The 67,086-nt window shown below is 45.4% G+C and overlaps 2 protein-coding genes across 2 annotated transcripts; both read left to right on the forward strand.

Annotated features, from left to right (window-relative positions):
* Positions 1 to 12,509: 12,509 nt before the first annotated feature.
* Positions 12,510 to 26,175, forward strand: CCNB1 (cyclin B1). The gene is made up of 8 exons (XM_068264337.1): positions 12,510 to 12,608; positions 12,722 to 12,805; positions 14,233 to 14,406; positions 17,101 to 17,259; positions 18,866 to 19,102; positions 23,303 to 23,443; positions 23,826 to 23,936; positions 26,074 to 26,175. Exons 1-8 carry the CDS (start codon positions 12,510 to 12,512, stop codon positions 26,173 to 26,175), a joined length of 1,107 nt encoding a protein of 368 aa, XP_068120438.1.
* An 8,069-nt stretch (positions 26,176 to 34,244) lies between these two features.
* LOC137542474 (uncharacterized) lies at positions 34,245 to 53,363 on the forward strand. Its single transcript, XM_068264455.1, has 5 exons — positions 34,245 to 34,318; positions 46,231 to 46,441; positions 49,201 to 49,372; positions 51,669 to 51,804; positions 53,006 to 53,363. The coding sequence occupies exons 1-5, from the start codon at positions 34,245 to 34,247 to the stop codon at positions 53,286 to 53,288; spliced, it is 876 nt and encodes a 291-aa protein (XP_068120556.1). The 3' UTR covers positions 53,289 to 53,363.
* Positions 53,364 to 67,086: the final 13,723 nt, after the last annotated feature.

Consider the following 67,086-nt stretch of genomic DNA (forward strand, 5'->3'; position numbering starts at 1 on the left):
CTATATCAGTTGCCTGGCAGCCCTGATGCTCTATTTGGCTGCAGTAGTGTCAAATTGACACCAGAAACAAGCATGCAGATGATTTTGCCAAATCTGACAATGTCAGAAACGCCTGATCTGCTGCATGCTTGTTCAGGGTTTTAGCTACAAGTGTTAGAGGAAGAGGATCAGCAGGACAGCCGGGCAACTGGTATTCATTAAAACAAGGAAATAAATATGGCAGCCGCCTTCTCTCTTTTGCTCCAGTTTTCCTTTAAAAAGGTGCTCTGATTAGATGGGATGAAAAAAACAAAACCTCACACCCTCAGCAAAGCATACAGGTGGTAGCATCCTGTTGTAAGGGTGTTCACCTGCAGTAGGAAGTGGGCCACTTGTCAGGTTAGAAGGAATACTGTGAAATTGAGGGACACCTGGTTCCCTCTGCCAGAAAGTCATCACTAAGGCCTAGTGCACACCAAAAACTGCTAGTAGATCTGCAAAATGCTAGCAGATTTTGAAACTTTTTCTTATTTTTCTGCAGCGTTTCAGCTAGCGGTTTGCGGTTTTGGTGTAGTAGATTTCATGTATTGTTACAGTAAAGCTGTTACTGAACAGCTACTGTAACAAAAACCGCCTGGCAAACCGCTCTGAAGTGCCGTTTTTCAGAGCGGTTTGCGGTTTTCCTATACTAAACATTGAGGCAGAAACGCATCCGCAATCCAAAATCTGCAGCAGCCCGGGAGTATGCGTTTCTGCAAAACGCCTCCCGCTCTGGTGTGCACCAGCCCATTGAAATACATTACCCTAGCGGATCCGCACCCGCAAGCAGATCGCAAACTGCAGCGGAAACGCTCCGGTGTGCACTAGGCCTAAGGGCTCGTTCACAAGCGCAGGCAATTTTTAAAATCGCCCACAAAACACTTGTGCAATAAATCTCTATGAGAAGGTTCATATCAGCACGGTTCGTACGCTGTGTGTTCAGCAAAGCATTGCCTGTACCATTTTGGGGGCGTTTTTGCTATAATAGAAGGTATAGGAAGAATGGTAAACGCTCACAAAACCGCTTTATGCAGCGATTGCGGTTTTTAGAATAAATACACTATTTATTTCCGGGTCAAAGATTTTGCTTCCTAACTTGCGTCAGGGAGTGAATTACAAAACTGCTCGGGAAAAGTGCTTTTACTAGAAACGCAGTGTGGAGTGTTGGGAGGGGGGGTGCAAAATGTTTGTGTTTTCTATCTTAGGTGTGAGTGAGGCCTCAGAAGAATATTCACTTTCCAACATAATGGCCTGAATCACACAGCATTTCAATATCTTTGCATGACATGATCTGAACTTAAACTTAACACTGTTGAAATTGGTGGAATGGCTTGAAGGTTGTCATCCACTAATGGTCATTCTCCAATCTAAGCTTACACACTTCTTTAAAGCGGACCTGAACGCGGAACTTCCTCTCTGCTCTAAAAGATAAGCAACAGCATAATAACCTTTACAGAAAAAATGTCTTTGTTACAGCTGATACCTTCTGTTTTAAGAAGACAAACTTGTTTTACAGCTGATACAAATCTTGCAATAAATCTGCGGTGTCTCTTACATACAAAGGGTTAAAAGACAACTGAAGTAAGAGCTATACGGAGGCTGCCATATTTATTTCTTTTTAAGCAATATCTGTTGCCTGGCTCTTCTTCTGATCCTCTGTCTCTAATACTTTTAGCCATAGACCCTGAACTAGTATGCAGAAGATCAGGTGTTTCCTGACATTATTGTCAGTTCTAACAAGATCAGCTGCATGCTTGTTTCTGGTTTTATTCAGACACTACTGCAGCCAAAGAGATCAGCAGGGCTGTCAGGCAACTGGCATTGTTTAAAGGAGTTCTGTGGGGGGTTGTGGAAGAGAAAAACGGACACTTACCTTGGGCTTCTATAAGCCCCGTGCAGCGGTAATGTCCCACGCCGTCGTCCTCCCATCTGCCGTTCTCCGCCGCCGGCCCCGGTCTAAGCGGCATGGGATCCAACTGCGGCTGCGCTAGAGTGGCCGCGCACCCGCTCGCTTCCGCCTGCGTCATCGGAAGCTTACTGTGCAAGCTCAGTACAAGGCTTTGTTGTACTGCGCCTGCGCAGTAAGCCTCAGATGACGCGAGCGGAGGCACGGCAACGCGCATTATTCGTCTGTATGTCAGACGAATAATAGCCCGGTGCCGGCTGCGGGGAACGGCGGATGGGAGCAGGACGTCGTGGGACATTACCACTGCAGGGGGCTCATAGAAGCCCAAGTGGCAGTTTTTCTCTTCAGAAACCCCCACAGAACCCCTTTAAAAGGAAATAAATATGGCAGCCTCCATATTCTTCGCACTTCAGTTGTCCTTTAACACCCTGTGTTTACATATTAGCTCAGTCTGTGGAGGATTATTGAATTTCTGTGCTTGACACAGCTGAGAGATCAAATTACAATTATGATTGCTTGAAGATGGCAGTATCAGACAGGATCTTCTCTTTAAAAACACACTAGGTGCATGTCTCTCTGTTTTCCATGAGAGGAAACCTGCAATCAAAAATTAAAAGCATTTATACTTCCCTCCAGTTACCTTCAGGATGTGGGATTTCTGGCCGCCTCACATTTGTCCAGTCACAATCTACTGCGCATGTGCGACCTGGCCACGGGGGAATGCAGTAGATCATGTAGAATCCGTCGCCATGTGCACCCCTCTGCCACAGAGCCCCCTCTGCTCTTCCTCTCTTCCCCTCCCCCTCGCTGCTGTGAGTAGTTGGCAGTTGTAATATGCGCGCGCAGCTCTGTATCCACCAGGGGTGCTGCTAGAATCCTAAGAGATCTGGGGCACCAAATGCTATCCGATGGGGACAACCTGCGCCATGCTAGAAATGGGTGTGATCATGCAGGGAATAGGCGTGGCTGTGGATGGGACAAAATGTACATGAACTTAGCAGCAGTGTAACCTTATGCCTCTTTTCCACGGACTGTTGATAGACTGTGAAATGCCTTTCAAACTCTCACTACTGCCTGATAACTGCTTGTTGCTGCCTGGTAACTGCTTGCTGAGCACACAGCTCAACAGTCTGTGGAAAAGAGGCCTAAAGATAATGGGCCTGCTTGAGCTCCCTATCCTTTAGGACTCTTTTCCACGGACTGTTGAACTGTGAGCTTAGCAAGCAGTTGCCAGGCAGCAACAAGCAGTTACCAGGCAGCAGCAAGCAGTTGTGAGAGTCTGAGAGGCATTTCACTGCCTTTCAACAGTCCATGGAAAAGAGGCCTTAGGACCCATTCACACTAGAAGTGCTTTTCTAAGCATTTTGCGATTGATTAGCGTTTTTTAAAAATACTCCCATTCACTTTCATTAAAATTGTGGTAAAAATCGCAGAAAAATTGCTGAGATTTTGCAATCACGTACGCGAAAATCGCAATTTTTCTGTGATTTTAATGAAAGTGAATGGGAGCAATTTTAAAAACTGTAAGTGTAAAAGACAGCGCTGCAAAGCTAGTGATGAGACAACTATTGCAAGTTGAAATTCAAATCAACATAAAATTCAAATCAACATTATAATACAAAGGGGCCCAATGCCCAGTCTGTTAGCAGTTCTCCTCTGTGTATGCGCTCTATTTGGGTTCAGCAAATCCCCATTGGCATAGTCTATTGTATATTGATAGATAGCGCTCCACTTCTGCTCAGGTACATCAAAAAGCAGTAGAAGGAAAGAAGGGAACCCCCCTTGGGGCCGCACTCACCCGAACTGTGTGACCACTATGAGACTGGTCAATGTGCGCTCTGTAGTCCTTCTATGGCCGACTGCCCGATCTGGCTCAGATGACTCTTCTTTTGGATGTATGCTTCCCCTGCAGTCCTTCCCTCTGCTGGTTTCTTGTTGTTGTGTGCTCACCTCAAATACAATGAGCCTCACATAGCATAATTTTAAAAACTGCCAATCAATCGCAAAAAGCTCAGAAAAGTGCTTCTAGTTTAAATGGGCCCTCAATTGGATAGTTTATCATACAGAGAAGGTCTGTGCCCAAAAAAGAGCAAGTGCTAGTCCAATGAGAATACGAGACTGAAACTAAGTAAGTTGTGCAAAAATCATTAAACAATATAACCACAAAGCGTGTAAACAGTGGTTACTAAATAAGAACAAAGTGAAAGCCAATCACCCGTGGAAAGAGGCTGCGGATGTAAGGTAAAGATAGAATAGATAAAGCAAGTACGGTACACGTACAGCCTGGTGGTTGCTTACCCAGCAGTAGAGGAGCAGAGGAGAACGGCAGGCCCAGGGAAAGGCCACCATACCCCCAGGGTAGTCAGAGGCTGCATAATTCAGGCTCCAGGAGAGGCTTAAAGCTCAGCTGTGCTTCTATTCTTAAGCTACGTCCCTGCGGAAGAATCCGGGTACTCCAATTCAGAACTGGGGCATATGCTATAAATGTTTTGCCCTAGCGACTAGCCTGGCGCCCACACCATGTATATTATAACTGCCTTTTAGCTCTACAGATATTAAGACAATATGCCCTCCAAATAATACTTAGGGCTTGTTCACACTATGAGCGTTTGCATATTTTTTTTAGCGCTGGCGATTTTAGAAATCGCCCTAAAAGTGCTTGTGCAATGATTCCCTAGGAGAGTGTTCACATATGATCGGTTCGATTGCGATCTGCTGCCAAAAGCACTGCCTGTACCCTTTTCTGAGCTGGAAGGTATAGGGAAATCACCAAGCGCTTGAAAAAGCGCTTTGTATAGTGGTTTCCTGATCGCTTTCATGAATAAATACATTGTATTTAATCATTTCTGGGTGAAAGAGTTCAAAAGTGGAAAAAAATAATCGCTCTGCAAAAGCACTTAGGCGCAGGGAAAAGCGATTAAAAAAAATTCAATAAATCGCTCAGCGCTGACGTTTTATAATGTGAACATATCCTTAGCGCTCTTACACATGGCTCCACTTGCAGGAGTAGTAAACTGTACATCCAACTCTGTGCCAGGACAATCACATCCACATGCAATAAAAGAGAAGACAATACATAGCGTAAACCTGCAACTACTAGTTGCTCTAGGACAGAACCCACCACCACCAGAGTAATCAAGGTGTGTGGATGCCAGAGACCACCTCAGACCAGCACCAGTGCCAGGACCGCCCTCTGTGTCCGCACTCACCGCGCTAGCCTCCCAAATCTCCGGAGGTAGGATTTAACAGCAGGAGAGGGAAACAGCCAGTCACACCTTTCCAATGCACTCTAGTCCAGCACACACTGCAACTAAGAGACACTGATATAGTGTAACTCCGTTATTTAATAAAAAAGTGTTAAAAACAAATGCACTCACAAGTGTACCCAGCAGCCTACTTCTTTAACCCATCCCACAGCGCGTCCCACGCTGCGTTCCAAGCCGCAGTGACTTGACTACAAACACTTCCTCCTTCCGGGTTGAAGGAGGAAGCGTAGTAGACACGTGATGTGGCTTGGAACGCAGCGTAGGTTGGGTTAAAGAAGAAGGGTGCTGGATAAGTTTAACCATTACAACCCCACCTCCCCGCACAGTTACACCCGCGTAGCTCCACTAATTAGTGGATGAAATCCGAATGAAACGCATTCGGATTTCATCCGAATTTGATCCGGAGCTCATCCCTGGTTGCGTTTCTCCATTTAAATTGCACCTGAATTGCACTAGCAGGCAGCAGACCGGAGGCTGAACTTCTCTGCAAACACGCAGTTCAGCCGCCCGTCTTAAAGGGGCCGAAGAATGTTTCCAAAATGACAGTATGCAGAATGCCCCCAGTAATAATAGACATAGTGCCCCCCAAAATTGGTGTTGGGGGGGGGGGGACTCTAGTAGTATGAGACACTAGTGTGTGTCCCTAGTTGTAGGCAGTGTGCCCCCCAATGATAGGCGACATGCCCCCCAGTAATAGGCAGCGTGCTCCCCAGAATACGTTATACCGCAACGCACCTGCCGCGCTGTGACCGTCGCATAGTTGGTGCTGCAAGCCGTGTTATGCTAGTGGAATACAGAAAGAGACACAGAGAGCCCAATATAGTGTAGTATGTACTGGTAATATGGGTGTGACAAAATATATGATATTAATACTCACAAACCAGGCAACCACTGTAAAGGCAGGTGGGGAGATTAGACCTGTCCCCACTCAGCATTAAGAAGTCGCTTTCTGTAGATCGGACAAAGGGGGGCAACACCCCTGCACCAAGGGTGGACTTAGAACATGTACAGCCATACAGAGGTGCCAAAGCGCTTTGCTTTGTACTAGACCTACATGAGTTTTATGCTCAGTTCATAGCCTGAGGAAGTGGGATATGCCTGCAAAACGCGTTGCACTTTCTGGAGTATGTGAATAAATATTTGGTTGAACTCTATCAACAGTTGTGTTGTGTCTACTTGGAGGAGGGAAAACCACCTCGGCCTCCCCCGACTTTTAAACTTTTTATCGACTTTTATCCTTCTGGCTCCTCTGTTTGCCTGTACGTGTTACACTAGGGTTGTTATGCCGCACTGCAACACACCACCCTATATATAGCCTAAGGTCCTCATATATGCCCAGCAAAACAATGCCGGTTGTGCACGTTTTTTTTTCTATCATGCACAAGCGCACAATTCTTTTGGCATGTGTAAAGCTAAAGCCTGGTACACGCCTCCAATTTTGATTGACAAATCCCTGACCAATGCCATGTAGTATGAGAGCTTACCTACCCAATCTGCCCTTAGTATTCAAAATCTGTTGACCCTCATACTACATGGAGGTGGTAAAATTGGCCAATCAAAACTGAAGGTGTGCACCAGGCTTAACTTGCATATAAAATTTGAATAATCCTGCATCAGCTTATTTGCATCTTTCTCATTGACCATCCCTAGCACTAAACAGCCTGCAAGTTGAATCCGAGCCAAACTTAGCAGATATCTATTTGGATTGGCTCAGTTTGAAATGAAATGCTTTTTGCATATAAACTTGTAATATTTGCCATCTCTTTAGAGAAGATATGAGTAATAAGATGCAACATTTTCCGACTTGCTGCATTTTTTTTGCAATTTGTATTGATTTTCTCTACTTACTTCACTTCTATATCAATCTTTTTGGCTACTTTCCCACCAAGACGTTGCGTTTTAGGGGACGTTGAGGTCGCATAAAGTGCCCCTAACGCAACTCATGGTGGTGTTGAAGTTGGATGTCAGATTGAGCTGCGTTATGCAGCTCTCAAAGCAGCCACTCCAGGTTAGTGATAGGAAGTCCGGATCTTTTTAAGGATTCGGATCATTTGAATCGGATCATTGAAAAGATCTGGATCTTTGTACAGAATCATTTGAATCATTTTACTAGGGAAGCAGACTGGGTGAAATGACTAGCAGGACAGGACTTTCCCTGCACTGTACATTCTATATGTTCCTGTTTCTTCCAGACAGACATCCACTGTGAACCGAATCTTTCATTGTAATTCGACTCACAAAAAAGATCTGGATCAAATGAACTATTCGTGCATGATGTGGACAACACTACAGTCCCATCAGGAGTCACCACAGTGCAGTGAATATTAATTAGCCATGTGGCTGGCCTTGGAGGAGGAGGGGAGACCTCCTCCAACATTACTGAGCATGTGCAAACAGTCTAACGTGGCTTAGCCAAGTATAACGTACAGCATGCAGCACTTTGTTTAAACGTGCTGCGTTACAATGTAACGCAACGTGTGCACTGTGAACAGCACATTGATTTTACAGTGCTGTGAGTTAGGCTGCGTTACTGGCTGCTGTAACGTGGAACTTTAACGTCCCACTGTGAAACCAGCCTAGAGAACCAGAGACGAAATAAAGAAAATATTTTATACATACCTGGGGCTTCTTACAGCCCCATATGCACGGATCGCTCCCACACCGCCATCCTCCGCTGCCCGCAGCTACGAGTACCGGCTCCCCGCTCTTCCCTCATTCTGAGCCAGTCTAGCATAGGAGAAGTGTGCTCTTTGCGTATCTCTGCAGCAGCTGCTGGAGAGAGACGTAGAGGGCGCACTTCTCCTGCGTAGCTGGCTCCGATGACGTCAGTGACGGGAGCCAGTACTCGTAGCTGCGGGCAGCGGAGGATGGCGGTGTGGGAGCAATCCGTGCGTATGGGACTAGAGGAAGCCCCAGGTATGTATAAAATCTTTTCTTTATTTCGTCTCTGGTTCCCTTTAAGGCCTAGTTTACATTATAAATCAATAGCGCAAGCGCTTAGTGCTTTTATGAGCGCTTTTGAAAGCGATTTTCCCTTCGCTGTTAGGGCTAGTTCACATTGGGCGATTTTTCAACGCTGCTACTAATGTGTCCCGGTACTTTTCCGTTAGCCGGGCGCATCCACTAGGTGGCGTTAATTACTATTCTCCCTCCAGGCTGCCATAGATAGTAGGGAAAGATGTAATTCTGGTGGAGTTTTATCGCCACCTAGTGGATGTGCCCGGCTAACGGAAAAGTACCTGTGTCTCTATGGATACATTCACACAGCATCGTTTGCGATTTCGATCAATTGCAAATGCACTGCTTGCGGCGTTTCAGGGGCGATTGCGCTGTGATTGTCGTTTAATTGAACAGGAATCTCAAGCGCAAATCATGCTGAATTGCAAGATTTTGCCCACAAATCGCGATCGCGTAGCCGAACGTGAACGCGGGCAATCGGCGCTCCAAGCACCGAGTGTGAACCGGCTCTTAAGCGCTTTTCTAAGCGGTTTTGTTCAGCTCATCACTCATGTGAGAACAGTCACATAGAGCAACACTGAAAAATAGAGCACCTTTAAAAATCGTCAGCGCTTAAAAAAAAAAACGAAAATGCTCTTTCCCACTAGATGCGACGTTAAGGTCACATAACGTGCCCCTAACGCAATGCATGTGAGATTTGAAGTTGGACGTTATAAAGAGCCGCGTTATGTGTCTCTTGATGCGACCGCGATGCGTACTTTTTGACGCATACTATCGGACGAAAACGGCGCATGTGGCTAAAAGACTGGAGACCACATGATCGGAACACTCCGCATCATGTGGTCCTGCCAGTGACGTCCACACAGTGCAGTGAATGTTAATTAGCCATGTGGCTACTCACAATAATAATAATAATAATTGCAGTATTTGTATAGCGCCTTTCTCCTGTCGGACTCAAAGCGCTTGTGGGGCAGCCACTAGAGCGCACTCAGTAGGCAGTAGCAGTGTTAAGGAGACTTGCCCAAGAAACTCCTTACTGAATAGGTGCTGGCTTACTGAACAGGCAGAGCCGAGATTTGAACCCTGGTCTCCTGTGTCAGAGGCAGAGCCCTTAACCATTACACTTTCCAGCCACTGATACAATACAATACACATTACTGAGCATGTGCAAACAGTCTAACATTGCTAAAACCGCATATAACGCACAGCATGCTGCACTTTCATTGAACGTGCAGCGTTACAATGTAACGCAACGTGAGCACTGTGAACAGCACATTGGTTTTTACATTACTGTGAGTTGGGCTGCGTTACAGGCTGCTCTAACGTGCGCCTGTAACGTCTCACTGTGAAAGCAGTGTGAACAAGCCCTTAGGCAAGGTTCACAGTGGGACGTTGCGGAGCTGCGTTATAACGTTTTATAATGCAGCTTACTGCACTGCAATAAAGCACACTTTTATCAGCATATTACCGCAATTTTATGGTAGTTTTGGGCGGAAAACCTTGCGATTGTTATCATGATGATACTGCAGACGATAAGTTTCCGCCATTTCGTTACGGAAGGCGGTCGAGAATGGAGACCATTGTGTTTGTAAGCTCTCCTACTACATAGAAGTGGTAAAATTTTATGTACCAGACTTTTAGCCTTTAGGTCTGGGACCCACTGGGGCGATTTTGGCAGCATTTTTGGATAGCCGACAATCGCAGTCGATTAAAAAAAAAAATGCTTTACTATTTAAATGGTGGGAAACCCACTAGTACGATTGTGATTAGGGTTAATCGCAATCACAGGACATGCAGCATTCGCTAGCAGAAAAAGTCACAGGTGCTTCTCTGTTTGGTCCTAAAGAAGCACCTATGACCTCTTCCATTAGGGGGTGGGGCTATGGAAGGAAGCCGGACATCGGGACTAGGGATGATCAATGATATGCAAATATTCCTGAGTTTATTCAAATGTACGTTAATTTCTATGCAAATATATGTAGCTTGAAAGTGGACCAATCATTTTAAGGGCTCTTTTCCACTATGAAATGCGATCGCGATTGCGATTCCGATCGCAATCGCGTTTCAATTTCCACCATGCGATTGCGATTGAGCTACTATACTCATTATAGTCCAGCTCAATCGCATACAAAACGCGGCAGGACAACGATTGCGATTTGACCAAAATCGCATCGCAATCGGATCGCACTAATGGAAATTGCTGCTGCAGTTTCCATTAGTTTAATGTACCTTGCGATTTGCGATCAGAAGCAAATCGCAAATCGCAGGCTAGTGGAAAAAGGCCCTAAACCTGAGTGGGACTTGATTGGTCCATTTTCAAGATGCATATATTTGCATAAAAATGAACGTACATTTGAAGAAACTCAGAAATATTTGCATATCATTGATCATCCCTTATCGGGACACCCAGTAAGTATAAGAAAGTTTATTTTTTTTAAAAAAAATTAAAAGCTAATTGGAAGCACTGTACAGCACTTCAAATTGTAGCAAAACACAATGCAAATATATGCAAATGTTTATGCAAATTTATGCAGCCTGAAATTGAACCAATCAAATCCTGCTGAGGTAAAAATGCCTCTCAAACTCTCACAACTGCTCACTGCTGCTTGGTAACTGCTTGTTGCTGCCTGGTAACTGCTGACTGCTGCCTGGTAACTGCTTGCTGAGCACACAGTTCAACAGTTAGTGGAAAAGAGGCCTAAATTTGCTCAAAATTTGCATAAATTTGCATCAACTAGAAGTTATTTGACCATCACTAGCCAAGAGAAATGATTTGCATCTCATTGCTCATCCCTAGTGAGGATTAGCCTCTAATTGACCCTCAGGTGTTTTGACATAAGCTATTAGATCCCAGCCAATTGGTACACAGTGTTTGAGGGGTATAAATAAGAGCGTAGCTGAAAGGTTAGAGGTATTGGTGAAGGTGCATGTTGCTGGTGTAGTAATGGCCCAAGTAATGACAAGGGTAATGCTGGAGTCTCTATATGATGGTGTTATATCACTGGATGGTTGTGCTCTATTTGTTGGACTAACATATCAGTACTGACTGGCTTATCCATTTCAGTTTGAAGGGGTTGCCTGATTAATACAAATATTATGCACTGCTTGGTCCGATCTTATTGATGTTCTTATAGGCGTGATTAAGGGCTAGTGTTCACCAAAATTGCAATGGCAATTGCTAACCCTTTAGTGGTTTGTGTGCAGAGGGTTTTTTTTTATTTGTTTGTTTGTTTTTTTTTTTTTTTTAATGCTTCCATCCAAGCTGCATGCAAGCTGGAATCAAACTCGTAGGGTGCTACTCGAAATCACACATACAGTAACAAAAAAAAAAAGTATCTTTTACTGCTATATTACAGCAGTGGTGATTTCCACATTTTTCCATTAACAAAAAGTGTTCCATGTTTTCCACATGCAGGAACAATGCATAAAAAAAATTGTGGCAATGTGCATAATGTAGTAAACTTGCTGACACTATGCATAAAACAATGGCATAAAAATTGTCAGTCCAGCAAACACAGAGCTCAAGGCTGAAGACTCCATTTAAGGCCCAGTGCACACCAAAACCGCTAGCAGATCCACAAAACGCTAGCGGATTTCAGAGTGGTTCTAGGCATGTATAGACGTTTTCTAAACATGCCTAGTGGTTTTGGGTAGCAGATTACACATTGTTACAGTAAAATGTTACTGAACAGCTTCTGTAACCAACGCCTGGCAAACCGCTCTGATGTAGTGTTTTTCAGAGCGGTTTGTGTTTTTCCTATACTTTACTTTGAGGCAGAAACTCTTCTGCAAACGTGCAGCAGGAGGCACGTTTGCGGTTTGCTACAAACCTTAACCCACTGGTGTGCACCATCTGATTGAAATACATTAGCCAAGCGTTTTACAGGTGGATGTGGCCGAAACCGCTCAGTGTGCACTGGGCCTAAGGCAATGGAATGCAAAATATATCGCCAAGTACTTGTAGGTGATACAAAATCGGTAGTTACTAGAAGTCAGAAATGATGTGCCCCCCCCTTTTTTTTTTTTTTTTTCTTTTTTCTCTGAATTTCTATTTTTGTGGTAATTGCCAACTTTTGCAGACTTTTACTGCAATTTTTATGCATGTGGGAAAACGATGCATACAATTTTATGCTTGCGGTAAACCATGTGAAAAAATGTTGTGAATGTCAAGATGGCCTTATTTCAGTCAGGAATTTACTGCAATTGGGTTTCCGCATGCAGAAAATGATTGTGAATAGAGCCTATAGACTAGCTTTCTAGTTGTGCTCCCTCCCGGTCTTTTTTTTTTTTTTTTTTTTTTTTTTTTGGAAATTGGCTAGTGATCTCTCTCCCCTCAGGGTATGCTCAATGCACAGAACAAAATGGTGACAGAGAAGGTTGGACTGTCGAAGCCGAGGCCACGAAATGCTCTGGGGGATATTGGAAACTTCCTGGAGAAAGGCAAACCAGCTTTGAAAAAGGTGAGCACAAAGTATAGCTCTCACTTGCTTCTGCAAGCTCCTCCTATCTCTATAAAGCCCTGGGAGGGGACTGTGATATAATTGTTGTAATTGTAATTTTTGTCTAACTGCAGGAAGCCAAAGCTATCAAACCCAGCAATGCTACAGAGAAGCTTTCCAAGCCACCTCTTGTGGAGGATGTTCCTGAGGAGGAAAAGGTGACGTGTGCCATAAAGGCTATTGCAAGTAGATCATGAAAAAAATGATAGATTGCGCTTTTCTCTTGGTGGACTCAAAGTGCTTGAGCTGTAGCCACTAGGGCGCACTCAGTAGGGAGACTAGCCCAAGGACTCCTTACTGAAGAGAGCAAAATTTATAGGGACCTGTAATCAAAACTATGATAACCAGGGCCAAAACAAGTAACAATTGGGCCCTAGGGCAAAATTATCCTGGGGGCCCCCAACAGACACCCCCAACCAAAAAGCATCATTAGAGGCCATTTGTTGCAGCCAAATCTCCCTTCTGGGCCCCTGAGCTGGCTGCTGACCCTCGCCCAATCAACTCTCAACTTAACAGACTCTGCAGAGTCCCTGGGGAGCAACTGTTAAGATGGGGGAGAGACACCTTGGGGGCCCCTACAGGCTCTGGGGCAACTGCCCATTTTTTTTCCCTATGATAGATCTGGCCCTGATGATAACCAGCAGCTAACAAAACCTCTCAAAATAAACGAGATTGTGGGTGGCACATGGGTAACATGCATGTGCCTGAGGCAGAGGGACTTAACTCACACGCCTGTTAAATATGTAGCACCAACAAACATTTTGGGACGCTTTTTAGCCACTGGTTACCTGAGTTTGGAGCCCAGGTCCCTTTTTTGCTCTGTATTTGCCCAGTTTTGTGTGCTCCTCATATGGTTATCAGTCTGAGCAACTAAATACTGATTGAGGTGCTGTAGGGCAGCCAACCAGAAGTCGGCACACATCTAGTTACTAGGGCTGTGAAGTCACTACTTAAAACATACCAGAACCCAATACACTAGGAAAACAGGGGAGCAGGCATGTAGGGGGAGCTGTCCTGATGCCCAGCGCTCCCCCTGTTCTCCTCATCTGTCCCCTCCTTTCACTCAGGCTTCTGCTGAGCTTTTGCTCGGCGCTGTGTTCAAACGCTGGCATATAGAGACTAGCTTTCAGGAAGCCTTCAAAGGCTAGCATTTCGGGTCTCTACACTGCTTTCTCTGCGTTTACCACCTCTGAAAGCAACATGTTGCTTGCAAAACATGTTGGGATTTACCACCAGGCTTTCATGAGAGCCTGCAAAAGCTTACCCCAAGTGCTCCCATTCACTTGAGTGGGATGGCAGTAGATCCCAAATGTCGCGTTAAACGCTGCAAAAGTGTCCGTCTGAACCAGCCCTTACACTGCTCAATGTACTAGGCTATGCTGTTCACATACTTCTGCGGCATTTGAGGGCTAAAAAGCAGCCTTTCCCAGTCCGAGTTAAAAAAAAAAAAATTGCCAAATATGGAGTGACATAATTTGTCTAGATCTTGACATAAGATGTAACAATCTGTCCTCCACCATGTAGTACACGTGTACCTCTTTAAAATTGCAAATGTGGTCTTCTGAAGTGCACTTTGTTTTGTTAGCCGGTGTCTGAGAGCCCCATGGAAGTGTCTTGTGTGGCTCCTATGGAGGAAGAGACTGAAGGGTTCTCCACAGGGCTTCTAACTATTGATGATGTGGATGAAGATGATGGCGACAATCCCATGCTATGCAGTGAATATGTGAAGGATGTCTATCGTTACCTTTGTGACTTGGAGGTGAGCTTCCTTGAGAGCTGATGTAAATTGAAGCTAGGATTGTGTTGCTTGTGTGCTTAAAATGGTGCTGAGGAATGTACTAGAACTCTTTGTGTATACTATCTCCATTTTCTCCTACATTTGGTAAGACTGTAGTTAGTGGGCATCTCTAGACTTGCAGTATCTGCATAGTGTTCTAAAGCCTCGTGCACACGCCAGATTAAACTCTGCCAAGGTGGCCATTCACTAATGCCTATGCCAAGAACCTCTGATGCACATTCCCTTCCCCATGCTTCAGCCTGGCAAATAACTACAAGCCAAGTGAATTTTCCCCACTTACCCCATCTGCCACATGTCACCAGAGGCGGGATAAGGTCCTCCAGCACCCAAGGCTGAGACAAAGTGCGCTCCCAGTCCCACCCCAGCTGTCACACTGATTTTGATTAGTCTACGGGGCCCCCAAAACCTTAATCTCTAGTTATCTGGCTTTCAGGGACTGCCATGTGTCTCCTTTACTTATTTCTCTCTGCTTCAAACACAATAGGGGAATGAAAGCTAAGTGAGTTGTGCGCCCCCTCCTACACTGTGCCCTGAGGCTGGAGCCTCTCTCCTCTGCCCAGCATGTCAATCAGCAGTCTGCATCAGTGGCAGAGGAAGCAAACAGTGGGCCTCTGTGTAGAATATAGGGGGTGGGGGGCCACACGAGTGGATTTGATCATAAGTGACTGCCGCTAAAGTAATGCGCACTAACTCTAATGCTCAATAGTAACACATGTCACCATAGCAATGGCTTGCTGAGTACTGCAGTATGCACTAAGTGTAACTCACAATACAGTGCTGTTGGGGTAATATTATTATTTTGTGATGTCCACATGGCAATATTACTGCAACTTCCTGCATCAGGCCCAATTAGACAGCTGGGGGGGGGGGTTGTGGAGGAGGTCTGCTCAATGCTTCAATCTTTAATAGTAGAGTATTGTACTGTTAGCCATCAGTAAAAGCAAGAAGTTTTGAATCAGGATGGCCAATAAATGATGCAGACTTGATGCAAAAATTATCTTTAATGGCAATCTTTATTTGGAAGACAAATGCCAATAGCCATGAGTCACCACCCACTAATGTTTGATCCTAATGTGTCTTCATATTTAAGACCAGAAGGTGTTGAGGGCTTTCTCTGTTGGATGGACTTAAGGGCAAGGTTGGAACTCTGAAGTACCCAAATGCTAAACTTGGTTAATCTTCCCTTTACAGCAGGTGGACCTGAGAATATTTCACAAGTAATGTCTCAACTTGACTAAGATGTTATCTGGTGATCTTCACAAGAACCTAATTCTGTTCTGATCCACTAGGTTAAGAGCTACTGGATTGTGTAGTTTGTGCAAACATCATGCCACAGCTGATTTTATTTTAACCACTTCAGGACCATAGGTTTAGTGCCCCTCCCCAATCAGCTGGATAATCTCTCATAGGCATCGTTGGTAACCAGTCTTATCTCCCGAACGATAGTCTGTACACACGCCGGATTTCATGCGGAAACGTGCGAACGACGGAACGTTCAAACGACCCGTCGTTCGTGCAAATCCAACGTGTGTATGGGCCTTATGAGAGCGAGCCTTTGTTTACCCTCCAGGGGACAGCCGAGTGACACGGCAGTCCCCAGTACAGTACTGCAATCTACAATGTAAATGGTGGTTTCACTATCTGATCGCCGCTGGCAGATGGTTGACACAATCCTGGGGCCTGCCACCTTCCCAACACCTATTGGTGGTGGGCAGTCAGGGTTAATGGACAGCACTCAAGTGCCACAATTAATGAATGCCAGTTCCATGTCCACCTGAACAGGCCCTTAGTCCAGCACTACAAGGCTGTGACCTTTTCTTGCCCTGTGATCTAGATTGGGGCTTCCCAACCCTGTCCAAGCATCACCAACTGCATGTCATGTAGAAATCCAGAGGCGGTTAATCAGGTCTGCTGAGACACTAATTACCCCACCTGTGAATGTTTGTGGTTTCTTGCAAAACATACTGTTGGTGGTACTTGAGGATAAGGTCAGGAAACCTCGATCTAGATGATGGAGATGCTTCTGATTGTCCAATTAGGAATCCATGCTTGGGTTCACCATCGTAACTACCGGAGATGCGACCCCCCCCCCCCCCATCAGCTGCAGGGGGCCTGGGGCCCCTCTACGGCCTGCCAGCCGTGTGCAGGGGAGCGCTGCCACTTCTCCAATTCTGGGACCCTCCCAGCCAGGTGTTGAACTGGCTGGTGTCTAATAGATGCTGCACCAGTTCATTCCCTGCTGCCCAGTCTCCCGGGAGGCGGGGCTACAGGAAGATGGCTGCTGAAGCCCTGCACTGGAGACTATTTGTGTCTCCAGTACAGGGCTTCGGGTGCCATCTTGCCATAGCCCTGCACTCTGCCTGTCAGCGCAGGAGATGTGCTCCCGGAGGATCATCAGGAGCTGTGCGCCAGAGGTCGGGAGAGTAGACTTCTGCCAGGTGAGTGGTTTTTCTCCAAGTGCATTTTGTTTTAATAACTGCTGCCCACTGTACAATTTTTTTTTTTTTTTTTTTTTTTTTTTTTTTTTTTTTTTTTTTAGTGAAACTCTGCTCCATTATGATTATTTGGCAGGGGGGCCCAGTGAGTTCTAGCTCCACCCCTGCTTTGGTTAAATGTTCTTTCAAATTCTAAAAGGTGAATTAAATTGCCTTACAGGAGAAACAGCCCATCCGGCCAGACTATCTCGCAGGTCAGGAGATCAATGGTAATATGCGGACGATCCTTCTTGACTGGATGGTGCAGGTTCACCTGCGGTTTAAACTTCTCCAAGAGACAATGTTCACAGCAGTCTCCATTCTGGACCGCTTTCTTCAAGTAAGTTAGTCATTCCAGTAGGGTGGGGTCCCCATTTGAGGCTTGTCAATTTGTGGCTTCATTTTAATTGTGCTGGATGTTGAAGCTGATCCTGTAAGCAGCAGAGAACCACTTCCTGCAGCAACCCTATAAATAGCATGGATATGGCTGTAGTAGACTGACTAACCTATAAAACATTGTACATGGACAGTCTCTTGCATTTGATGCTGTAGGAATGTCAGACAGTTGAGTAGGAGCTGCTATTCAATCGGCCCCACTGATGTAAATCTGTCAGAAAAATTGCATCATGTAGCTGGCATAATAGGTGCAGAGGTTGACTGCAGTAGAACCCTTTAACAGCTGTATTAGACCTTAATTGGACAATCTGTTTTGGATAGTAGCAATCAGGGATGAGCAAGAAAGATTGCCCTAGAGCATGCAGGCACTAGAACAATGGGAAGGGGCTTGTTTCCACCTTTGGTTCTACCCCACTTCTAAGTCTCCATGCTGCTTTTACCTTCTAAACTGGAACTGCTGCAATGAAGGTGGAAGTGCCTGAAGATGAAATGCAATGAAGGCTGCGTAGGCACATTAAGCCCACACCTGCATGTTCTGGGGATAACTTTTCAAAATCATTCTTGCTCATCCATGGTAGCAATCAACAGTTCTTTCCCTCCCTGTTTGTAGGTCTTTGTGCTCCATATTAGTGTTTAGCATATGGGGGAGGGGGTCTCCATCATTGTCTTTTTGACTATGCCACAGCTAAGAACAGTTGCCTTTAGCTGTAGATGCTTAGTTCTCTTGCTTTCAATGCACAAAAAAAAAACCTCATTGGGAAGTTCATGGTATTGAGCTGTGAGGGCCTGGATCACTCATATGGATGGATAGGAGCTTCAGGGCACACTTCCTAAAGCTATTGTACCAGGAATATAGACTAGTAGCCATGGGCATCAGCAGAAAACTTTCGGGGGGGGGGGACAAAGGAGTCATATGGTGCACACTGTGCTGAAAAAATGGGGGGGGGGGGGGCTAGAGCAAGGTGTGTAAAATGGTCATCGCCATGGACCAGGGCATGGTCATGGGTGGAGCAAAGTTTACAGTAACTTGGCAATGGTGGGACAGTAGACTGACTATGGTAGGTATTAAATTATGAGCTCAGACACGGGACCTCCCATGTTTAGTGACAGGTGCCCCCCGTTTTTTGGTAGTGACAGGGACCCCACTCACCCTGATGGAAGACCTCAGATCAGCATTGCCTATCATTTAACAGGCAATGTCAGCAGCCAGCATCAGACCTCCAATCAGCCAGCAACCAGTGAGAAGCAGGAGCATGGTACCCCCATGGACACCATGCTGCATATGTGGGAGTGGCATGTCACTTCTGCATATCAGTGCAGTGTCTGAGGTACAAGTGCCTGCTTCTCACTGGCTGCTGGTTGATCTGAGGTCTGATGCTGGCACGCTGCTGGTTACATGATGGAGCTGCCCCATTTTGCCCCTGTGTGGATGCCCATGCCAGTAGCACTTGAGAAATAAGGGTTGTGTTTTTTTTTTTTTTTTGGGGGGGGGGGGGGTCCAAAAGGACTGAGCCACACGTACTGATCTGTAAATGTTCTTGTACCAACAGGTGAATCCTGTATCCAAGAAGCTTCTACAGCTGGCTGGTGTGGCAGCCTTATTCATTGCCAGTAAATATGAGGAAATTTATTACCCTGCAATTGCTGACTTTGTGTTTGTTACGGATCACACCTATACAAAGGCCCAGATAAGGAACATGGAGATGCAGATTCTAACTGTACTGAAGTTTGATGTAGGGAGGCCCATCCCGCTGCACTTCCTGAGGAGAGCATCCAAAATTGCAAAGGTGAGTCTTTTTTTTCAAAGTGGCTACATCAAAATCTCTGTAGAGATCTCTTGTCAGATAGGCAACATGTGCTAACTTGTAGATATATCCATGGCTGTGTGACAGAATGGCTCTATACATACTAGAACCTTCTGCAGTCATATATCACAGGTGATCAAAGCAGCCACTGGAGCTGCTTTTCTCCAAAATGTAGCAAACTGCAGTGCATACCTCCCAACTTTTTGAGGGACACTTTAACCACACCCCTAATCATGCTTACCATGAATTTATAAGAAAGTATATTCAAGCCACACTGGTCCTTTCTAGCCTCGTTCATTTTTCCTTCATATTTAAGTTGATATAATTTCAAATGTTAAGGATGGTACAGTTTAAGAGTCAAACAAATTTTCAAGAGAAATACATGGGTTTACATGTGTACACCAGCCCTGAAAGGGGGACAGAGATTTGGTTCCCAAAGAGGGACTGTTCCTCCAAGACTGAGCAGAACCACTAGGAAAATGGCTTGAGACCAAAAGCAGGTGTATCAAGAGGGGTGCAGGCATAGCTCATGCCATGGGTGCCACAGCACAATGCTTTCCCTGAGCTGTGCTGCCATGCCTGGGGCAGGCATGGCAGCACAGCTCAGGGAAAGCATTGTGCCCATAGTATGTATAGAGCCATTCGATACCCCTCTTGATACATTGTGCCCATTGTGCTGTGTGTAAAAGCATGGGGCATGCCTCCCTGTCACTTAGACCTCAGATCAGATGAATTATGTCATTTTGGGAACATGGCTACTTAATGTATGTAGGGTGCTCTTGGCTTAGCGTTGAAGAGGACAGAGAAAATGAGATTTCCAAAGGTAATTTCGGCAATATCCCAAGCCCAAAAACACAGGCAACTGTAACACATGTACACCACTGGATGCTGTTTTTAGAGGGGAAGGGGGCTCTGACCAGAGTGGGGGTGCAATTTCAGTGTTTGCCATAGGCTCTATTACCCAGATATGCCCCTGACCAAGGCATACATTTTAAAGTTGCGGTCAAATTTGGGTGTGATTTACCAGCAAAAAATTGCTGTAATTTAGAATTATTTATAGATGGCAGTATTTGTAATGTAAAATTCCAATTACCAGTACAGTAACAAAATATACCATTTTAAAACTGAGTTCATAACAAATATATTGTAACATAATTCAACAATACAGCTTAACCCAACCCTACTCTCATGCAGAACCCTCCCTGTACCTATACATGACCCCCCCCCCCCACCCCTGGTGATGCCTACCACTTCCCTTGCATAAACGCCCTTTTAGACAAAGGATATCACATCATAAACATGACCTTTTACCAGAATTGCATCATTGCACATAATTGTTAGTTACCATAATTAGATCATTACACCTTTTATCATAATGTCACACATCGCTATAATCCACATATATTGCTCATCAAATATTGTAATAAACATACACTATCAGACAATGAGTCTAGATTTAGTTTCATAAATCAATAGTACTTTATCGTCTTATGTAAAATTTCACAACCATACCCAAACATTTGCTAAGTTGGGTAAAAATTACAAAATCGATAATTAACATTAAAGATAGCCGTACTCGGGGCCGGGCTGAGGCATAGGCTGGAGAGGCTCCAGCCTCAGGGCGCAGTGTAGGAGGGGGCGCACAATTCATTCAGCTGGCATTCCTAATTGTGTATGAAGCAGAAATCAATAAGAAAAGGGGATACATAGCAGTGGCTGCAAGCCAGATAACTAGGTATTAAGGTGTTGGGGAGGTTGTGGGCCCTGTGGCCCTCTTTGTCTAATAGTAGTCAGTGTGACGGCTGGGGTGGGAGGGATGGAGGGGCGCACTTTGGTGTCTCAGCCTTGGGTGCTGGAGGACCTTGTCCCTGCTCTGGCTGTACTCAAATCTATTAGCACTAGAAATAGCTGATCTGACCAAAAAGATCAGAGGGATTGTATGGCTGCCTTTACTGCAATACTAAATGTAGTTTTGGCTTAAAACAGAAGGAATTTGCAATACTGTAGTTCATTTACATTGTAAAATCTTTCCTCTCCCTGATTTACATTCTGAAATGTTATCACTGGTGGTGACCTTTAGTTCTGCCAGTCAGTGATCTGCAAACTTGGCTCTCCAGTCCCACAATGCATTTGCCTTCATGAATCATGAGTGGCTGTCAGACTCCTGCAATGTATTGTGGGACTTGTAGTTCCTTAACAGTTGGAGAGCCAAGTTTGCAGATCAGTTACAGGTGATCTGTATGCAATGTTCATTACTGAGTTCTATGCACAGAGGGAGATACTGCTTGGGAAAAGCGTGCATTTCCCACAATGCAACAAGGTTCAGATAGCAAACTGTCAGGACCTTGGTCATGAGATCACACTGTGGGAAGAGTTTCACCACTATCGGCCATACAGAACCTCCTAATCTATTCAAGAAGTTAGGTTTCTTGTGGGAAAGGGGTATCAGCTACTAACTGGGATAAAGTCCTCTTTGAGTAACTGCGGCTTCCTATGATGCGTCGCTCCCAAATATGCAAATCTCTTGATTTCCCTGAAAACCAGGCTGCACGTTAGGGGTGATCAATGAGTTGCAAATATATGTAGCTTGAAAACAGACCAATTTAAACCTAGGTTTAAATTGGTATGTTTTCAAACTGCATAATTGCATAGCATTGATCATACCTACTGCACATTCAGATTTGCTGGTGTATAGTGAATCTTTATCTATAAAGATTAGGGGATCAGTGAATAATGGCGCACAGCGCCTATGCATAAAAATGGCGCCGCATTAAAAAGATACGCTTATTGCTATTTATCGTTAGTACTGCGTAATAATGGCGCACAGGGAAAAAAGAAACGGCACACTAACATTGTTTATCAATAGTGGCACACACTAACGCTATTTATCAATAGCTCCCTACATAAGCCAAACTGCAGACGTTATTTAACTGCAAAACGGGGAATGGATTTAATGTAACACTGTCAAGGTTAGGGTTAGGCACCACCACGGGGGGGTCTTAGGGTTAGGCACCACCACGGGGGGGTCTTAGGGTTAGGCACCACCACGGGGGGGTCTTAGGGGTTAACGTTAAATAGCGATAAGCGGCAAACGGATTAGTGGCAACACCGTGCGCCATTATTCGCAGGCGCCATTTTCAGATGGATGCAGAGATTAGAGCCACATCAATCCAACATGCATACAGCCAGTCTTAGCATTTCTTAACCTCATCAATGCATGGCATAGATTATGGCTCTATTGGATAGGGCTAGGATTAGTATTCAGGAATCCAGTTTCTAAGTGACCTAAGAACAGACTTTTCTCTACACTCGGTACATGCCTGTATGAGTTTTACTTTTTGACTTCTGTTAATGGGTATTTTGTTTTACCTCTTCGCACCATTTGTAAAGCTTGTTCTCTAAAGCAGTGCTTCTCAAACCTGTCCTCATGACTTCAAACGGTGCATGTTTTGTAGACAACCCCACCTATACACAGGTGGGAGTTTTTAGTGTCTCAGCTACATGGAATCCACCTAGCTGAGAGTCTGAGACACTAACCCACCTATGCATGGGGGTGGTTGTCTGAAACATGTGCTGTTGGGGAGTCACGAGGACAGGTTTGAGAAATGCTACTCTAAAGCTGGCAGGGGCAGTAAAACTGGTGCAATAAAGACCTCCAAATATCAAGCATGCCTGAAGTGAGTGGTATGGAAGCTGCCATTTTTTTTGTATTTCCTTTGAAAGCCATGCACACTGCCGGGCTTTCCTACTGATCCACCATTTAGCTACATACAAACATGCTTGTTGCATACAAGCATGCTTGGTACAGGTGAGTGACTCACACTACAGAAGCTTGGAAAAGTGGCAGTACTGCCAGACAACTGGAAGTTAAAAGGAAATATGGCAGCCTCCATATGCCTCAGTGTGTTAGTATAATTTGTAGCCTAGGACATTTAAGAATGAGGGGTGTGGGCACAGCTGGCTGCCATCAGGGGAAGATGGCAATGAAAATAACAGTGGTAATGGGATTTGACTATCTCCTGCAGCAACCCTTCTTCCTTACCTGGCTACCCTGGGCCCAGACCTTCTAGCATTTTTAGAAACTCCTGTGTTAAATAAGCCATATGGGTAACATCTCTCCTTTAACTGGACCACTAATACAGTTCCCTTTAGGATTCTTAAATATTTTCCCCATATTTCTAGGTGGAAGCTTCTCTGCACACTCTGGCAAAATATCTTATGGAACTGGCTATGTTGGACTATGACATGGTGCACTTCCGGCCCTCACAAGTAGCAGCTGCAGCCTTTTGCTTGTCTCAGAAGGTCTTAGGTGATGGGGAATGGGTAAGTAGTGGCACTAAATCATTCAAATCAATTTTAGGAATCCTTATTTTGAATGGCACAATACTCTGCCCACCATCCCTGTGAGGTTCAAGGGCACACCCTGCAGCTGCTTCTCTCCTGAAGCCTATCTCACAGGTGTTGGCATTGATGTGGCCCTTGAGGACTGAAGCTCAATGTTAAGGATGGAGAAATGTGTTCTACTTTATGACCCACACCTTTCCTGGTTCAGTACAATTTCGCGTTGAGGACTTCAGCTCTTGAGGATGGAGTTCAACATCCCTTATCTACCTGGTCAGGATATTCAACAGTGTGGACTTTTTTTTTTTTTAAAGCTTAATTATATATGAACCAATCTGCTTACTGTAACTTTTTCTCTTTGCAGACACCAACCCTTGAACATTACATGGCCTACAGTGAGGTGTCTCTCGTCCCAGTAATGCAACACTTGGCAAAGAACATTTTGAAAGTTAACAGAGGACTTACAAAGCATTTGGTAAGTGGTCCATCTGAAAATCACACCTGCGAATAATGGTGCACAGTGTTGCCACTAATCCGTTTGACGCTTATCGATATTTAACGTTAAAGCAGTGTTTAGCGTTAACACACAGAACCCTCTCTGTACCTAACCCGAACCACCCCTTCCTGGTGGTGCCTAACCCTGACAGTTACATTAAATCCATTCACTGTTTTGTAGTTAAATAACTTCTGCAGTTTGGCTTATGTAGGGCGCTATTGATAGCAGACGTTGTGCACAGTAACGTTGTTTGGCATATGAATGGCACTATTGATAACGTTACTGTGTGCTGTTTTCCTTTCCCTGTGCGCCATTATGCAGTACTAATGATAAATAGCGATAAGCGTATCTTTATGCGGTGCCATTTTTATGCATAGGCGCTGTACGGCATTATTCACCGATCCGTTTGGTAAGGTCTTATTACAGTTTACAATTGCCAGGCTATGCAACTTGGAGCTCATTACATGGTCTTGAACGATCTCTTTTGGCTTTCAGCAGTTGAGTGCTTGATTCATTTTCTTATTTATGATTCATTCAAACGCCAGTTTAACCTCCCTGGCGGTAAGCCCGAACTGAGTTTGGGCTATGCCACTGCAGAGGATTTCTCAGGCCCTGGTAGGGGTGTTTTTTTTTTTTTTTTTTTTTTTTTTTCTCTGGTACATGCAGCTAGCACCTTGCTAGCTGCATGTACTCTACGTTCGCCACCGTGCTGCCTCCAGACCCCTTGCGCAGCCTGGCCTATCAGCACTAAGGGGTGGAATGGGACTCCCCTGTGCACCATGACATCGTCCCAATCGTCGCCATAGTGACAGAAGCCAAACAGGAAATCCTGTTCTGAACAGTATTTCCTGTTCTGATCGCTGGAGGCAATCTGAAGAGGGATGCTGCTGCACAGTGGCTATCATGTAGCTAGCACTAGGCTAGCTAAATAAAAAAAGTAATGTGCTGCCCCTGGCGGTTTTAAGAACGCCAGCGAGGTTAATTGTCCACCACGCATGTGCAATGAATCTCTGAGAAGGTTCATATCAGTGCACTGTGTGCGTGCAGCAAGTGACTTGCATCAGGGAGTGACTTAAAAAATGGTTAGGAAAAGTTCTTTTCACAAACGCAATGCCCACCTAAAGTGCCAGGAATAAAAAAAAAATTGCTTCAAAAAGCCAAATGCTAACTGAACGGCAGTGAACGCAATGTGAACAAGGCCTTGTCTCATCTGTAATGTCTCCTGCCCACATGTATCCGAAATGCGTCATCTTTTGTAGGGCAAAAGCGTGTGTGATCTAGCAGTATACTAGCAAGTGTCTTGAGTCAGTCAAATTGCCTGACGGTTCAGAGTTTAAAATTTTAAGTTTAATGTGGCCAGTTGAGGTTCTTCCAGTTCCCTAAAATCCTAGTCTCTTGCTGCCATTCCATGCTGCTCCATTCAGCTGCTTTGCCCCTCTTGAAATAGCAGCAGGAGAGCTGCTCTGTTCCTCTACCCCACTTGGCGAGCTCCTGTCAGTAAAAGTGGGCTGCCTTGATCAGCATGCCAGCCCATGATTGGAGCTGGCAGGCTTCTTTAACATTTATTTCTATAGCACTGACCTCTTAAGCAGCACTGCACAAAGTAGTCTTGTCACTTAACTGTCCCTCAGAGGGGCCCATCCCTACCATAGACTTTTCTGTGTCATCGTCTAGGGCCACTTTAAAAAAAAAAATTATAAAAAAACCAACAGCAAATGGCACCAAAAAACTCTATTGGTGAGAAGAAAAGGGGTAAAATTTGGGTGTTGTATGACCAAGCAACAGTTAAAGTTGTGAAGTGCCAAATTGTAAAAAAAATGGCCTGTCACTAGGGGCTATATAAACATCTGGTCCTAAAGTGGTTAAGCAGGCCCAGGGCTGCACATGTGCAGTAGCCCACAACTGCCTTGACTAGCTTTCAGGACAGCAGTTGAATGGAGCAGCACAGAATGACTGCAGAGGGCTGAAAGAAACCCTAGGCTGGCTGAATTTGGTTCAGTTTAACACTATTGTAGCCCTGACAAGAGTTGACATGCTGTTAAATGGGAATTGATCTCTGATTTAAATATTCTGATCTGTTATTTTTTTAACTAATACTTTACCTCTCTTTTTGCAGTCTGTGAAGGAAAAATACTCCAGGAGTCGGCAGTTGAGGATCAGCTGTCTACCACAACTTAATTCAGAACTTGTTGTAAACCTTGCCCAAAATGTTTGCTAGTATATTTCATAATGTTCCAAACCATGATATTGTAAACTTAATGCTCTTAAATTTCTAATTTAAAATGTGTTCTAGTCTCTGATCTTATTGTATTTTACATTTTATCTTTTTTAATAAATTATCATTTCAAATTTTTGTTTCAGTTTAGTTTCTGAGCATAAAGGTTAAGCTATAAATACAAAGCCAAAAACATTCCAAATCAATGTAGACAAGAAAAATTGTACTTTCTCCTGGCAGACTCAGAGCGCCAGAGCTGCAGCCACTAGAGTGCACTCTATAGGCTGTAGCAGTGTTGGGGAGTCTTGCCCAAGGGCCCCTTGCTGAGTAGGTGCTCATTTACTGAACAGGAAGAGCCAAAATTAGAACACTGGTCTCCTGTAGAGAAGGCTGGGAACAGTTTGCCAGCAGATACCGGCTGTTCGCAGCGGGTAGTGAACACATAGCATGTTCAACCCACCCCTATACCTCATCATTGGGCTAAACCCCCCCCCTACATCAGTCAGCAGGCACATGGCAGCCAATCAGGCTGCACTCCTCCCACAGATCTCCACCCCATAAAAACTCAGCAGTGCCAGCCATGTTCTCAGTCTCTGGCTGCAGCTTTAGTGAGAGAAAGGGAGACATTGCAGGAGATAAAGCATTAGGGATGGGTTTTTTTTTTTTTCTTCCACTGCTTACAGCTCAGTTGCAGCTGGCCTTGTAGTCCATCGGCACACTGTTACAAGTGCATTTCTTTCCACTGTATTTGTGATTGAGCTTACTATAGCATAGCTATCTGCGGGTGACAGACTGCATACTGGCCACAGTTAACTAGGCTGATTGCTGAAAACACCACAATTTTTTTTTTCTTTCTTGAGGCCAGTCATTGCTGGTTCTTGCAGTTCTACTATCCTCTATTACAAGCCAGCACACTATCATAAGCAGTGCTTAGCTTGCAACTGTATTTGAATGTACTATTGGATATGTGGATGTTAATCACAAAGTGCACACTATGGCAAAAATGACAGGCAGAGGCAGGCCACCCACAAGTCTTTTTGAGGTCATGCTATTGTGTGGCCCTTGACCAATGCAGTGTTCAGAGGGCACATGCCCTCAAACCCAAATTCTGAGGACATAGTTGACTAAACACAACACCTCAGCTTCCACATGGAGCTGTAACAGATCTTCCTCCTGCTGATTTGGGCACCCCACTACTTACCACTCAGCCAGCAGCCACCACTACTACTGGCACCACAGCCACTCCACTTGATGTCAAGTTATTCACACATTCCTGTGATGCATTTACTGATTTACAACCATTATTGGTTCATGATGAAGATGAAGGCGCTAAGGATGTTACACCACCTCATGTTTCAATTAGGCGTCACTACACTCATGGAAGTGTATTTACCACTTTGAGGCCTCTTGCACACTGCAAGCGATTCTGATTCAGTGTGCAAGAGGCCTAATGCCCAAGCTAGTCCATTCAGTTGAGCACACATGCAGCACTGGCACAGCTAACAGCCTTACAGACCTGGTAATGCCCAATCTCACATTGCTGCATGGTCACATAACTAGCATGGTGGAGCTCCAGGACCTTTGTTATCACTGTATTGTTTGCACTATTGCATGGCTCTGTCTGTGATACTCCAGACAGAACACTGTCACTGAGCTGGAGACCTTTTGTGACCTCAGTCAGGAGGAGCTGGCTATCTCCACATCATACTTGTTCAAATGTCTTTAATGCTGTCCTGCCTGAGGGAAATTCGTTGTGGTAGTAGTGGAGCACTTCCTCAGTAAACATAAATGATGTGCCACGGTTGAACCAGCTGCACACTGGCTCAGTAGTCAAGTAGCAGAGATGAGTCCGGCACCATCAATGTAAATATATGCTCTTTTATTGGCACATAACAGCTGTCATAACGTTTCAGGGCAACCGCCCCTTTATCAAGCTGAGCTGTTAGCCATCAATTACAAACTGACATACAAACCATCTTATATACACAGCCAGAGCCGGGACAAGGTCCTCCAGCACCCAAGGCTGAGACACCAAAGTGCGCCCCTCCATCCCTGCCTCCCCAGCCATCACACACTGATTGCTATTGACTAAAAGGCGCCACAGGGCCCACAACCTCCCCAACACCTTAATATCTAGTTATCTGGCTTGCAGTCACTGCCATTTATCCCCTTGTATTTCTTTCTGCTTCAAACACAATTAGGAATGACAGCTGAATGAATTCTGCGCCCCCTCCTACACTGCGCCCTGAGGCTGGAGCCTCTCCAGCCTATGCCTCGGCCCGGCCCTGTACACAGCATGGCAACTAAGTAACCAATCACAATCTTGCTACATCAACCAATCCTGCAGTCCGTCCTCAGAGCGGACCTAATGGGGAACTATCCTGGTTACAGTTCATAGGTACGTTTAAAACATGGATCCTCCCCATCTCACACACTCACCTATTGCCGTGAGGTAGACACGCCTCATAGTCAGGGCACGCTAAGCCGCTACACCCAGCAGGCCGCCAGCATGGCGGACCTGATGGGGAACTAGCCTAATTGACCAACTGGGTCTGTCCCAATAATTATAGCCACGTCATTTATCCGCATGCCATGCGAGCTCGCATGACATGTGGTATTGTTTACATGGATGGGAGCTTCCCTATTGGTCGGTGTGGTGGTGGCCCGCCTCTCTTCTATCCGCTATGACGAGCGGCAATACTTCGCCGCTCCCATTAGCGTAGTCGGGGCAACTTGGGAGGCGGAACCTCGGCTCTGCCTACCCAACGTCATGCAGGCTAGTTCCCCATCAGGTCCGCCATGCTGGCGGCCTGCTGGGTGTAGCGGCTTAGCATGCCCTGACTATATGAGGCGTGTCTCTACCTCGCGGCAATAGGTGTGTGTGAGATGGGGGAGGATCCATGTTTTAAACGTACCTATGAACTGTAACCAGGATAGTTCCCCATTAGGTCCGCTCTGAGGACGGACTGCAGGATTGGTTGATGTAGCAAGTTTATTGTGATTGGTTACTTAGTTGCCATGCTGTGTATATAAGATGGTTTGTATGTCAGTTTGTAATTGATGGCTAACAGCTCAGCTTGATAAAGGGGCGGTTGCCCTGAAACGTTATGACAGCTGTTATGTGCCAATAAAAGAGCATATATTTACATTGATGGTGCCGGACTCATCTCTGCTACTTGTCCTGCCTGAGGGAGGGACCTCCATATAAAAATGTTTAAAGGAGAATGACCTGTACTGGGTGGCAATGCTACTGGCAGGGCCTGCGCGCTCATGAGGCGGGGTGAAACATTTGCCTCAGGCGGCAAACTTCTAGGGGTGGCACCCGCCCGTCCATGGGTGTGGGTGGCCGGCCGCCGAGCCGGAGGGGGTAGCAGGCAGGATGGGGGTATTGGGCCTAGCGGTGGGGAGGGGGGTCGGACCTCCCTCGCCTGGGTGCCCCGATCTGTGCTCCCCTCCAGCTGTAATAGGAAGCTGCCGATGCCCAATCATAAGAGGCACGGGCGGGGAGGACTCACCTTATCCGCGCTCCAGTGATGTCACTTCCTGCATCGCCGTCCACTTACAATACAGTGGGCGGCGATGCAGGAAGTGACGTCAGTGGAGCGCACGCTGGAACGCGGATAAGGTGAGTCCTCCCCGCCCATGCCTCTTACGATTGGGCATCGGCAGCATCCTATTACAGCTGGAGGAGAGCACAGATCGGGGCACCCAGGCGAGGCCCAATACACCCGTCCTGCCCGCTACCCCTCACGGGTGGAGGGGGCGGGGGGGGGGGGGGGTTGTAGCAATTTTTTTTATAAATTTGCCTCGGGCGGCAAAAAGTCTAGGGCTGGCTACTGGACCCTCGCTGTAAGCACAAAGTAGTGGAACTGTTAGCGGAAAACCCTTAGCTCTGCTTGATTGTATGCCCCTCTTAGTAAGAATACAGTGATGCCCAATCCTGGTTGAGTGGGATACTCCCACTAAACACATTAACTGTTTGTTTTTATTTGAAATTGTTTTAACCCCTAAATTCAAAAGATTATTTCAAGCTAAATTAATTTTGGAAGGGGATCATAGTATTTCTGGATAGCGGCTACAATGTACAGCTTCAAGCCATCCATAATCTCCTAATGTGGAAAGAGACTACACAGGAGTATCAGCGAGTCAGGCTTTGTGGCCAGCATAAATTCTTGCCTGTCACCGAACGGGAACTACGGTCGGCATGCTGGTAGATCCATTCTGATCACAATCATATTTTTCAGGGGATGTCCACTCCCTACAGCTCTCCTTCAAGCTTGCAATTTATCTGTAGCAAAATTTAGTTTGGTTTTGTTGGATTAGAGATTGCTTTCACACTCTCAACTTGAAGGCACAGGTGTTGGTTTTAACCAGTTCTCCTCACAGCACGAAAATTAATCGGCGGGGAGCAGAGGCCCAGACCATAGCAGCCACCCCATGAGGCAGAGCGGGGGCTGGCAGCAGCTCACTGGACACACAGGGAGAGAGCCCAGTCAGAAGGGACAGACCAGGCGGCAGCTGAAAGCATTAGAGACCTCAGGCCAGGTCCAAGCCAGTGCAGAGACACACTGACAGATGAGTAGAAGCGTTGTGACTTTGCCACAGACTGTGATTAGAGTAGTATCAGGTGAAAAGAGCTAGGATTCAGTGATGGTTGTCTGAGGAAAAAGTGAGTTAACCACAGTATACTGAATTTATCCACTGAACGTGATGAGATTGGGATCTGCCTGCTTGATATATCCTTAAAGAAGCAGTACATTTGTGAGGATAAACAGTTCACTTCCGCAATCCAGCACTATTGCCTAAAGAAACAGTGTCCAAATTACAGCTAGTGTGAGTTAACTTTGTCGCTTAGAGTGAAAGGCCTCTGTTAAGCCCCTCATTTGATGTATAGCTCAGCCGCTAGAAGTGATTGTGATTCAGAGACATATTGCCTGTGAGTCTGCAGAAGTTACTCAGTCTATGTGCCAACAACCTGATATTCAAGTGAAACATAAGTGATCTGTTCTACCGAAGAGCAAGAGAACGTTTGAGATAGAGAACCTGTCAGCTAAACACAAGTTCTGTTAACCTGTCAGCAGAAAAGGAGATTTGTGATGGAGTTGCACTGCATCCAGTGATTCTAAAGAGAACTACAGTAAACAAGGTAGCACTTGATAGTCAGAGTTGGTGATTCAAGTGCTGCAATTAAGCTGGAGCTGTGAGTGTGAAATCTAAACTGCCTAAAGAGAGTGCTCTTATTACATAGAGATCTTGGTGCTATAATCTGGGTGCATTTGTTTTATTTAGTTTTTTTTCTTTTATCCCTTATCGGTTTTCTTTAATTTATTTCATTTGGGGTCCACAGTATATAGATGGAAGTCTGAGAAATCCTCTGTGCCAAGAAAGTGAAACATCATTTCAGTGCCATCAACCAGCAAAGGAAAGTGAGAGCTGTTTCAGTATCACAGCAAAAGAGAAACCCTAAAGTTTTGCTGAGCAATATAGCTTGGACTTGGCAACAAGGGACTGAGACTGTATAAAACTTGAATTGCTCAGTAGACCGGTTCATAGCCAAGCCCCTATACATCAGCATATGGTACTGCAATAACAAGTGTATTGAGTAGTGGTTGATTGTAAGAAAAGATAGATCTGTTGTAGCTCAATTTGTAAGCGATCTGAATTTTATTCTGCAGCTTTTACCGGTGCACTGGTTGTGAAGAGAAGATTTTTCTGACATTGTATTGTGAAAAGAATTTATTTGTGTTGAGTTATTACTGGTTGAGGAAGTTACCAGTTGACCATTGTTAGGTCACAAATTCTTGATATTTGCATTTTAGTCAGTGTCTGGTGGATTCCCCTCAGCCGGGGCAGAACACAGGGATAAATCGGGTTACACCTGCACTCGCCAATGTGCGCACAAACATTGCCACTGAGAGGACTGACATTTTATGTCCTGAGTGTCAACCAATGGCAACCCTTTGTGGCTGTTTGCAGTGGTGCGTTACACAGTGAGTTTGGTCTGTCAGTGTGAAGCAGTACACTACCTGATCCATGTATACACACGCAAGATGTTTTAAAGCAATTATGCCTCCAATTTCAGACTGTAATGTGATTTCTGCCCTTTAGGGATAACCTTACTCTGCGTCAAATACGTCATTTTCTGAGGAACATTTGGCATGTATCCCACTCTGCCATGTCCCCCTCCAGGTGTTAGACCCCTTGAAACAACTTTTCCATCACTTTTGTAGCCAGAAATAGTCCCTGTATGTTTTAAAATCTGCCTGCCCATTAAAGTCTATGGCGGTTCGCCTAGTTTGTGTGAACTCAAACTTTTGTGGAAGTTCACAAACACGAAATCTGATGTTCCGGCCATCTCTAGTCTCCTGAGGCAGAATCCTTAACCAGTACACTATCCAGCCAGTGCAGGTAAGTATGGTAGAAGTGGTGAAAAGGTGGTTTTGGTTTTTTGGGCAGTCACTGATGGGTATGAGGTAGTTGTGGTCAAAGGATGCGCCCTCACAGTGCTGCACCCGGGGACGTCCCCCCCCCCCCCCCCATCCCTTGCCCACCAATAGCTATGCCTCTGCTAGGGGACTCTGCATACCTCTGGTCATTTCAAAAAAGTAGACATGTTACAGCAATCGGACATTGGCAGTCTGGAAGTCCATTTCAGCTAGATTTCCCTTCTGGTATTTTACAGATGTTATTGAGAAGTGATTTGCATGATCTCATGGGAGGGACTTGGCCAATTGTAATGCATTCCCTAGGTGGAGCTTAACACTAGTTATAGAACTTTTAGACCAGGCAGGGCTAAGGAGGGGGCTGTGACCATTCTGAGCCCTCTGCAGCTTCTGATTCAGTATTTATACACTCAGATGAGGCAGATGTTGCCTCCAGTTATAATAACACATTTAACATGTTCATAATGTAATTTTCTATGACCATATTCTTACACTAGCTGAACTTTCCTACCTTGCAGAGGGAGGTGGCAGTGCTCCCAAGACAGGCTGCATCTGACCAGCAGCATAGATGTGCAGAGCCTAATTGTAGGCAGGTTACTCAACTTGCATTCCGAACCGATGCAACAAATTGGAGAGTGTTGGCTTCCAAAACAGTTTGTGCGCAGTTTCATACTAGACTCTTCCACCACATTGAGGTATCATTCATGCAAGACACTAACCTCTAATTCACAAACCTAGAGTGAACGTGAGGGCAGCTGGCCATAATTTTTTGTATTTTATTTTGGGGGGTGTGGAAGGGAGGGGGGTGAATTGGCAATTGCTCCAGATCAGGCCACATCCAAAATGACTACTAACAGATGTAGGCAGAGCCCCCTAGAGGCAAATCAACATCTTGTATTCAAAATGGATGCAAACTATGCACTATGCTCCAATTAAATGGATCTCAAAATTTGCATTCCATTCTAATCTGAGTTTAGGGTGATCTGTTTTGATTACAAGGTGTGTATTTGCCTCTAGGGGACAAGCGTAGCTAAGGTTTTTGCACCCCTTCTGGACAAAATGGGTGTGGCCACGCATCAAAAATATGGTCATTGGGTGAGTCAAAAGTTTAGCTATATGTACCCCATTCAGATAGCCAGGTGTGCCCCCTTTTAATTAGCCAAATGTGTGCCCCTTCACCCTGTGAAAACCAGATGTGCCGCTTTAGATAGCCTTATTCTGCTGCTAATGCTTCTGCAGAGAGAGGGAGACAAACAGGCTGCACCTCAGGCAACCAGCGAGTCACCTCTCATGCACGTGGGGGTGCAACGGCCATGATGAGCGCCCTTTCAGTGCTGCACCCGGGGACATGTCCCCCCCTTGCCCACCAATAGCTATGCCTCTGCTAGGGGACTCTGCATACCTCTGGTCATTTCAGATGTGGCCTGATTGGGAGCACTACCAATTTTTCCCTGAACTTACCTACTTAAAATTCATCCCATTATACCAGATGTCCAGCTGGCACAATTACTAACACAAGGCCATTACTAGTTTGGACAGCCACATGATGTGCTAGTTATTGAGTGGCATGACGAATGACAGTCAAGCAAGCACATGTATGGACGGTGCCTCTTAATGCACACTGAGTGAATGTCTGGGGAGAAGCTCTCAAGATATACATGCTTTGAGCTTGTGGTGCTGCCATTTATGGAGAATGGAGATGGGTAAGATATTTGAATTGTTTAATGCAAACTAGGACAGTACATGCAGGGGCGTAGCCATAGCGACTATGGGGCCTTGGAGCATAGGGGGCTCAGTGGGTACTTGATGTATTCACAATCAGGGATGTGCTCACGAGTAGTGAGCTACTCAAATTTGTCATTAAAATGAGGCTTAATTGCCTCAGGTTACATAGTTACATAGTTATTTTGGTTGAAAAAAGACATACGTCCATTGAGTTCAACCAGTATAAAGTACAACACCAGCCTGCTCCCTCACATATCCCTGTTGATCCAGAGGAAGGCGAAAAAAAACCCACAAGGCATGGTCCAATTAGCCCCTAAAGGGAAAAATTCCTTCCCGACTCCAGATGGCAATCAGATAAAATCCCTGGATCAACATCATTAGGCATTACCTAGTAATTGTAGCCATGGATGGCTTTCAATGCAAGAAAAGCATCTAAGCCCCCTTTAAATGCAGGTATAGAGTTTGCCATAACAACTTCCTGTGGCAATGCATTCCACATCTTAATCACTCTTACTGTAAAGAACACTTTCCTAAATAAATGGCTAAAACGTATTTCCTCCATGCGCAGATCATGTCCTCTAGTCCTTTGAGAAGGCCTAGGGACAAAAAGCTCATCCGCCAAGCTTTTGTATTGCCCTCTGATGTATTTATACATGTTAATTAGATCTACTCTAAGGCATCTTTTCTCTAGACTAAATAAACCCAGTTTATCTAACCTTTCTTGGTAACTGAGACTTTCCATCCCACGTATCAATTTTGTTGCTCGTCTCTGCACCTGCTCTAAAACTGCAATATAGGTGTGCAGCGGGAGATGAGGGGTTACTTTCCCAGAATTCCGCCGCCTTCTATGCATATCACGTCTCACACACGGCCTATTGACGCGTTGCAAGTCTCACTAGTGCGCACTTCCTCCTTCCATCTTGGAGGAAGTGCCCGCTAGTGAGTCTTGCAACGCGTCCCATAGGCCACTGCTTACTATATACTGTACATGTAGGTTTTTTTTATTCATATCATTTTTTTTTGGTTGTAACCAATTTCTAAATAAATCTATTAACATTTTATTGATCTATCAGCTATTTCCGGCACCTTTTTATTAAAGTGATGCAGAAGTGCAGCAAAAAAAAAATGTATGAATTGTATGTGTAGTACGGGAAATTCATAGAACATTAGTAGCAAAGAAAAGGGTCTCATTTTTATTTTCAGTTATATAGCTTTTTTTTTAACATTGCAACATTCTGAATACATACTTGCAGTTTACAAACTATACTCTTTTAAACTATGAAACAGACAAGGAAAGTTCAAAGAGTCATTAGCTCTGCTGCAAAACCTTAAACAGTGAGACAGGTTGAGATAAGTGCTTCAGAAAATAGCACTGCTCTCTGACTAGTCAGAGAGCTCCGGAAAGATCGTTTGCATAGATAACTGAAGTTTATGGACTCTTCCTATACTGGAAACAATATGAGACTCATATCTGTGCTACTAATGTTATTGGCCATACACTGGTCGATTTGCCATCAGATTTGACCAACAGATAGATCCCTCTCTGATCGAATCTGATCAGAGAGGGATCGTATGGCCACCTTTACTGCAAACAGATTGTGAATAATCGATTTCAGCCTGAAAACGATCACAATCTGTGGAGCTACCGCCCCCCGCCCCCCCCTGCATAAATTACCTGTTCCGGCGGGCGAGAGTCTCCGCTGTCTTCTCTCCGCTCCGGCTACTGAACTTCCTGTCCAGGGGAAGTTTAAACAGTAGAGGGCGCTCTACTGTTTAAACTTCCTGCCGGGAGAGGAAGTTCTGTGTAGCTCTGGAGCCCGAAGCGGAGAAGACCAGGGGACTCGCGCCGGCCTGAACAGGTAATGTATACCCGCTGTATTGCGTTGGTTGTCGGGCATTCGAATGCCGCTAACAACGCACCCGACGGCAACCGAGAAAAACCTTCCTCATGGATGGGTCCACGGGAACGATCGATTTCGGACTGAAATCGATCGTTCTGTCAGCGGTGTGCGCGGCGATTTCACAGCCGTTTCGATCACTGTGATAGAAACGGCTGTATATCGGCGGGAAAATCGTTAGGTGTATGGGCCCCTTTAGCTATACTACAGATACAGATCATAAGTTTATTTGCACTTCAGATTCCCTTTATATGTACCCAATCTGGATGCTACCCTGGATCATAGGCTATACAGAAATCTAGCCTTATCTCTGCTGTCTATGACTGCCCTTACATTATCCCATCCGTGAAGGGAGCTCTTGTAGACATGAATACAGGTACAACTCCTCATAAACGCCAGGAAGTAAGAACAAACAAAGAGAAGATTAAATGGCTTATGCGGCTTTGAGATAAAACTGCTAGGCAACTTTTCTAAAGAGTTCTTTTCAAAGTGGAGGAGGTGCTGTCGCTCTCGTAGCAACCACTTCTACTGAAATACAAGCCCTCAAACATTGATCTTTCAGGACTTCCAGAGAATACCTCTCCACATGCAGAGATAGTGAGGGCTTTGTGATGTGTGCCCACAGGAAGAAGTGCATATGTTGCTTACATCATGAAACTCTACGTTCCTAACCTATACAGAGGATCTGATCATAATGAACACCTTCAGGAGAAAAGTCACCTTTAATGAGGAACCTGTGTTTTGTAAGTAGAAAACCCAAGAGGAACATTTCATTATCATTTGTTTTCTAAACTGCATGATGTCTATTCAGTGTGCAGAAGCTTTCTCTAAGGGCTGGGGTGGTGTAACAACAATTCATGGGGCTCCCCAATGGTCACACCCCTTCCCTGGTCTCCCCTTGGTGCCCTCCATGGCCTTGGAAGTTGGAACCCATCTCACAAGGGTCATAAAACAAGTGTGGCCCTCATGCTCTTCACACCCATAACAAGTAGGGATTCTCACCAATCGGAAAATGGAAATAGGAATTTTGCAGAAATCGGATTTTTTTTTCTGCAACTCTGTAATTTTTAGCCCAATCACAGAACTCGGAAGCATTTGACCAATCAGAGAAAGCAGAATTTTTTTTTTGCAAAAATGGGATTACTGTGGTCATTTTGGACCAATCAGAAGATTCCAACCTCCAAAGTATTTTTTTTTTGTCATTTGTTTGTATTCTCTGATGCAAAACACTCCTTGGTAAATCGGAAATCAGAAAACCGGAGATTGGCATTGGCGGCAATCGGAATTTCCACAGAATGGAAAAATGGGCATTTCTGACCATCTCTAATAACTACCCACAAAAGAATACTCAATTCCCTGTAGTCCCCTGTATTAGACGAAGAGAAGGTTAGTGGGGGGGTCAAGTCGCAATGTGTGTTATGTGTGCAATGTGACACATCTAGTACAAGGTAAGTATTCTTCACTGCAATTGTAAACACGTGTGTTGCCCGGCCCAGCCTTGCGTTATTTTGATGGCTTACGTCTCACAGCAGCACTGCTAATATGTGGCCCATTACAGTATAATCTGCTATGTGATAACCTATGTGTGAAAGTAGCCCAAGATAAATGTAACCTTCCACATAGTCTTTTTCTGTTTTTGGAAATTTGCTACGAACTATCGCCCAAAAGATGGAGTCCCGCACCTTGCAAGGCAAAGTGTGTACGGAGCTTTAATTTCCAGGCTGATAGCAGAACACCGAAATCATTCCTGAGGGTGGGATGGATGAGTGAAATGCCCATGTTCTTTTTGCATTAATTTTCATGAAAATAATGTAAAATGTTTGCAGTAAAATACCGAACAAAAATATTTTCATTTGCGATTTTGCAAAAATACAATGTATTTTCTCCAATATTTTCTCAAAATCAAAGTTTGAATTCCTCTAGGCAAAAAAGTGCCCCAAATGGGCATTTACCTAAGTAGAGACAATCTAGAGGCTTTGCCTGTTCCCCTCCTCCTCACCTATCCAGTGCTGGAACCCCTTAAACCTCTTTCACAAGGGCTTGTTGAAGAGTGCTCGCTGTCGTGGTCCCATCAGTGAAGTGCAGGAACCCTCATGCTTCTGCAGTAGCATGAGCTGATCTATAGTGCAACCACAAGGCATCCTGCTCCTATGCTTATTCATGGATGGGAGCGCGGCCGCGAACTGACAAAGGGTCCTGGTGTCCAGCAGTGGTCGGGAGGAGGACTTAGGAATGTCTCTGGAATATCCAGAAGTGTCTGCATTTCTCTCCTATCAATGTTACAGAATTATTTTAGTCCTTTAGCTAAGTTACTGCTGAATCAGTTATGATGCACATACGGCATGTTGCAACGGATTTCAAAACTAGCTGTATCTGATAAAGTGCGTGTCGCCAATGCAAGGTAGCATGTCAACGCAGACGCATTGTGCTCGGTGTCCAGCAGTGCACACTTTGCCTCTTGTTCTTAAAATGGAATCTGACAGACCATGGTTGCAACCTGTATAGTGTAAATGTATTCTTACAGGGAGAAAAAGAAAACTACCTATTTCTAAGTAGGACTAGGACTCCCCCCCGCCCCCCCCTTTTTTGTTTTCTGATCTGGGAGTCAACCTCATGCTTCACAGGCAGAGGCAGTACCTCTCCTTCAAATGCATGCTTATCTCATTATTTACTGTCATTTAAGGTACACTTTAAAATTATATCAGGCATGAGAGATGGGGAGGAAATGATCAGTAATTTTCTCTCTGTACATTGCTGGTTATGTCTATGTAATGCTGATCCTCTGAACACACCTGAAATAATGGCATAGATCTGGCCTTCTGATCAGACTATCTGCAGGTTAGTGACTCCGGATTATCACAGCCAGAGGATCTGCATTCCAGCCAGACACCTGGTATTTTCAGAAGAAAGTCAGCAATGGCATCCTCCATGTATTTCTCATACCTGCATAGGTGTTGGCAGAATGTGACAATGGCATTCAGTTATAATAAAAGTATTCAGCCTCAGAGGAAGGCATTTACAGGCTGGCTAAACCACTTAAGGACCAGGGGATTTTTCACAGATCTGTGCTGCGTGGGCTCTCCAGCCCGCAGCACAGATCACGATTGAGGCAGGTCGATCAGACTTCCCCCCCCCCTTTTTTTCCCCACTAGGGGGATGTCCTGCAGGGGGGGGTCTGATCGCCGCCGCTCTGTATAGCCGAGCGGGGGGGCTTCTCAAAGCCCCCCTCCACAGCGCTATTCCTCCCTCCCTCTTCTTTCCTCCCTCCCTTCCTTCGCTCCATGGGCGGCACGGGACGGCGATTCGTCCTGTACCGCCTCTGATAGGCTTCAGCTTATCAAATGCCGGCGATCCCCGGCCAATCAGAGGCCGTAGGTTGTAAACAGAGGGGATTTCTTCCCCGCGTGTTTACATTTCGCCTGTTCATGGAGACACCCTCCGTGAACTGACATGGAACGGCCGCTCGAGCGGCCGTTTCCATGTAAAACCACAAACGACCAGCCACCGCCAATCGGCGTTAGGCGGTCGTTACCTCATAACAAACCCTTCAGCAAAATAACAAAAATAGCAACTCATGCAGTAATTCTGTGAGGTATTTCATCCATCCATACACATGGGATGAGGTCCAGTCGTACTGACATGATCTTTCTTCACACAGGTGCTGGCCTAATATGCTGTATCAAAGATTGTAGAATGTTCCCTGCACTTAGAGGGCAACTAAAGTGAGATGTATATGGAGGCTGCCATTTTTTTATTTCCTGTTAAACAATACCAGTTGCCTGGCAGCCCTGCTGATCTATTTAGCTGCGGGAGTGTCAGAATAACACCAGAAACAAGCATGCAGCTAATCTTGTCAGATGTGACAATAATGTCAGAAACACCTCATCTGCTGCATGCTTGTTCAGGGTCTAGGGCTAAAAGTATTAGAGGCAGAGGATCCGCAGGGTAGCCAGGCAACTGGTATTACTTAAGAGGAAATAAATATGGCAGCCTCCATATACCTCTCACTACAGTTGTCCTTTAAGGTGGCCACAGACCATACAATTAAAAGATCCAATTTTACACTAATTCAATAAATACGATCGTTTGTCCGAAAAATTGAAAGCTTTTTTCGTTTTCGATCAAGAAATCCAATTTTTTTTTTACATTGAGATTGCACATGTTGGAAAGTTCAGACCAATTTTATCAAGGACTGTATGTAACTGTTCAGTGCAATTTTCTCTTGATTTTTCTAACCAACCAATTTTTTTCGAAGTTTACGATCTTTTATTCTGAAATTGTGGCGAAAATACGTGTGTGGTACCTCGAAGATTCTGATTGAAACTTCCAGTCAATCTGAAAGTTGGATCAGAATGCTCAAATCAAATCAATATAAAAAATTGTATGGTGTGTGGTCACCTTAAGGGTTGAGCCCGGATTAGATTTGTTATATTGTTGGACATTGACCTAGAGGCTTGGTGGACCTCTCACCATTATCTGTGACTCCCTGCGTAAATTGGTTGGCACCTGAGGACCTCAGGTCACCTACTTCCCTTCATTAAACATATGGAGGCTGACATATTTATTTCCGTTTAAACAATGCTCATTGCCTGGCTGTCCTGCTGATCCTTTTCCTCTAATACTTTTAGCCATAGATCCCAAACAAGCATATGCAGATCAGTTGTTTCTGACAGACATCTGACAAGATTAGCTGCATGCTTGTTTCAGATGTGTGATTCAGACACTACTGACCAGAAAGATCAGCAGGACTGACAGGAAACTGGTATTGTTAAAAAAGAAATAAATATGGCAGCCTTCATATGCCTCTCACCTCGGGTTCCAAGTCATTGCCTAGAGTGCCAGATTGCGTCTCTGTTTTCTCTATTAGCATAACAGTGTAATTAGTACCCCAATTTCTCTCGGTAAACTGGGGCCCAAGACAAAAATGAATGTTGGGCCTGTTACATTAATACTGTACTAACAGTATTATTATTATTATTATTTTTTATTTATATAGCGCCAACATCTTCCGTAGCGCTGTACATAGTACAAACATATAATGGGGAACAAATATACATAAGAAATACAAGACACTGTACAGTCATGACATTGAATAGAATAAATACAGATACATACATAAGTTGATGTGTAGTTGGTACATATGCATATGTTAAAATTACAGCGGTATGAGAAACACTAGGAGGAGGTCCCTGCCCTTGCGAGCTTACAATCTAGAGGGTAGTGGGGAGGAAACAAAGGGGAAGGAAACACCAGGATTAGTGGGTGAGCCAGTGTGCCTTCAGTGCTGCCTAACAGTACAGCTATTGGGACCTTCGCAATCCCTGACTTGGGGCCCTCTAAGTAGCTTGGGGCCCTAGGCTGTTGCCCAGATTGCCTTTATGTAATTTCTGTGTCTGCACAGTCCTGTGACAGCTGTCAGGTATTACTAGCAATACTGCTGTGGCTTCCTATTTCTGAGCTTGCAACTACCATAAACTGTATTCCAGGCAAACAAACATGAACCAGTTTGTCAGGTCCCTTCCATCCAATGTCTATAGGTTTTCTGTTATTGAACAATCCTCACACAACATCAAAGCATTGTTCTGATAAGCAAAGGCCGTGTTCTAGAAATAACAACTACTAATTATTCTATTATTAAACCTGTAATTAGAGAGAGTTGCCCGACAAACCAGGAGGAAGGGCTAAAACGGTAAACATGGAGAAATAATTATATGGGAAGGACAAAACCCTGTATAATATAGTCTTCCCTTAACCTGTGGTGCTACCACTGGTGGGTTATGGGAATAAATTGTAATGTGCACTGTTAGTTGTAGTTGATGGACATATTTAAATATTCCTATTCTTAAAGAGAAACTCCGACCAAGAATTGAACTTTATCCCAAATCAGTAGCTGATACCCCCTTTTACATGAGAAATCTATTCCTTTTCACAAACAGACCATCAGGAGGCGCTGTATGACTGATATTGTGGTGAAACCCCTCCCACAAGAAGCTCTCAGGACCGTGGTACTCCTGGCAGTTTCCTGTCTATGAACCTTGTTGCATTGTGGGAAATAGCTGTTTACAGCTGTTTACAACTGCCAAAAAAGCATGCAGCAGCTACATCACCTGCCAACAGTAAAAATGTCACCATGTAATAAATGTCAGAAAGTAAATCAGGAAATTAAAAGATTTTACAATGGGCAAACACTGACTAAATCATGTATACATAATTATTGTAAAAATGAAGCACTTTTTTTATTACATTATTTTCACTGGAGTTCCTCATTAAGTTAGAATGCTCTTAAAGTAAACATTTTAAATATAAACTTAGCATAGATTGATCAACCAAAATGTTATAACCATCTACCTAATATTGTGAAAGCCCAGATCTGGCTTTAAGATTAAAGGAATACTGTAGGGGGTTCGGGGGAAAATGAGTTGAACTTACCTAGGGCTTCTAATGGTCCCCCGCAAACATCCTGTGCCCGCGCAGCCACTCACCGATGCTCCGGCCCAGCCTCCAGTTCACTTCTGGAATTTCAGACTTTAAAGTCTGAAAACCATTGCCCCTGTGTTGCCCTGTGCTCGCTCCCGCTGATGTCACCAGGAGCATACTGCGCAGGCACAGACCGTACTGGGCAGTTCAACTCATTTTCCCCCGACCCACTACAGTATTCCTTTAACAGCTAAAACCATCTGACTTTTCAAGGATGGTTTTACACCTGGTGTTGTCAAAAACCTGAGCGGTTTTTGCCTTTTTCATGATTGCTAACTCAGGAAAGGACCAGCCTTTAAAGCGTTGCTATCATATAAATCCGGCATAGCGGGGTCTGAACCCTCTATAACAGTAATTATAGATTGACTGTATACCTTGAAATGAATCAGAGCACTCAGTATATGATTTTATATAAACAATTGTATTTGCTTATCATACAGCATAAATACAAAATATGAACAGTTCCAAGTAGTGTTTCCGTCTAACAGTATTCCATCTCATCAAGGCTTTATAACCAAGCGATTATCAATCTTCTAAGTACATTCAAAAAAGAATATAACAGTTGTGTTATGTAGAATAAGATCAAAAGTAGGCTCATCTGTATCAATAGCTGTGTATCTAGTAGCTGTGTAAAACTTGTAGTAATCTTCTTAAAGAAATAGCATAAAAAATACGTTCTAAAAAAACTTCTTGCTAACATCTTAACAGAGCTTAATGCTGAAAAATGAATAAAGTAAATCACCAGAATATTAAGCATATTACCCCTTCTCTGTCATCTCTTCAGCATCTAGAACCACGTGTGGGAAGGTAGCTTCTGCCTCGTGTGTCATCTTAGGAGATTGGTAGGCTAGTGCAAACTATGAGCTTTCAGCTCCTACTTTTATAGGGATAGGATGCAATATGGCTGCCTAATCTGGAATTTCCCTGAATCCCAGGTTCTGAATGGCTGAAACTTCCGTGCGTAGCTCGCTATCTTTGTTTTGAATACTGTAAATAGTTGACATTTAAAATAACCATGACAGATTTTGTTTATAAACTCTTTAATTACCTTATCTTGTGAGAATTAACGTCATTTGGAGTGTTTACAAATTCTGATTAGGTCAAATTCTGACGCAGTTAATTAACCTCCCTAGCATTCTGATTATTTGCGGCGCACGGCTGCAGGAGGGTTTTTTTTACCTATTTTTTTTTCTTTATCATGTAGCTAGCCTAGCGCTAGCTACAGAATTCCTCCCTCCCTGCGGCATCCCTCCCACCCCTCCGATCGCCGCCGGCGATCATACCCAACAGTAAATCCCGTCCTGAACGGGATTTCCTTTATGGGCTTCCCCCGTCGCTATGGAAACTATCGGAATGACGTCATTGACACCATGACGTCAGGGGAGTCCCGATCCACCCCATAGTGCAGCCTGGCGGTGATTGGCCAGCCTGCGCAAGGGGTCTGCGCGGGGGGGCCTCTTACGCGGCGAGCGGTGGCGGCAGTGATCGTAACAAACACGCAACTAGCAAAAATTATGCAAATCGGCCCACGAGGGCCTGAGCAATCCACCGCGACGTTACTGGACGAGCTGAGCTCGTCTGTAACGCTCAGGTGGTTAAAAATGGATGTCACCAGCCATCTTGTCTGCTGGTTGACTTACAGTATTTGACCCAGACATTTGGACTTTAAAACATTAAACAATGTCATTTATGACGCATTTCTGATGTGTCCTTCTGCTAATTAGTTTGGAACGTTTCTGTACTTTCCCAGACATAAGATTGGTCAGGTTGACACTGTAACACTGTAAAGAGTCTTCAGCAATTTAAAGAGACTCCGTAACAAAAATTTCATCCAAAAGCTATTCTAATGTGTTCTGGCTTACTGCAGCATGTTCTACTATCACCATCGCTGTAATAAATCAACTTATCTCTCTCTTGTCAGCATGTGTCTGGAAGGCTGCCAAGTTCTTCAGTGTTGTGGTTCTGCTATGAACTCCCCCTTCCAGGCCCCTCTATGCACACTGCTTGTGTATTATTTAGATTAGGACAGCTTCTCTCTTCTCTCTTATCTTTTACAAGCTGGATAAATTGTCCTCTGAGCGGGCTGGGCTTTCACATACTGAGGAATTACATACAGGCAGAGCTGTCTGCACTCTGCAGGAAGAAACAGCCTGACACTTCAGTGGATGATAGCTGCAGAGGGAAAGAAACACACAAACGATCTCTTGAGATTCAAAAGGAAGGCTGTATACAGCCTGCTTGTGTATGGATGTATTTTCTATGTGTGGACATACTGTACATCAACCTACTTCCTGTTTTGGTGGCCATTTTGTTTGTTTATAAACAAACTTTTTAAAACTGTTTTTAACCACTTTTAATGAGGCGAGGAGCGGCGAAATTGTGACAGAGGGTAATAGGAGATGTCCCCTAACGCACTGGTATGTTTACTTTTGTGCGATTTTAACAATACAGATTCTCTTTAAGGCTTATTGAAACATACAGGGCTTCTAGTATACTTATTTAAATATAAAGCTTATTATATAATTCTTCTTAAAACAATTAATATAAGATATAATTGCATATTAAAACTTAATAATATAAAATCATGTTCTATATATTTGCCTTTCTTTATGAACAAATAAATGTAATAATTCTACCGACAGAGGTCACCATTTCATCATGTTTAACTACCGTAATTGGGAAAACCCCTTATATTGTTTTATATTTTATGAGGCCTTTTCCCAAAACATAGCATATATTATCAGTGTTCAGCTAGCTGAGACGTCCTTCAAGCAAGAAGAACATAAACAATCTTCTAGAACTAAAACAATCTTATGAAAATATTTTACTGTCTCTAAGTATCACTGGCAAAATCCAGCATTAAATGTATTTCAAAGTATTAAATTATATTATATAGGGTTTAACAATAATTATTTATTTCTTTGGAAGGACTGTATTGATTATTAATATTTAGATTAATAATATTTATATGTAATAATTGAGAAAATATATATGATTGCTGCAGTAATGTGACTTTAAACTTGTTTCCAGTCTGCACACAGTACGCTTATCTATAACCTTGACACTTGAAAGATGCTTTGTACAATAAACAAAAATGTTTTCGCTTCTTGTAACTAGAATAATCTTATAAGCTTCACAGCCTGGAATATGCTGAGAAGTCTCAGAGCAATATTTTAAAAAAAAGTACTCTAACTTTACAGTTTACAATGAAAATTTGCATAGAACATTAAAGCTTAAAACATACACATATGACAGCTTTCCCTTCAAAAATAAACCGCTAGAATTCTGACAGTGTGTGCGTTTGCGGGTGTGTGTTTGATGGTATTTAATTGGTCCAATTCCTACCTGCGTACAATTTGTATGCAAACCAAAGTAATTTGCTCAAGCCATGGCACACACTGGAAATTTTCTGCAGTAAAAAATAAACCTCTCCAAAGATCTTATTTCTCTGGCATGACTACTGAAATGAGCATAGCCCCAAAACTCCATGGAACTTTTTGATTCTATTTTTCCAGGCTGCAGTCTACTGACCTAACCTTGTTTTGTTTGCCTGGTTATGTGGATTATGTTTCAGTGGGTTCTGCTGGGAGCAAGATTAATCTGCATAGCGACATCCTCCAGCATTACCAGCAGCTCATTGTGCGACATCTCTCCCTCACCTCTCCTGTCTACAGAAGGCTGAAGGAAAATGGAATCCTAACAACAGATCAGATAGGATTATTGGAGGTGAGAAAAACCACAACACAGAAATCTGTCTCGTCTGTGGAGCTTATTAGTGTTGGTGTTCCAGTTTATGTTATTGAAGTTCAGAAACCCGAATTTACCAGTGACCACACATCAGCACTCAGACATGTTTACTTCTTTGCGCATCCCCTTGATCTTTATGTGACTCATGTGAAGTGCAAATAAGTGCACTCCTCCAGACCCTAGCAACACGAGTTGAAGAGGCACCCAAGATCAATAAAACTTTGTCAAAAGCAAACTAAAAATAGAAAAGTGGAAGTGGCAATGCGTTTCATGGGTGCAAGCCCACTTCCTCAGGCCAGTAAAAGTGCCACTTTTGTACAGCCAGAAACCATGGGGCGCCTCTCCTTCCAGACCCTGTCCACTTATCTGGGTGCTGAAGAGTGGTAATGGGGCAAATTCAGTTTCTGAATTTCAATAACCCAAATTCAAACATCAACGCTACTGCTTATGTTGTGCCTGGCAGCCATACAGTGGTCAATATTTGTTGTTAAGGTTTGATGTTGCACTCCTCCACTTCTATGCAAGATATATAAACTGTACCCATACTGTAAATGCAAAATAATAAAAACCACAATTCCAGACACCTGGGGCCATATGCAATTCACTTTTTCACCTGAGTTTTCTCCTAGGTGATATTTTTAAACCATTTACAAACAAGAAAATGCTCAAAATAATTTTCATTGAACTTTTTTCACCTACTTTTTGGTACTTTTTAATTGAAAAGTGCTGAAAATGTATTTTAAACAGAAGATGAAAAAGTATCACCTAGGAGAAAACTCAGGAGAAAAAAGGAATTGCATATGGGCCGTGGTGTCAAAAAGCGCTTCCACAGTCATAAATGATTTTGACATTGATTGGAAGGAAGTTCAATCCTAGGTTAAATAGAATCTCCATCCTAAAATAGAAAATCCAGCAGCGCTTCTGTAACAAAAAGTTATATTTACCTGCGGTGTCTGGTCCCACAAAGCTGTCCAAAAGACCCCGCATTACTACACCTCCGGCACCAGGCCCCGCCTCCCCTCTCTCCACAGAGAAAAAACGCTTGGCTAAATAGCTGGTGTTTTTCTCTGCGGAGAGAGAGGAGGAGGGCCAGGTGTCAGAAGTGGAGTGATGCGAAGTCTTCAGGATGGCTGCGTAGGACAGGACAATATAACTTTTCATTACAGCAAGGCTGCAGGATTATTCTATTTTCCTCTTTAAAGTTCCTCTTTAAGTTATAGTGGTCAACTGCAGTATAGAGCCTGTAACCAGCTCCAGGAGACACATAGGGCTTGATTCACTTAATGAGAGCAGAGAGTGTTATAATGCCATGCGCACGCTATTCAGCCATAGCGTGCGCACAGAAATTACACTGTGTTCAGATATTGTAAAGGGTGCTTTTTTCAACTTAACGACCCGGCGGTTCCAGCAGCTTCCTGTACTTTTGGCTGGTGCACACCAGAGCGGTTCTGGAGCGTTTTTTTGAAACGCTTGCAGGGGGAAAACCGTTTGGCTAATGAAAGTGAATGGGAATGGCGCACACCAGAGCGGGTCGTTTTTCCCTGAAATGCAAACTCCTGTCCTGCAGCATTTTTTTAGATTTCTGAGGCGTTTCTGCGAAGTATAGGAAAGTGGAAAACCGTTCTGAAAAGCGCTACATCAGAGCGGGTTTCCAGGCGTTTGTTACAGCTGTTCAGTTACAGCTTTACTGTAACAAAATATGAAATCTGCTACACATAATGCTCCAAAACCGCTAGGCATTTTTAGAAAATCTCTCTAAACCTAGAATCGCTCTGTAAATCTGCTTCAAAAACCTCTAGCATTTTGCGGATCACAGGCAGCCTACATGGCCAATCAAAGTGCAGGAATCTGATACTTTGATGCTACTGGACCCGCCGGGCTCTGGGCGGGTTCAGTGGAGCACTCATTAAGTGTAACAAAGGGCCAGATTTATCAAGAGTGTCTGAGACAAAATATTGGTAGGTTTTTAGAAATCCATGCAGACCTGTCTCAGGCATCTTAAGAAATAATTAGATAGTGCAGATTCCTTCTAAAACTGTTGTAAAATAGGAGGAGCTAGGAAGGTCTCTCAGACTGTACAGTGTGTGAGAGGAATTGCTGTTGCTGAGGTAAGCAGCACACCTGCTGTATTGATATTGGCAGGCTTTGAGAAATAATTCAGCAGGGGGAGGAGGCAGAGGAGCACCACAAAATCATGTCTAGCCTGCACTCTGCAATCATGTCTAGCCTGCAATTCTACATCTGTAGAACTGCTATCAAGCATTTCTTAATCTGCGCCAGTTAAGGGATGGATTTGCACTTTTCATAACTGTAGTACAGCTCTAGAAATTCATGCTAAATTGCCACTATTACTAGGATTTAAGAAGGTTCTTATTATCATGCAGAACTCTTCTCCCTGCTGGTTAGAACAGATTAAGAAGAAAAAACTGTCGGTAATGTGTTGATAAATCTCACCCAAAGTGCCCTTTACAATATCTGACTCTGAGCACAGCGTCATTTCACTGCGCACGCTATGGCTACAAAGCGTGGGCAGGGCATTATAACACTCTCTGCTCTCATTAAGCTGTGCAGCTTTGTGAATCAAGCCCTAAGTCTGCTTGGGTTATACAGGTCAAAATGCCAATTGACATTTTCATCAGAAAATCATTATTTCACCGTCCCAGATTTGATATTCACAAATTCCATTCTGTCACGTTATGATGTTACGTTTTCATATTGTTTTTTTTTCATTCATGTAGCTGGAACAGTCTCCGGATATGAAAATTTCCCGACTTATTGACATACTGAAAAGAACCGACCACTATGTGTTCACCACATTCTGTGCTGTTCTGCACGAGACCGGCCACCACTTCCTGGCCCAGCTCCTTCAGAAAGCCAGCAGCAGCAGCAAGCCCCATGTGTCACCTGAAGGTAAAAGATTCAAACAAACATGTACATACCACAAGAAGTCATAGCACTGCTTCCAATATTTATTTCCTGTTAAACAATACCAGTTGCCTGGCAGTCCTGCTGATATATTTGGCTGCTGCAGTGTCTGGATAATACCAAGAACAAGCATGCAGCTGAACTTGTCATGGCTGACAATAATGTCAGAAACACCCGATCTGCTGCATGCATGGCTAAAAGGATTAGAGACAGAGGATCAGCAGGACTGCCAGGCAACTGGTATTGTTTAAAAGGAAATACATATGGAAGCCTCCATATCCCTCTTGTTACAAAGAGACACTGAAGCGGAAAAAAAAATATATGATATAATGAATTGGTTGTGTACTATGAATAATTACTAGAAGATTAGCAGCAAAGAAAATATTCTCATATTTTTATTTTCAGGTATATAGTGTTTTTTCTAACATTGCATCATTCTCTAATATGTGCAGATTACACAACACTCAGCATTCAAAATGATTCTTTCAGAGCAGTCTGTGAACTAATGACCTCTCCTCTGGCAGAGAAAAATAAAATTGTTCACTAACAGTTGAGATAATAAAAGTCAGAAGACAGCCCTCTCCACGACTTTGAAAGTCATAGAGCTTAATGGCTTTTTTGCATAGAGATAACAACTGGAGTTTCTTAACTCTTAGACTGATGTATCTGTCTTAATGTTTTATTTCTTAGCTGTACTACACATACAAATCATAATATCATAATTTTGTTTCGCTTCAGTGTCTCTTTAAAAGTGAACTCCAGAATGTGTTCATTAACAGTATGCCTTTAGATATATCTGTTAAGCCATATTTATTTCCTTTTAAACAATACCAGTTGCCTGGCAGCCCTGCTGATCTATTTGGCTGCAGTTGTGTTTGAATAACACCAGAAACAAGCATGCAGATAATCTTGTCAGATCTAGCAATAATGTCAGAAACACCTTATCATGAACCATGCTTGTTCAGGGTCTATGGCTACAAGTATTTGAGGCTGAGGATGTTTAGGACAGCCAGGCAACTGGTATTGTATAAAAGGGAATAAATATGGCAACCTCAGCTTCAATTATTCTTTCATGTAATTTCTCTTTATAGAAAACCTGTAAGAAAAGAAAGTGCCCCTGGGGAGTACTTACCTCAGGAGGGAGAAGTCTCTGGATCTTAATGAGGCCTCCCCTTCCTCCTGTGCAGCACCAATCCAGCGCTGGGACCCCTGAACAGCTACAGATGACAATATTTACCTCTGGAATCCAGCACAACGCAGTGCAAGCTTCCCCCTCAGGCTGCGGTGGAGATAGCCGAGCCCGATCGGGACCGCTCTACTGGGCATGTGCCTCATGCTTGCAGGAAGCTTGTACTGCGCCTGTGTAGGAGCACAGATGGGTAAATATTGCTGAAACCCCTACTGGGCCTGCGTCAGATTTTGGGGGGTGACAGCGCTGGATCTCCAAGGATGAAGAGGATGGAGGGAGCCTCATTAGGATCCAGACACTACCCCCTCCTCAGGTAAGTACCCCATAGGAGCACTTTTTTACCTTACATTTTGTCTCTTTAACGCATACCTGACCTTAAAGGGGCACTATGGCAAATTAGTGTTTATACAAGTGCTGGATAAAATTAAGCCAGCATGTAACAGAACCTGCAATGAAAAAAGAGTTGATTTAAGGAAAACTAGCGAGGTCTTTCTGCACTCACATTACTGTTTGACATTTCATCACTTCTGAACTAAAGGACGTATAAGCTGATCAGCCCAGTCAGTGACGCTATCAGGAAGAGTGTCCGTGTCCACCACTGGCTCAGGCTGGCTCTAGGCTCCATCTGTACACGCTTCCGACGTGGGTGCCAGAGTAACGTGGGCACGTGTGTGACCTCACACATGCGTCCACGTGTATTCCGGCAACCACTTGGGGTGCGTGTACGGACAGAGGATGGAGCCTGGAGCCAGCGGCGGCGGAACATTGAACATTATGGGGGGCAGCGTCAAGGGTTTCATCGCGTTCATCACTCATCTCGATATAGCTCGCCCGTACTACTGCGCACCCGACCGACCACAACGGCCTCACAACTTGCAGCATGTCCGATCGACATGCTCGGCCTGAAATTGGTTGCATTGTTGTTGTTCAGACATGCACTTGCTGGTACCGATTTGCATCTGATTTGATAATAATTATCAAATCGGGTGGTCGATCGGCCGCCAAGTCGCTAGATGTATAAGCAACTTAAGTTATATGTTTCTTCATGCACTGCAGCTTTTACATAACTGTACACTTTCTACTCTTATCCAGCTATAACAGGATCTCAGCGGAGCCAAGTCCTCAGTGAGGCCATATTGCTACACCAAGAATACGACAGGACCATCAAGGAGGAGAACGATCGTCTGAGAAGGAAGATTAAAAGAATGAAAAGCAAATACGTGAGCAAGTATGTGGCTGTTGTTATTCCCCATCTGCAGGGCCGGAGCTACCATAGGTAAAAATGGGCAATTGCCCCAGTGCCTGTAGGGGCCCCCAAGGTGTCCCTCCCCATCTTAACTGTTGCTCCCCAGGGACTCTGCAGAGTCTGTTAAGTTGGGAGGTGATTGGAGGAGGGTCAGCAGCCAGCTCAGGGGCCCAGGAGGGAAATATGGTTGCCACAAAGGGGCTCTAATGACGCTTTTTGGTCAGGGAGTGTCTGTTGGGGGGCCCCCAGGCTAATTTTTCCCTAGAGCCCCATTGTTACTTGAACCGACCCTGCCCATCTGTCACTAGGATCATATCCGCCATATTCTATTATCTGCTTTTCGGAGGGGCTTAGATCCTTTCCTTACACTGAAGGGCTTCCACAAGATGGGGAGCAGTTATAGGTCAAGGAGATGCTAATAATTCTGGCACATTCATTGCAAATTGTACGTAGCTTGGAAAAGAGCCAATCAAATTCACTTCCTGTCAGTTCTGATTGGACCAATTCTAAGCTGTGTATAATTTGTATGCAAGCTGGAATTATTAGCATTAGCATCTCCTTGATCATGACTAATGGCGATACTTGGAGAAAATGTAACCCGGCTTTTGTGGCCTTTTCCTTGGCATCTGAATTATATTATATAGAACACCCACTGCCTTACTCAATTCAGTTTCCTTGGGCACATGAGGAGGGAAAAGGCCACAAAAGCTGCTTCTCCTTTTACTAACTGGTGCCGATGGTCTCGTGGGTGCGACCACAGCACCATCATTGGGTAATTACAGCACTCGATCAGTAGCAGTGACATCTGATAGGTCACTGGTACTGATCGAGTGCAGTGATTGGCCCAATGATGGTGCTGTGGTCCCGCCAGCAAGACCATCGGCACCACTTAGCAAAAGGAGCAGCGGACGGCTGTGATTGGCGGTCTGGTGCTTGCACCTCTGCCTAATTGGCAACATGCCAAAGCTTCCCCTCTGGCTGGCCATGGTGATCTCTCGCTGGTAATGCGGTTCATATGGGGAGCATATATGATATAAGTTACACATGATGATATATATATATATATATATATATATATATATATATATCAGCATTTGGGGAGAGGGGGGGGGGCATCCTCCAAAGTTTGCTGCTTGCATTAAGCTACCACTAATAAAATAATGTTACAACTGCATCTCCACAGGCTTCAAGAGCTTGAAGAGAAGATTGCCATAGCTAACTGGGAGCGTGAGCTGGCTATCAAGGAGAAGAATGTCCTGTTCAGCGAGAATGAAGCTCTGCAGAACCTAAACATTGAGCTTCAGGCCTTGATTTGGAGACTGCAGCAAACTGTCTTTGACTCTAGTATAAAGGACCACAGGTCTCTTCGCTCCAACATAGTGGACCTTGGCTTCAGTGTGGACTCTCTCCAGGAAAAGTCCAGGAAATTTTACCCACATACACACTTAGGTTTTATATACAGGTGAAGCCTCATACAAGGCAGAAGAAACACGTGTGGTTATTCAGTGCAGGAAATCTGGAAGCTTTTGACATCTTGCTATCGAGGCACGTTCTTGTTTGTTTGTGTTTAGATACTGTTTGTTTGTGTTTAGATTGAACTCAATGACCCTTTTCGTGGCAATATATTACCACTCTGTAGCCTTCTGATGTTTATATCTTGTTATCAAATCATGATGAGAGTTATCACCTCAAGGCTATATTCAGTATACGGGCAGTTTTAAGGCCATGGCAGGTTTCAAAACCACTCTCTGTGTAAATCAAGGGAAACCGCCTGTCAGCTACACGTGGCAATAGTGTGGGGTAGCCCGGTTGAGGTCAGTACAGAAAGTGCCACATACAGTACTTAGTAGTGGTTACCTCCTAAACAGTACTTTAAACTTATACTATATATAAATACAGACACACAGTTATGTTGCAAAATAATGGCTGTGGCCTTTTATTGGAGTTTAAAGGACAACTGGATTGAGAGGTATATGAAGGCTGCCATATTTATTTCCTTTTAAGCAATACCAGTTGCCTGGCTCCCCTGCTGATCCTCTGCCTCTAATTATTTAGCCATAGACCCTGACTAAGCATGCAGCAGATCAGAAGATTATTCACATGCTTGTTTCTGGTGGGATTCAGACACTACTGCAGCCAAATAGATCAGCAGGGCTGACAGGCCACTGGTATTACTGGTATTACTGTATTTTTTGGACTATAAGACTATAAGAGAAAAAGTCACTGCGCGTTATAGTCCAAATGCAGGCAGGTTCTGTCTTGTGAAGTCTTGCCAATACGAACCTCCAACCTGCCGCAATGTTGGGGACTCCCTGTACTGCCCATGCAGAGGAGGACACAAGGGGGACAAATGGAGGACAAAAAGGGGCATAGAGGAGGACACAATGGGGACACAAAGGGGCATAGCAGGGCTGGCGCTATCATAGAGGCAAAGGGGGCAATTCTCAGGGTCCCCGCCCTCTGCTGAGGCCCCCGCAGTGCCGACCCTACTACATTCTGTCTGCTCCCCGGGGCCCTGCAGGTATACTAGCAGCCATAATTACCTATTTGTCCCGGCGGGTGAGCGGATGGGCAGCGGCTGCACTCTGAGACACACTGTCTCCCTCCCACTCTATGACCCGGTGTGTGTTTACACATGACGCGCCAGGTCATAGAGTGGGACGGAGACAGCGTGTCTCAGAGTGCAGCCGCTGCCCATCCGCTCACCCGCCGGGACTAATAGGTAATTGACTGCTATTATACTTGCAGGGCCCCGGGGAGCAGAGGGGTAATGGGGGCAGAAACTTTGCGCTGGGGCCCCAACGCTACAGTTTGCACCAGGGCCACAGGGCTCCTTAAACCAGACCTGGGGCATAGACTCTGACACAAAAGGACACAAGGGGACAGAGGAGGACACAGGGAGACACAAGAGGTACAAGGGAGAATGAGGAACAAAGGGGGCATAATCCACAAGATGCCCCTTCACCATGGATGCCCCAGGTTTAGTATATATTTTTCCCTTGGTTTTTGTCCTCTAAACCTAGGTGCGTCTTATGGTCAGGAGCGTCTTATAGTCCGAAAAATATGGTACTTAAAAGGAAATAAATATGGCAGCCTCCATATACAGTACTTCTCGCTTCACTTGTCCTTTAAATTTGGGGAAAAAGTTATAAACCTTGGCTAAAAAAGAATCAGTTAAACTTTTTCTTTGCAGCCCCCATGACAGAAGCCATAGCATAGTGTAGAGCTGCCTTTGATACAGGAGGCCGTGGATTCAATTCTTGAGCTTTTTAAAGGACAACTGTAGCAAGAGGTATATAGAGGCTGCCATATTTATTCCACCTTAAGCAATATCAGTTGCCTGGCAGCCCTGCTGATCTATTTGGATGCAGCAGTGTCTGAATAACACCAGAAACAAGCATGCAGCTAATCTTGTCAGTTCCGACATTAACCTACTTTGGTTCCTGGACGTAGTTTCTACGTCCAGGAACTATGCTCGCTACCGCGCGCCCCCGCGGCCGATCGTGCGCGTGCATGCGCACTCCCGGCCGTGGATTCGGTAGCCAAGGAATCAATGTATCGGGCTATGGAGCCCAATCATTGATTCCTCTCCCCCGCTGAAAAAGCGACAGCTTCTCTCGGAAGCTGAGCTTTTTCTGGCCGTCTCCTTCCCGGTGCGTCACTCTAAGCGCGTGCTACGCTTAGAGTGACGTCATGTAAACAAACTCATGGCCGCCATCTTGTGGCCAAAAAGTAATACTACACCTGAAAAAAAAAAAAAAAAGAATTAACACACATTTACATTATAAATCTATTGTTTACCTCCCACCCTCCCAAAAGTACCCAAATAAAATGTTTAGTATAAAAAAAAAAACCATTACAATAAAAAAAAAAAAAACATGTAAATATTTACCTAAGGGTCTAAACTTTTTAAATATCAATGTAAAGATGAAATATTTCTATATTTTTTTTATTTTAAACTTGTAAATAGTGATAGATGCAAAATGGAAAAAATGCACCTTTATTTCCAAATAAAATATTGTCGCCATACATTGTGATAGGGACATAATTTTAACGGTGTAATAACCGGGACATATGGACAAATACAATACGCGAGTTTTAATTATGGAGGCATGTATTATTTTTAAACTATAATGGCTGAAAACTGAGAAATAATGAATTTTTCCATTTTTTTCTTATTCTTCCTGTTAAAATGCATTTACAGTAAAGTGGCTCTTAGCAAAATGTACCCCCCCAAAGAAAGCCTAATTGGTGGCGGAAAAAACAAGATATAGATCAGTGCATTGTGATAAGTAGTGATAAAGTTATAGGCTAATGAATGGGAGGTGAACATTTCTCACGTGAAAACGACGGAACCTGAATGGGTTAATATTGGAAACACCTGATCTGCTGCATGCTTGTTCAGGGTCTATGGCTAAAAGTATTAGAGGCAGAGGATCAGCAGGACAGCCAGGCAACTACCATTGCACAAAAGGAAAAAAAATGGCAGCCTCTCTACAGTTGTCTTTTAATTTAGCTGCCTGATTATTTAATTTTCTCAGGATTTCAACAGCAATTACACACAGCAGAACACTTTTACCTGTGTCTGGGAACAGGGCCGGGCCGAGGCATAGGCTGGAGAGGCTCCAGCCTCAGGGCGCAGTGTAGGAGGGGGCGCACAATTCATTCAGCTGTCATTCCTAATTGTGTATGAAGCAGAAAGAAATAAGAAAAGGGGATACATAGCAGTGACTGCAAGCCAGATAACTAGATATTAAGGTTTCGGGGAGGGTGGGCCCTGTGGCCCTCTTAGTCTAACAGCAATCAGTGAGTGACAGCTGGGGTGGGAGGGGTGGAGGGGCGCACTTTGGTGTCTCAGCCATGGGTGCTGGAGGACCTTGTCCCTGCTCTGTGTGGGAATAATTTCTGTAGTAAAAAATGGGCTGCCTGTGTGTGAGAGAGAGACAGACAGACAGAGGAGATGGCAGTAAAGCTCAACACACACCATACAATCTTGGTTGTACAGATTTACCAAATCTATGTAGTATAAGAGCCAACAGATTGAAAATACCTTGAATGATTGATTGGATAAGCTCTTATACTACATGAAAGTGGTAAGATTGAACAACCAAGATTGTATGGTGTGTGTTGAGCCTTAGACAGAGCAAGCCAAGTGGAGAAGGGATTACCATGTTGGCAGGGCTGCTTATTGATGGAGAAAAGCTGTTACCTCTCACTTGATGTAAATAAGCACTTCACATCAGTCTTTGAAATACAAAGTTCTGCTTGAAAACCGAAGCCTTCTCTAGTATCTCCGTGTTAGCAGGGTAATCAGAATAACAGATTTTTGCTATAGTGCCCCTTCAACTTCAACTAAATAATACCTCAAACATTAAATAATTAACTTATTTCTTTATTTTTGGCCCTCAGCTTCATTGGGCCACAGCGCAATAACACTGCACCTTATCATGGGAAGACACATGTAATACAATAAATATAATAACTTAACAGTATTTTAAATAATGATATGTAAATAAAGACATGCAGTAAAGTTGCAAACTAATGGCAATGGCTTTTTATTGAGGTACAGTGACCAGATTTTTCTTGGCTCAACCCAGGATGGGGAGACTGGTGCAGTGTGGGGGGCTGGCGTGGCGCACCAAAAAATAGGTGTGTCCATGACCTCTGTGAAAAAATGGGTGTGTCCATTACATGGTGTGGGCGGAGCAAACTGTAATGTAACTCTGAGGCAGTGGGCTAGAGTTTCCTCCCAAAACACATATAGGCAAAATGACCCTAAGGGTAATTAGGCAATGTTCGCCAAACATAAGAAAAAGCAGTGTTCCCACAAGGATGTGGTGAAATGGGAGATTTGCATCATGGATGTCAGTCCATGACATGACTATGTACCGTGTAAAGTGCTGCAGAAATACATAATGTTATGGTGGGACATCAGACTTTGACTATGGCCAGGATTAGATTGTGAGCTCTGCCAAGCACATGACTACATTTTTTGTAAAGGGCTGCCGACTTAAGGACCAGGCCATTTTGCGCTGATCTCTGCAGCGTGGGCTCTCCAGCCCACAGCACAGAGCAGCAGACAGCCAGGGCGACCAGACTTCCCCCCTTTTTTCCCCACTAGGGGGATGTCCTGCTGGGGGGGTCTGATCGCCGTCGGCTATTTTCGTTTAGCGGGGGGGCTCCTCAAAGCCCCCCTCCGCAGCGATTTCCGCCCTCCCTGTGCTTCCCTCCCTCCCCTCCTTCCCCTGGGCGGCGCAGGATGGAGATCCGTCCTGCACCGCCTCTAATAGGCTTCAGCCTTTCAGACTGCGGCGATCCCTGGCCAATCAGAGGCCGGGGATCGCCGATCTCCTCTACGGCACTGCTGCGCAGCAGCACCGTATGATGTAAATAGTGGGGATTTCTTCCCCGCGTGTTTACAATTCGCCTGCGAGCCGCGATCAGAGGCTCCAGGCTGTTCACGGAGACACCCTCCGTGAACTGACATGGAACGGCCGCTCGAACGAACTTATCGGCGTTAGGCGGTCGTTAAGTGGTTTAAAGAGTCACTTAAGGCTAAAAAAAAAATGAGTTTTACTCACCTGGGGCTTCTACCAGCCCCCTGCAGCCATCCTGTGCCCTCGCAGTCTCGCTTGGATCCTCCTGTCCCCACCGGCAGCTACTTACGTTTTCGGCGACAGGCCTGAAAGGCCTGGGAACGCGAGTAATTCTTCGCATTCCTGGGCACAATAGTGGTATAGAGGGCGCTGTAATGGTCAAAATGAATCCGAGGGGAAAGCCATATGGAAGCTGCCATATTTATTTCCTTTTAAACAATACCAGTTTCCTGGCAGTCCTGCTAATCTTCTGGCATCAGTAGCGGCATCAGCAGGAAAGCCAGGCACCTTGCATTGTTTAAAAGAAAATAATTATGGCAGCCTCCATATCCCTCTCACCTGAAAGTCACATTAAATCCACAAGGCAATCATGGGCTGCTGTAAAAGGGCCACCAAGTTGTGTTTTCCCTACAGTCCTAAAGGTCACGCTGGGGGTTATCTCCATGTTCCTTATATTATTTGTCTACATCACAGGCATCACATTTTTGGGAGTCACCATCGCAGAGAACCTGTCCTGGGCTGGCAATACTTTAGCTGTAACTGGCAAAACACAACAATGCTAACCTAATGGTCACTAGCCTGCTCTATGAAATAATTTAAAATGCTGAGTGTATTGGGGAAACTGCAATTATTAGAGAATGATGCAATGTTATAAAAAAGCTATATACCTGAAAATAAAAATATGACATTATATCATGAGATTTTTTTCGCTTCAGTGTCACTTTAAGGGATCCAGCTGTTAGCTGCCTCCCCCTCCACTCCAACCCCATACACTGGCTTGGCAATACACATGCAACTTCTGGCTTGCTGTAAGCAGATCTGTGGAAGGCCCAGTGCACACCAAAAACCTCTAGCAGATCCGCAAAACGCTAGAGGTGTTTGAAGCAGATTTTCGGAGCAATTCCTAGGCATGTTTAGAGAAGTTTTCTAAATATGCCTAGCGTTTTTTGAAGCGTTTTTGTGTAGCAGATTTCATATATTGTTACAGTAAAAGCTGTTACTGAACAGCTTCTGTAACAAAAACGCCTGGAAAACCGTATATTGCGTTTTTCAGAGTGGTTTGAGCTTTTCCTATACTTTACATTGAGGCAGAAACGCTTCTGCAAACCGCAAAAATGCTGCAGGAGCCACGTTTGCGGTTTGCTAAAAACCTCAAACCGCTGGTGTGCACCATCCCATTGAGATACATTAGTCAAGCGTTTTCACAGGCATCAGCGGTTTTGAAAACGCTACCAAAAACGCTTGGTGTGCACCAGGCCTTACTGCAGATGACAGCATCCAGAGGAGCACACCAGTGCAGGGGCCACATTCAGGTACTGTACCTGCATACTGCCCAACTATCTGAGATAAGAAAGAGGGACACTTCAGCTACGCCCTTGCCTCACCTCTAGCCACGCCCCTGCCACACCCCTAGTCACGCCCCCAGTCACGCATACTATAATACATCAAGATTTCATAAGAAAAATATGTTGTTTTGTCATTAAAACTGGTTATTTCTATCCTGGTGTATTTCCCTTTATATTACCTTTGAAAATAAAAAATTTAAAAGGGTTGGAATAAAGTTTAGAGTCAATTTAACAAATTTGGCAGTAGAAAAATACATATATACATATATTTACACAGATCCGTACATCAGTCCTGAAAGAGGGACAAATAAAGAAGAATGAGGGAAAGAGGGACTGTCCCTCCAAAAGAGGGACAATTGGTAGCTATGCACCTGTGTTAAGGTGCGTATACACGCACGACAGCAGCCAACGACGGGTCCGTCGGCACCTCCTGCTGAGCGAGTTTTCAGCAGACTGTAGTGCGTGTGTACGCATAGTCGGCGAACTGATAAGGCTGTTCCTGAACGATAAGCCAAAGATGTTATAGAGCAGCGCCCCCCAATCTGAGGCGCCCATGGCACATTCCATGCCTGCACCCCTGTAGATATGCCTCTGATAACCTAGGATTGATACACCAGCAGTGATCAGGCAAGTTACACAGCCTCAGGTAACTCCTTCCCCTTCCCTTGGCCATTTGTGATTCGCTGTGAGCATGGGAATCCTTCCTACTCAACAACTACCACTAATGTTGTCACCCCCTCACCCCATACTCCCCCTTCCCCTCTCCTATTTACTCCACTGAATACATGAAGCTGATGCCATGAGCAGGGCCGGATTTCTACTTTTTGCCGCCCCCCCTCCCCTAACCAGCCGCCCCCCCTCCCCTCCTAACAGCATCCTCATCAACCACACACACACTTTTCTCCTCCCAGCAAACACAAAACTTTAACTGAAACTACTGTAGAAATCATCTTACACCCCACCGTTTCAGCACTGGGTCCCTCTCTGGTCAAATGGGATTCTGCAGTGTTCAAGCTTAGCTGTAGGCGAGTGTGTCCATACTGGGCATGCACAAGTAAAGTTAGTACATGCTCAGTAGAACTAAGGCACTTGTGTACTGTTTTTTTCCTCCATGCACAAGCATTTCATTTTACTGAGCATATGCAAACCTTATTTGCACGTGCCCAGTACAGATACGCTTGGCCACAGTGTATGTGTGTGTGCATGTGTATGGAATAAGGCAGTTAGAACTGAGGAAGGTCAACTAGAGGAGCTGTATGCATGCAGAGGGACATAACTAATGCCTGGCAGACACAATAAGATTTTCTGGCAGATTTCCTGTCAGACTGATTATTTCCAATATGTCCAATATGATTTCTGATCGATTTTCCGTTTACTTCTATGGAACATCAATCGGAAATCAGATTGGACATGTTGGAAATAATCGATCTGACAGTAAATCTGCCAGAAAATCTCATTGTGCACACCAGGCATTAGGGACAGAAATGCTGGTGTAAGGAAGGTGAGGGGCAGTTAAAACTGAAGAGGTGGTCATGGTGAGGAGAGATCAGTCAGGCTGGGGTGAGGTAAGAAAGGATAGAGAAGATAGAGAAGGATGGTCAGAACTGAAGGGGTGTTCAGGGTAAATAAGTCAGCCAGGGTAGGGGATGGTAACAATTGAAGGGCTAGCCAGGGCCCCTGTTTCCATAGGGGCAAACAGCTCCCAGCATGCACCCCCCCCCCCCACCTATAGAAGCACCACAGCTTCCAGTTTGCCCCTCCATAGAAGCACTACAGTTCCCAGCATGGTCCACCTCTCCATAGAGGCACCACAGCTCCCAGCATTCCCCTCCATATAGTATTGGGGTGTCCCCAGGGCCCAAGAGCAGGCTGCCGACCCTAACCCCCAATGTGTATAGTGGTTCACGGTGCCCCTGCACAGTATTCGCAGTGGGGAGCACTCACCTGTCCAATCGGCATGCTCCTCCTTCCGTCTGTGTGCCTCATCCTTGTGGACGCCTCATCTCCATGACCTGGCGGCATGTACATTACTCATGTGCACCTGGGTCATGGAGATAAGGCGTCTGCGTGGATGAAGACTGAGGCACCCAGAGGCGTGCATCAGAGGGACAGATGAGGGCACTCCACTGCGAATACTCTGCAAAAGCATCATGGATGACTATACACATAGAGGGAAGGGGTCTACCAGCTGGCTCTGGTGACATGGGGAACACCCCAGTACTATGAGAAGGAGGTGCATGCTGGGAGCTGTAGTACCTCTATATAGGTGGACATTCTAGGAGATGTAGTACCTCTATAGAGGGGGGCATGCTGGGAGCTGTAGTGCCTCTGTATAGGTAGGCATGCTGGGAGCTGTAGTGCCTCTATAGAGGGTGGCATGCTGGGAGCTGTAATGCCTCTGTATAGGTAGGCATGCTGGGAGCTGTAGTGCCTCTATAGAGGGTGGCATGCTGGGAGCTGTAATGCCTCTGTAGAGGGGGCCTGCTGGGAGCTGTAGTGCCTCTGTATAGGTGGGCATGCTGGGAGCTGTAGTGCCTCTGTAGAGGGGGCATGCTAGGAGCTGTAGTGCCTCTGTATAGGTAGGCATGCTGGGAGCTGTAGTGCCTCTATAGAGGGTGGCATGCTGGGAGCTGTAATGCCTCTGTATAGGTAGGCATGCTGGGAGCTGTAGTGCCTCTATAGAGGGTGGCATGCTGGGAGCTGTAATGCCTCTGTAGAGGGGGCATGCTGGGAGCTGTAGTGCCTCTGTATAGGTGGGCATGCTGGGAGCTGTAGTGCCTCTGTAGAGGGGGCATGCTAGGAGCTGTAATGCCTCTGTATAGGTAGGCATGCTGGGAGCTATAGTGCCTCTATAGAGGGGGCATGCTGGGAGCTGTAGTGCCTCTGTAGAGGGGGCATGCTAGGAGCTGTAGTGCCTCTGTATAGGTAGGCATGCTGGGAGCTGTAATGCCTCTATAGAGGGGGCATGCTGGGAGCTGTAATGCCTCTGTATAGGTAGGCATGCTGGGAGCTATAGTGCCTCTATAGAGGGGGCATGCTGGGAGCTGTAGTGCCTCTGTAGAGGGGGCATGCTAGGAGCTGTAGTACCTCTATATAGGTGGACATTCTAGGAGATGTAGTACCTCTATAGAGGGGGGCATGCTGGGAGCTGTAGTGCCTCTGTATAGGTAGGCATGCTGGGAGCTGTAGTGCCTCTATAGAGGGTGGCATGCTGGGAGCTGTAATGCCTCTGTATAGGTAGGCATGCTGGGAGCTGTAGTGCCTCTATAGAGGGTGGCATGCTGGGAGCTGTAATGCCTCTGTAGAGGGGGCATGCTGGGAGCTGTAGTGCCTCTGTATAGGTGGGCATGCTGGGAGCTGTAGTGCCTCTGTAGAGGGGGCATGCTAGGAGCTGTAGTGCCTCTGTATAGGTAGGCATGCTGGGAGCTGTAGTGCCTCTATAGAGGGTGGCATGCTGGGAGCTGTAATGCCTCTGTATAGGTAGGCATGCTGGGAGCTGTAGTGCCTCTATAGAGGGTGGCATGCTGGGAGCTGTAATGCCTCTGTATAGGTAGGCATGCTGGGAGCTGTAGTGCCTCTATAGAGGGTGGCATGCTGGGAGCTGTAATGCCTCTGTAGAGGGGGCCTGCTGGGAGCTGTAGTGCCTCTGTATAGGTGGGCATGCTGGGAGCTGTAGTGCCTCTGTAGAGGGGGCATGCTAGGAGCTGTAGTGCCTCTGTATAGGTAGGCATGCTGGGAGCTGTAGTGCCTCTATAGAGGGTGGCATGCTGGGAGCTGTAATGCCTCTGTATAGGTAGGCATGCTGGGAGCTGTAGTGCCTCTATAGAGGGTGGCATGCTGGGAGCTGTAATGCCTCTGTAGAGGGGGCATGCTGGGAGCTGTAGTGCCTCTGTATAGGTGGGCATGCTGGGAGCTGTAGTGCCTCTGTAGAGGGGGCATGCTAGGAGCTGTAATGCCTCTGTATAGGTAGGCATGCTGGGAGCTATAGTGCCTCTATAGAGGGGGCATGCTGGGAGCTGTAGTGCCTCTGTAGAGGGGGCATGCTAGGAGCTGTAGTGCCTCTGTATAGGTAGGCATGCTGGGAGCTGTAATGCCTCTATAGAGGGGGCATGCTGGGAGCTGTAATGCCTCTGTATAGGTAGGCATGCTGGGAGCTATAGTGCCTCTATAGAGGGGGCATGCTGGGAGCTGTAGTGCCTCTGTAGAGGGGGCATGCTAGGAGCTGTAGTACCTCTATATAGGTGGACATTCTAGGAGATGTAGTACCTCTATAGAGGGGGGCATGCTGGGAGCTGTAGTGCCTCTGTATAGGTAGGCATGCTGGGAGCTGTAGTGCCTCTATAGAGGGTGGCATGCTGGGAGCTGTAATGCCTCTGTATAGGTAGGCATGCTGGGAGCTGTAGTGCCTCTATAGAGGGTGGCATGCTGGGAGCTGTAATGCCTCTGTAGAGGGGGCATGCTGGGAGCTGTAGTGCCTCTGTATAGGTGGGCATGCTGGGAGCTGTAGTGCCTCTGTAGAGGGGGCATGCTAGGAGCTGTAGTGCCTCTGTATAGGTAGGCATGCTGGGAGCTGTAGTGCCTCTATAGAGGGTGGCATGCTGGGAGCTGTAATGCCTCTGTATAGGTAGGCATGCTGGGAGCTGTAGTGCCTCTATAGAGGGTGGCATGCTGGGAGCTGTAATGCCTCTGTAGAGGGGGCATGCTGGGAGCTGTAGTGCCTCTGTATAGGTGGGCATGCTGGGAGCTGTAGTGCCTCTGTAGAGGGGGCATGCTAGGAGCTGTAATGCCTCTGTATAGGTAGGCATGCTGGGAGCTATAGTGCCTCTATAGAGGGGGCATGCTGGGAGCTGTAGTGCCTCTGTAGAGGGGGCATGCTAGGAGCTGTAGTGCCTCTGTATAGGTAGGCATGCTGGGAGCTGTAGTGCCTCTATAGAGGGGGCATGCTGGGACCTGTAGTGCCTCTGTATAGGTGGGCATGCTGGGAGCTGTAGTCCCTCCATAGAGGGGGGGCATGATGCTGGGAGCTGTAGTGCCTCTATAGAGGGGGCTTGCTAGGAGCTGTAGTGCATCTATACAGGGGAGCATGCTATGAGCTGTAGTTAGGGTTGCCAGGTCGGCTGATGGAGAAAACCAGACAGGGGGTGGAGTTAGGGGTGGAGTTAGGGGCGGAGTCAGAAGCGCACTTTTATGTAGAGTGGGGCTAAGCAATGGGCTTTTTAAAAAAAAAAATTATAGTATTTATATCGCACTGACATGTTCTGCAGCACATTACAGAGTACATAGCCATGTCACTAACTGTCCTCACCAGTAGTACTGGTCCAGTGCACATAAGAGACAGTTTTTCACCAGTAACTGCACATAAGAGACAGCTTTTCACCAGTAAATGCACATTATAAGAGACACCTTTTCGCCAGTAAATGCACATAATAAGAGACAGCTTTTCCCCAGTAAATGCACAAGAGACAGCTTTTCACCAGTAAATGCACATAATAAGACACAGCTTTTCACCAGTAAATGCACATAATAAGAGACAGCTTTTCACCAGTAAATGCACAAAAGAGACAGCTTTTCACCACTAAATGCACATAATGACAAACAGCCAGTGTTCCCAGTATATGTAGCCAGGGATATATGTGCCCAGTATATGTAGCCAGGGGGTATATATGTCCCAGTATATGTAGGCAGGGGTGTAAATGTCCCAGTATACGTAGGCAGGGGTATATATGTCCCAGTATATGTAGCCAGGGGGTATATGTGCCCAGAATAGGTAGCCAGGGGGTATATGTGCCCAGAATAGGTAGCCAGGGGGTATATGTGCCCAGAATAGGTAGCCAGGGGGTATATGTGCCCAGAATAGGTAGCCAGGGGCTATATGTGCCCAGAATAGGTAGCCAGGGGCTATATGTGCCCAGAATAGGTAGCCAGGGGCTATATGTGCCCGGAATAGGTAGCCAGGGGCTATATGTGCCCGGAATAGGTAGCCAGGGGGTATATGTGCCCGGAATAGGTAGCCAGGGGGTATATGCGCCCGGAATAGGTAGCCAGGGGGTATATGTGCCCAGAATAGGTAGCCAGGGGCGGGGGGAAGTGGGGCAATCTCCCCCCCCCCTTCTTCCCTCACCTTAGGGTGCTGTCTCTCTCCCCCGCTGTCCCCTCCAATATTGATGTGCAGGCTGGCGGGTGGCTGCGGGCGGAACTTACCTCTGTGTCGCAGGCGCCGGAAGTTCGGGTCCCGCAGCCGCTGAGTTTCGACTCAAAAAAGATCCGGATCAAAGATCCGAATCATTCATGAGCCGGACAACACTATTCAGACTGATAGTGTTGTCCGGCTCATGAATGAGATTCTCAGCGGCTGCGGGACCCGAACTTCCGGCGCTGGAGCGACACAGAGGTAAGTTCCGCCTGCAGCCACTCGCCAGCCCTGCACATCATATTGGAGGAGACAGCGGGGGAGAGAGAGCACCCTAAGGTGAGGGAAGGGGGGGGAGATTGCCCCCCTTCTCCACCGCTGCTCCCAGCTCTCTCTCTGCTGCGCTGTTCTCCTCCTGCGCTGCGGGGGGGCTCTAAAACCGGACAACTTAATTGTCCGGTTTAGCATGTTTTTTTACACTGGACACAGCGCACAAAAACCGGACTGTCCGGTGTAAAACCGGACACCTGGCAACCCTAGCTGTAGTGCCTCTATTGAGGAGACATGCTGGGAGCTGTAGTGCCTCTGTATAGGTGGCCATGCTGGGAGCTATAGTGCCTCTATAGAGGGGACATGCTAGGAGCTGTAGTGCATCTATACAGGGGAGCATGCTATGAGCTGTAGTGCCTCTATGGTGGGTGGAGGGGACAAAGGGGTCACCATCTAATGCTGCTTCCTGGATGGGAGGTCAGGATCAGGTACTCACACAGGCTTGAAGTCACTGTGTCTGCAGCAGAAGAAGTTATTGTAAGAGCCAGACACCCGATCCTTCAGCTTCCTGATCTATTCTATCTGTACAGTCAGAGTCCTGCTTCAGCTTCTTCCCACGTGCAGTTTGGATGATTTCAGCACTCTCTCCCTCCCCCGTGCTTTGCTGTCGGTACTCAAAGGAGGGAGGGGGGAGTGTATACACAAAGTTGCTGTGGCTATACACAGAGGTCTGTCTCCTTCTCTGCCAGCGCTCTGGGATTTCTGACTGCCTCAGCAGCGTGGTGAGACCTCCGTGCAGCACTCCTCTATGCTGCCGCTGCCTGCTCTAATCAGCTGATCCTGCTAACTTTCCTGGCTTCCGCCTAGCCGCCCGCTGCGCACACACACAACATGCTGCAATGTGCTAAGCAATGCGGGCGGC

Source organism: Hyperolius riggenbachi, chromosome 1 (assembly GCF_040937935.1).
Source record: "Hyperolius riggenbachi isolate aHypRig1 chromosome 1, aHypRig1.pri, whole genome shotgun sequence".
Classification (NCBI taxonomy): Eukaryota; Metazoa; Chordata; class Amphibia; order Anura; family Hyperoliidae; genus Hyperolius; species Hyperolius riggenbachi.

Coding starts and splice junctions, on each gene's coding strand:
- CCNB1 (XM_068264337.1), top strand. CDS start 12,510: ATGGTGACAGAGAAGGTTGGACTGTCGAAGCCGAGGCCACGAAATGCT. Junction 17,260..18,865: donor TTCTGGACCGCTTTCTTCAA/GTAAGTTAGTCA, acceptor TTGTACCAACAG/GTGAATCCTGTATCCAAGAA. Junction 23,444..23,825: donor TCTTAGGTGATGGGGAATGG/GTAAGTAGTGGC, acceptor TTCTCTTTGCAG/ACACCAACCCTTGAACATTA.
- LOC137542474 (XM_068264455.1), top strand. CDS start 34,245: ATGTCTGGGGAGAAGCTCTCAAGATATACATGCTTTGAGCTTGTGGTG. Junction 46,442..49,200: donor ATCAGATAGGATTATTGGAG/GTGAGAAAAACC, acceptor TCATTCATGTAG/CTGGAACAGTCTCCGGATAT. Junction 51,805..53,005: donor AAAAGCAAATACGTGAGCAA/GTATGTGGCTGT, acceptor GCATCTCCACAG/GCTTCAAGAGCTTGAAGAGA.